This window comes from Triticum urartu, chromosome 6A, assembly GCF_056163025.1.
Source record: "Triticum urartu cultivar PI428250 chromosome 6A, HENAU_Tu73, whole genome shotgun sequence".
Lineage (NCBI taxonomy): Eukaryota > Viridiplantae > Streptophyta > Magnoliopsida > Poales > Poaceae > Triticum > Triticum urartu.
Window position 1 is genome coordinate 469716616 of NC_141878.1, and position 72089 is coordinate 469788704.

At 43.9% G+C, this 72089-nt stretch overlaps 2 protein-coding genes across 2 annotated transcripts; both read left to right on the plus strand.

Annotated features, from left to right (window-relative positions):
- Positions 1–33190: 33190 nt before the first annotated feature.
- Positions 33191–37730, plus strand: LOC125514130 (serine/threonine receptor-like kinase NFP). Its single transcript, XM_048679399.2, has 2 exons — positions 33191–34753; positions 36753–37730. Exons 1-2 carry the CDS (start codon positions 33350–33352, stop codon positions 37500–37502), a joined length of 2154 nt encoding a protein of 717 aa, XP_048535356.1. The 5' UTR covers positions 33191–33349; the 3' UTR covers positions 37503–37730.
- A 4393-nt stretch (positions 37731–42123) lies between these two features.
- LOC147965735 (uncharacterized) lies at positions 42124–42794 on the plus strand. The gene is made up of 2 exons (XM_087530580.1): positions 42124–42397; positions 42484–42794. Exons 1-2 carry the CDS (start codon positions 42124–42126, stop codon positions 42792–42794), a joined length of 585 nt encoding a protein of 194 aa, XP_087386706.1.
- The last annotated feature ends 29295 nt before the right edge of the window (positions 42795–72089 follow it).

A 72089-nucleotide genomic window follows, 5' to 3' on the forward strand; every position in this document is an offset into this window, starting at 1 on the left:
TGACAACGAATATAGCATCATTGCCACGTTTGGATTTTGGAAACCCAGTCACGAAGTCCATTTCAATGTGGTCAAACTTCCATTCTGGAATGGCAAGAGGTTGGAGGAGACCCGTTGGCCTTTGGTGTTCTGCCTTCACTCTTCTGCAGACATCACACTCATTCACGAATTGAGCAATCTCGCGCTTCATTCGAGTCCACCAATAAGCCTGCTTGAGGTCCTGATACATCTTCATGCTCCCAGGGTGGATGGAGAGGAGAGAATTGTGAGCCTCGTTCATGATCACTTTACGAAGGTCACCTTTGGGCACAACAATATGATCCTCGAAGAAAAGAGTATCCTTGTCATCAAGGCGGTAGCACTTGTACTTGGGTTGACCCTTGGCAATCCCAATCTTCACCTTTTTCACCATAGCATCAAGAAGCTGGGCTTGGTGAATCTGGTCTTCCAAGGTAGGAGAGACTTGAAGGTTGGCTAGGAAACCTTGAGGAACAACTTGCAGATTAAGTTTGCGGAAAGCTTCACAAAGCTCGGGTTGATAAGGCTTGAGAATCAGACTATTGCAGTAAGCCTTCCTGCTCAATGCGTCAGCAATCACATTGGCCTTGCCTGGAGTATACTCGATACTCGGATTATACTCTTGAATCATTTCGACCCATCGAGTTTGCCTGAGGTTGAGATTAGGCTGAGTGAAGATGTACTTGAGACTCTTGTGATCAGTGAAAATGTCCACTTTTCTTCCCAATAAGAGGTGTCTCCAAGTCAAGAGAGCATGCACAACTGCTGCCAACTCGAGATCATGAGTGGGGTAGTTCTTCTCATTGGGCTTCAACTGGCGAGAGGTATAAGCAACAACTTTCTTCTCTTGCATCAACACTGCGCCAAGACCTTGGAGAGAGGCATCGCAAAAGACCTCGTACGGCTTGGATTCATCAGGCGGAGTCAGAACTGGAGCAGTGATCAATTTCTCTTTCAAAGTGTTAAAAGCAATGTCACACTCCGGAGACCAAACGTACTTGACGTGCTTCTGGAGAAGATTTGAGAGAGGCTTCGCGATCTTAGAAAAGTTTTCAACGAATCTTCGGCAATAGCTTGCGAGACCGAGGAAGCTACGGAGTTGCTTCACGTTCTGAGGAGGTTCCCAATTCACAATTGCAGACACCTTCTCAGGATTCACCGCAATGCCCTTGGCAGAGATGATATGACCAAGATAAAGAACTTCATCGAGCCAAAATTCGCACTTGGAGAACTTGGCATAGAACTTGTGTTCCCTCAACTTGTCGAGTACCAAACGCAAGTGCTTGGCATGATCTTCCTTGTTCTTCGAGAAAACCAGAATGTCGTCGAGATAAACCAAAACGAAGTCATTGGTGTAGGCGTTGAAGATGAAGTTCATCATGCGAGAGAAAGTCGGAGGAGCGTTGACGAGGCCAAAAGACATGACAGTGTATTCATATGAACCATAGCTTGTCCTGAAAGCCATCTTGGGAATATCTTGCTCACGGATTCGAATCTGATGATAACCCATACGAAGATCAAGCTTGGAGAATACTTGGGCACCTTTGAGTTGTTCGAACAGCTCGTTGATGTTGGGAAGTGGGTATTTGTTCTTGATAGTCTTCTTATTCAATGGACGGTAATCAACACAAAGTCGGTCTGTTCCATCCTTCTTCTTCACAAAAAGAACACCACAACCCCATGGAGAAGAACTAGGCCGGATGAGACCCATTCTCTCTTGAATATCGAGTTGCTTCTTCAGCTCCTTCAGCTCTTCAGGTCCGAGCTTGTAAGGACACTTGCACACTGGTTCCGTGCCAGGCTCAAGATCGATGACGAATTCAACTGGCCGGTGCGGAGGCATTCCTGGAAGCTCTTCTGGAAAGACGTCTTGATACTCGCAAACGACTGGAATTTGCGAGATGGCATCCAGTTCACCCTTCTCATTGAGAGAAAATAGACGGATGGTATTATCCCGAGCGGCAAAGACAATTACATCCTCAGACGAATGAGTCAATTGAATCTGCCTGGCTGCACAATCAAGATGTGCCTTGTGCTTAGAAAGCCAATCCATCCCGAGAATAAGATCAATATTCGAGTTACCAAGAACCACCGGAGAAGAAAGAAACTTGTAGTCGCCCAACGTGATAGAGATATCGGGAGCAACCAAACTAGAAGTCAAAAGCTTGCCGGGAGAAACAACTTGCATGACTTTGGGCATGATCTCAGTATCAACATTGTGCTTCGATGCAAAAGGGCATGACAAGAAAGAATTCGATGCACCAGTATCAAAAAGTACTTTTGCAGGAACATCGTTAACAGGAAGGTTACCCATGATGACATCTGACGAGTCCTCTGCCTGAGCTGCATTCATCAAATTGACCTTGGCGTGCTTGGGGTTATGCTTGACCACAGCTGTACTTGCCGATCTCACAGGAGGAGGAGGAGGAAGACGCCTCTTATTGAGACACTTGTTGGCATAGTGACCCTTCTGTTGGCACTTGTTGCACGTGACCTCTGAAAGCGGACGGTGATACGGAGCACTTGATCTTGGAGCTTGAGACGAAGTCTTGTTCTGAAAGCTAGGGTTGGGTGGGTGGGAAGATCCACTGCCACCTTTGCTCTTCTGCTGATACGGCTGACGGAACGGAGGAGGAGGAAGCCAATACTTCTGCTGCTTGGCCACTTGAGTAGAGGAAGAAGGAGTAACATCTCTGACTCGCTTCTTGGAAGCATCACACCTCAACTGAGCAGCCTCTTGCTTTAGTGCCATGTTGTAGAACTCATCGTATCTCAAGGGCTCAAAGAGGACAAGAGCTAGCTGAATTTCTTCTCTGAGACCACCCCTGAACTGGTATATCATGCTCTTCTCATCAGGGACGTCCTGCTTGGCAAAGCGGGCGAGCTTTTGGAACAACTTGTTATAGTCATAGACAGACAAAGAGCCTTGCTTCAGGTTGCGGAATTCCTCACGCTTGCTTTCAACTACGCTTTAAGGAATATGATGAGCTTTGAAGTCTTGACGGAATTCATCCCAAGTGATCACACGTCCACCTCTGGAATCCTTGTACTGCTGGAACCATTCTGCAGCTTGATCTTTGAGTTGGAAGGAAGCGAACTTGACGAAGTCCTCAGGCCTGACGTTACTGCACTCGAAATGCTTGCACAGATCCACGAGCTAATCGTCAGCATCGGTTGCCTCAACACAATTGCTGAAAGTCTTTGTCCCGTTAGCAAGGAACTGGTTGAGTGTAGCAAAGTGATTCTGATTGTTGCCTTGGTTCCCTTGATTGCCTTGATTGCGCTCTTGAAGAATTTGCATGATCAACTGTGTGTTTGCATTGGTTGCGGCCATCACAGCTTGCCATGCCTCCGGAGGAGGTGGAGGTGGTGGTGGATCTTGATTCCGATTCTGACTGGTGCTCTTAGCGGGAGCCATCCTGAAGAGGTTGACCACCGTTAGCACATAGACAGATAAAATGAAGCTGAATCCAACGGAATGAAAATTGCAACATATAGTCTTCACATCCGAACAAAATGAACGAATGCATTCCTCTTGAAATGGTCACATATCCATAAAATGAGAAGCCACTTAGAATTTAGGTAGAGAAATAAATCAACAAGGTACGGATCAAGAACGAATACTCGGTAAGAAATCCCAATATCAAACCAAATATCCGTGGAAGAAGAACTAGAGCTACAAGAATTCCCGCCTATGAAACTCCCGAACCTTTCCGGTTATGCAATCAGGTGTTGGGGATACAGGGGAAGCATAATATCTCACCCAAATCTAGCAAATCCTACATCCAGCTGTATCCATCCTTCAACACATAACCGAGAAAAACTTCGGAAACCATCTACCTCGACCTTCGAAAAGCATCCGTTATACAAGTTATGGCGATACTCCCGAACTCCCGCCCCAGTACTGGGTGGCATCGAGGTTATCTCACCAACGAACTGCATAAAAGAGATTTTCGATGTCGGCGTACTAGACTCAGGTATTCCAGAACTGCAACGATAAAATTATGACGACAACACCTCAGAGCTCAACTCCCCGGGACACTTCCACAAAACCCCTGACAGGAGGCACCAAGACAATGTTCTTGTCATAAAACCATTGGAACGATTCCAAGATACCCGCATGATCCTAAAAAAAAATTAGTGAAATTTGAGAAGAGATGAGTCAAAACTCTACGTCAGGATGCCTTACCAGAGCGATGAGGAGACTGGGGAGTAAAAAGAATTCCTAAACTCTCCGATATATAATTCCTAAATGACTCAAAACATTTTTCTAGACACAACTCGGCCGCTAATAACGATCAAGCAATGGGGCTCCTAAGGTCGGGGAAGGCTCTGATTACCAACTTGTAACACCCTCGATGCGACTATAGCTCCCACGTGTCGAGGCACGACTTAGAGACATAATCGCATTGAAGGCATATGTCGCAAGTTAGGCAATCATCACAACATCCCATGTAATATATATAAGATAAAAGGGGAGATAACATAGTTGGCTTACACTCGCCACGTCAATCAAGTACATAAATAACATTACATCATCCAAACACTCATGGCCCGACTACGGCGCCAAAATAAAAGATAACCCAACATGCGACACGGTCCCGATCACCCCAACTGGGCACCACTACTGATCATCAGGGAAAGAAACATAGTATCGTTGAGAGTCCTCGTCGAACTCCCACTTGAGCTCAAGCGCGTCACCTGGAGCGGAATCATCAGGCCCTGCATCTGGTGTAATAGTAATTTGTGAGCCACAGGGACTCAGCAATCTCGCACCCTCGCGATCAAGACTATTTAAGCTTATAGGTAAGGCAAGGTAAATATGTGGAGCTGCAGCAAGCGACTAGCATATATGGTGGCTAAACTGTTCGCAAAAGAGAGCGAGAAGAGGAGGCAAAGCGCGAGCGAGAAACTAGAGAGCAACCTGCACAAACATTACTCCAACACCGTGTCCACTTCCCGGACTCCGCCGAGAAGAGGCCATCACGGTAACTCACACTGTTGATTCGTTTTAATTAAGTTAAGGTTCAAGTTATCTACAACCGGACATTAACAAATTCCCATCTGCCCATAACCGCGGGCACGGCTTTCGAAAGTTCAAATCCCTGCAGAGGAGTCCCAACTTAGCCCATGACAAGCTCTCACGGTCAACGAAGGAATAGACCTCCTCCCGAGACGTTCCGATCAGACTCGGTATCTCGGTTCTTCAAGACACTTCGACAGGTTAAAACAAGACCAGGAACACCGCCCGAATGTGCCGACAAATCCCGATAGGAGCTGCACATATCTCGTTCTCAGGGCACACTCAGATGAGACATCCTACGAGTAAAACCAACCATCAAGTTGCCCTGAGGTGGCCCCGCAGTCTACTCGGTCGGACCAACACTCAGAGGAGCACTGGCCCGGGGGGGTTTAAATAAGATGACCCTCGGGCTCCGGAAACCCAAGGGAAAAAGAGGCTAGGTGGCAAATGGTAAAAATCAAGGTTGGGCATTGCTGGAAAAGCTTTAATCAAGGCAAACTATCAAGGGGTTCCCATTATAACCCAACCGCGTAAGGAACGCAAAATCCGGGAACATAACACCGATATGACGGAAACTAGGGCGGCAAGAGTGGAACAAAACACTAGGCGAGAGGCCGAGCCTTCCACCCTTTACCAACTATATATATGCATTAAGATAACATGGCAATATAATGATATCCCAACAAGTAAATAATGTTCCAACAAGGAACGGTCTCCAATCTTCACCTGCAGCTAGCAACGCTATAAGAGGGGCTGAGCAAAGCGGTAATATAGCCAATCAACGGTTTTCTAGGACATGGTGGGTTAGAGGTTTGACATGGCAATTTGGGAGGCTTAAAAGCAAGTGGTAGGCATCGTAGCATTGGCATAGCAAAAGAGTGAGCATCTAGCAAAGCAAAGATAGTAGTGATTTCGAGGGTATGATCATCTTGCCTGCAAAGTTGTCAGAGTTGACTGGATCCTTGAAAGCAAACTCAACAGGCTCCTCGTTAGCGAACTCATCTCCCGGCTCTACCCAAACAAGACAAACAAGCAAACGGAACACAATCAACCACGTGCAAAGCTCAAACAATATGATGCAAAGATGGTATGCTATGCGGGATGCGATGCGGGATGCATATGCAAGATTTGACAAGGGATGCATGAACCTGGCCTCAACTTGGGAATCCAAGTGTGCCACTGGAAATATGAGATGAAAATGCTTGAAAACGATATAAAGAACGCCGGAATCGGAGTTACGGTTTGGAAATGGCAAGCGATTCAAATATGGCCACATTCTGCGATTTACAGCAAATAGCCATCTAAATGCAATGAGATGAACATGCTACAGCATTCAAAAATGGAATCAAAATACATGGCAGGGATGCATTCATGATGCTTAACAAAAGTCTAGCACTGAGCTACGGCCAATTCATCCATTAACAGGTTCAAACAAGCATGGGAAAAATGCATATGACAAACAGATCTCAGACTTAGTGAAATTAACACTTGTCTGGAATTTCAGATCAGATAGCACTCTTTGGAGCAACAAAACTATATGCTACAGGACCTGAACATGGAAAAGTAAAGCATGGCATGGAGCTACTCAAAGAGCTTAACAAAAGTCCCTTAGTGACCTTGAGCCAAAAGGGATCAGAAAATACAATTGCAAGCATGTGAACATGGCAAAAACATAATCAGTTCTCAGACTTAGTGAAAACTGGAGCATGCTAAAACAGATATCAAGTAGGCATGTTTACGAGCTCGATGCACTCACTACGGAGCAAGTCATGACAATCTAAACATACACCCATCAAGAATACACAAAATACAAGCTATACATGGCAAGAACAACACCATAGCATGCACGGATCAACTACAACATCATCGGCAAAATCGCTAACAAGTAGACAATCTGCCCAGATTCACGAAATGACAAAAGTAGAACTCGATTGACTCAAGCTAGGGTGCTCCATAATTGCAAACAAAGACATGGATAGATAGAGCACTATAAGATTAACAAAACATCCTTACTGTTCATCCTCAAAAGAGGCACGGATCACTAGGAAACAACATGAACATATGGCAATATGAGATAAACAGCTCAAGGACTTAGTGGAAATGCTAAGTCCCTGAAATCAGAATTACCAAGTGCCTCACTTTGCAAGCTTGTGCTAGTCACCACATACATCACAAAAATACATGGGTTGCACCTCTGGAAAGATGGCAAAACCCTTAACAAAACATATGTAGAACTCATGGGCATATCGTGCACGCAATAATCATGGCAAAAATGACAAATATCTAAATGGAGCAGTAGATCTGACAAATATCTCAAGTAGCACTCTTTTAACAGCATTTCGGGCATCAAGATGAACTCAAATGAAAATGATGCAATGGAATGAAATGATGTACTCTCTGAGACGAACATTTTGATATGCTATATGCCCAAAACGGAGTTACGGATGAGGAGTTATAGCACGATGAAGAGGGGCATATGAACTAGGGTTTTGGGCAAAAAGTCAACCCAGACGAGATCCAGATCTGGATCTGGCGCGTTTCCCGAGGTTGGCCGGAGTGAGCTCGCCGGAGTTTGAAGTCGGCCACCGGAGTTTGTTGGGGAGGCGGCGTGGGGCTTGCCGGAGTCGGTGGCCGGCCGGATCTCGCCGATCCGGGGCCGGGGCGGCGTTTGGACGAGGCGGCTGGGCGGTGGTCGCCGGCCAGGGCGGTGGAGAGCGGTGGTCGCCGGCGAGGGGCGGTCGCCGGCGCGGAGGCGGACCGGGGCGGCTCGGTGAGGACCCAGGCGAGGAGGCGCGGTGGACGCGCGGGCTCCAAAGGGCCAGCAACGGGCCTCGCGGGCCTGGCGGTGGAGGGAGCGGTCGGTGCCACGTGGCGGCGCCTCAGTGGCCGCGGGCGGCGGCGGACGCGGTGTCCGGCGCGTGACGGGGTAGGTGGACTAGGGTTAGGGTGGAAGAAGACCCGAGATTTCGGAGGAGGGGCTATAAATAGGCATAGAGGGAGCTAGGAGAGTCCAAATGGGGTGCGGTTTTCGGCCACGTGATCGTGATTGAACGACCGAGATGATGGAAGAGGTTTAGGTGGGTTTTGGGCCAAAATGGAGGGGTGTTGGGCTGCAACACACACGAGGCCTTTTCGGTCCCTCGGTTAACCGTTGGAGTATCAAACAAAGTCCAAATGATATGAGACTTGACAGGCGGTCTACCGGTAGTAAACCAAGGCCGCTTGGCAAGTCTCGGTCCAATCCGGAAATGTTTAATCCCCACACACGAAAGAAAGGTAGAAATGACCACCAGAGGAGAACGAAGCGCCGGAATGCAAAACAGACAACGGGGAAAATGCTCGAATGCATGAGATGAACACGTATGCGAATGCAATGCACATGATGACATGATATGAGATGCATGACAATGACAACAACACATGGAGACAAAGACCCGAACCCGAGAAAATAAAATAACTTAAGGCCGGAAACGGCAAGAGTTGGATACATATAGGGAAAGTCATATCCGGGGTGTTACATAAAAGTAGCGAGTTCTCTCATCATTAGTGAACAGGGTGGCTATATCATTTAATTTAGTAAGATGTGCCACAACAGTTTCAGATTCATAGCCATAAAAAGGATCAGATTCAACCAAAGTAATTATATCAGGATCAACAGAGAATTCATAATCCTTATTAGTAACACAGATAGGTGAAGTATCAAAAGCAAGGTCAGGTTTCATTCTAGCATTAAGGGATTGCTGCTTCCATTTAGCTAATAACCTCTTTAGATCATATCTATCATTGCAAGATAAAATAGCTCTAGTAGCTTCTTCATCCATAACATAACCCTCAGGAACAACAGGCAATTCATATTTATTAGGGGGGAGAGTCTTCATCATCACTTTCATTAATATTATCAGTTTCAATAATTTCATTCTCTCTAGCCCTAGCAAGTTGTTTATCAAGAAATTCACCAAGTGGCATAGTAGTATCAAGCATAGAATTAGTTTCATCATAAGTATCATGCATAGCAGAAGTGGCATCATCAATAACATGCGACATATCAGAATGAATAGCAGAAGCAGGTTTAGGTGCCGCAAGCTTACTCAAAAAAGAAGGTGAATCAAGTGCAGAGCTAGATGGCAGTTCCTTACCTCCCCTCGTAGTTGAGGGATAAATCTTGGTTCTTGGATCTTTCAAGTTCTTCATAATGATAAGCAGATATAAATCCCAAGTGACTCAAAGAATAGAGCTATGCTCCCTGGCAACGGCGCCAGAAAATAGTCTTGATAACCCACAAGTATAGGGGATCGCAACAGTTTTCGAGGGTAGAGTATTCAACCCAAATTTATTGATTCGACACAAGGGGAGCCAAAGAATATTCTCAAGTATTAGCAGCTGAGTTGTCAATTTAACCACACCTGGAAACTTAATATCTGCAGCAAAGTATTTAGTAGCAAAGTAATATGGTAGTAGTGGTAACGGTAGCCAAAGGTAATGATAACAAAAGTAATGTTTTTGGTATTTTGTAGTGATTGTAACAATAGCAATGGAAAAGTAAATAAGCGAAGAACAATATATGGAAAGCTCGTAGGCAATGGATCGGTGATAGAGAATTATGCCGGATGTGGTTCATCATGTAACAATCATAACATAGGGTGACACAGAACTAGCTCCAATTCATCAATGTAATGTAGGCATGTATTCTGAATATAGTCATACGTGCTTATGGAAAAGAACTTGGATGGCATCTTTTGTCCTACCCTCCCGTGGCAGCGGGGTCCTAGCAGAAACTAAGGGGTATTAAGGCCTCCTTTTAATAGAGTACCGGACCAAAGCATTAACACATAGTGAATACATTAACTCCTCAAACTACGGTCATCACCGGGAGTGGTCCCGAATATTGTCACTTCGGGGTTGCCGGATCATAACACATAGTAGGTGACTATGGACTTGCAAGATAGGATCAAGAACTCACATATATTCATGAAAACATAATAGGTTCAGATCTGAAATCATGGCACTCGGGCCCTAGTGACAAGCATTAAGCATAGCAAAGTCATAGCAACATCAATCTCAGAACACAGTGGATACTAGGGATAAAACCCTAACAAAACTAACGCGATTACATGATAAATCTCATCCAACCCATCACCGTCCAGCAAGCCTATGATGGAATTACTCACGCACGGCGATGAGCATCATGAATTGGTGATGGAGGATGGTTGATGATGACGACGGCGACGGATTTCCCTCTTCGGAGCCCCGAATGGACTCCATATCAACCCTCTCAAGAGGTTTTAGGGCTTGGCGGCGGCTCCATATCGTAAAACGCGATGCATCCTTATCTCCTATTTTTTCTCCCCGAAAGTGAATATATAGAGTTGGAGTTGAGGGCAGAGGAGCTCCAGGGGGCCCACGAGGTAGGGGGCACGCCTAGGGGGCAAGCGCGCCCCCACCCTCATGGCTAGGGTGTGGGCCCCCTGGTCTTGATCTTTTTCCAATATTTTTTATTATTTCAAAAATAATCTCCGTGAAGTTTTAGGTCATTCCGAGAACTTTTGTTTCTGCACATAAATAACACCATGGCAATTCTGCTGAAAACAGCGTCAGTCCGGGTTAGTTCCATTCAAATCATGCAAGTTAGAGTCCAAAACAAGGGAAAAATTGTTTGGAAAAGTAGATACGATGGAGATGTATCAGTTTCTAGAGTGAAAGAAGCTTAAACCCTAGTTTATGCGTTTCTTCGTAAGGGGCTGATTTGGATCCATATGTTTCATGCTATGGTTAGGTTTACCTTAATACTTCTGTTATAGTTGCGGATGCTTGCAATAGGACTTAATCATAAGTGGGATGCTTGTCCAAGTAAGGACAGCACCCAAGCACCGGTCCACCCACATAACAAATTATCAAAGTACCGAACGCGAATCATATGATCGTGATGAAAACTAGCTTGAAGATAATTCCCATGTGTCCTCAGGAGCGCTTTACTTCTTATAAGAGTTTATCCAGGATTGTCCTTTGCTACAAAAAGGATTGGGCCATCTTGCTGCACCTTATTTACTTTTATTTCTTGCTACTCGTTACAAATTACCTTATCACAAAACTATCTGTTACCGATTATTTTAGTGCTTGCAGAGAATACCTTACAGAAAACTGCTTATCATTTCCTTCTGCTCCCCGTTGGGTTCGACACTCTTACTTATCGAAAATGCTATGATAGATCCCCTATACTTGTGGGTCATCAAGACTCTTTTCTGGCGCCGTTGTCGGGGAGTGAAGCGCCTTTGGTAGGTGGAATTTGGTAAGGAACAATTTATATAGTATGCTGAAATTTACTGTCACTTGTTACTATGGAAAGTAATCCTTTGAGGGGCTTGTTCGGGGTATCTTCACCCTGACCGGTAGAGCAAATAGTTTCTCCTCAACCTACTGGACCTACTGAAAATGAAAATGTTTACTTCGAAATTCCTTCGGGTATGATAGAGAAACTGCTAGCTAATCCTTTTGCAGGAGATGGAACATTGCATCCCGACTTACACTTAATCTATGTGGATGAAGTTTGTGGATTATTTAAGCTTGCAGGTATGCCCGATGATGTTATCAAGAAGAAGGTCTTCCCTTTATCTTTGAAGGGAGATGCATTGACATGGTATAGGCTATGTGATGATATGGGATCACGGGACTATAAGCGATTGAAATTGGAATTTCACCAGAAGTTTTATCCTATGCATCTTGTTCATCGTGGTTGTAATTATATATATAATTTTTGGCCTCGCGAAGGAGAAAGCATCGCTCAAGCTTGGGGGAGGCTTAAGTCAATGTTATATTCATGCCCCAATCATGAGCTCTCAAGAGAAATGATTATTCAAAACTTTTATGCTCGGCTTTCTGACAACAATCGCTCCATGCTCGATACTTCTTGTATTGGTTCCTTCATGATGAAGACTATTGAATTCAAATGGAATTTATTGGAGAGAATTCAATGCAACTCTGAAGATTCGGATCTCGGCAAAGGTAAGGAGTCAGGTATAACACCTAATTTTGATTGTGTTAAATCTTTTATGGATACCGATGTTTTCCATAAATTTAGCGCTAAATATGGACTTGACTTTGAGATAGTAGCTTCTTTCTGTGAATCTTTTCCTACTCATGTTGATCTCCCTAAGGAGAAGTGGTTTAAATATAATCCTCCCATTGAAGTAAAAGTAGTTGCACCTATTAAAGTTGAAGAAAAGACTATCACTTATAATGATCATGTTGTTCCTACTGCTTATGCTAAGAAACCACCTTTCCCTATTAGAATAAAGGATCATGCTAAAGTTTCAACTGTAGTCAACAAAAGTAATATTAGGACACACAAACCCCCTGAGAAAATTAAAGTTGAACCTAGTATTGCTATGGTTAAAGATCTCTTGGCCGATAATATTGATGGGCATGTTATTTACTTCTATGATGAAGCTGCTAGAATTGCTAGGCCTGATACTAAAAATAAACATAGACCTGTTGTAGGCATGCCTGTTATTTCGGTTAAAATAGGAGATCATTTATATCATGGCTTATGTGATATGGGTGCTAGTGCCAGTGCAATACCTCATTCCTTATACAAATAAATTATGCATGATATTGCACCTGCTGAGATACAAGAGATTGATGTCACAATTAAGCTTGCCGATAGAGACACTATTTCACCAGTTGGGATTGTTAGAGATGTTGAAGTCTTGTGTGGGAAATTTAAATATCCTGCTGATTTTCTTGTTCTTGGTTCCCCTCAAGATAGCTTTTGTCTCATTATATTTGGTAGACCCTTCTTGAATACTGTTAATGCTAAGATAGATTGCAAGAAGGATGCTGTTACTATTGGTTTGGGTGATATGTCTCATGAGTTTAATTTTTCTAAATTTCATAGACAACCCCATGATGAAGAATTGCCTAGCAAAGAAGAAATTATTGGTCTTGCTTCTATTGCTGCGCCTCCTACTGATCCCTTAGAACAATATTTGCTAGACCATGAAAATGATATGTTCATGAATGAAATAAGGGAAATAGATGAAGTATTCTTTAAACAGGGACCTATTCTAAAACACAATTTGCCTGTTGAAATCCTAGGGGATCCTCCTCCACCCAAGGGTGATCCTGTGTTTGAGCTTAAACCATTACCGGATACTCTTAAATATGCTTATCTTGATGAAAATAAGATATCTCCTATTATTATTAGTGCTAACCATTCAGAGCATGAAGAAGAAAAATTATTGAAAACTCTGAAGAAGCACCATGCTGCTATTGGATATACTCTTGATGATCTTAAGGGCATTAGTCCCACTCTATGTCAACACAAAATAAATTTGGAAAAAGACGCCAAACCAGTTATTGATCACCAACGACGGCTGAATCCTAAGATGAAATAAGTGGTAAGAAAGGAAATATTAAAGCTCCTTGAGACAGGTATAATTTATCCCGTTGATGACAGTCAGTGGGTAAGTCCTGTCCATTGTGTCCCTAAGAAGGGAGGTATTACCGTTGTTCCTAATCATAAAGATGAATTGATTTCGCAAATAATTATTACAGGTTTTAGGATGGTAATTGATTTCTACAAATTAAATAAGGCTACTAAAAAGGATCATTACCCCTTACCTTTTATTAATCAAATGCTAGAAAGATTATCCAAACATACACATTTTTGCTTTCTAGATGGTTACTCTGACTTCTCTCAAATACCTGTGTTAGTTGATGATCAAGCAAAGACCACTTTTACTTACCCTTTCGGTACTTTTGCTTATAGACGTATGCCTTTTGGTTTATGTAATGCACCTGCTACATTTCAAAGATGCATGATAGCTATATTCTCTGACTTTTGTGAAAAGATATGTGAGGTTTTCATGGACGATTTCTCCATTTATGGATCCTCTTTTGATGATTGCTTGAGCAACCTTGATCGAGTTTTGCAGAGATGTGAAGAAACTAATCTTGTTCTGAATTGGGAGAAATGCCACTTTATGGTTAATGAAGGTATTGTCTTGGGGCATAAAATTTCTGAAAGAGGCATTGAAGTTGATAAAGCTAAAGTTGATGCTATTGAAAAGATGCCATGTCCCAAGGACATTAAAGGTATAAGAAGCTTCCTTGGTCACGCCGGTTTTTATAGGAGGTTCATTAAGGACTTTTCAAAAATTTCTCGGCCTCTGACTAACCTATTGCAAAAAGATATTCCTTTTGTCTTTGATGATGATTGTGTAGAAGAATTTGAAATACTTAAGAAAGCATTAATTTCTGCACCTATTGTTCAGCCACCTGATTGAAATTTACCATTTGAAATTATGTGCGATGCTAGTGATTATGCTGTAGGTGCTGTTCTAGGGAAAATAGTTGATAAGAAATTAAATGTTATCCAATATGCTAGTAAAAACTCTAGATAATGCCCAGAGAAATTATGCTACTACTGAAAAAGAATTTTTAGCAGTTGTTTTTGCTTGTGATAAGTTCAAACCTTATATTGTTGATTCTAAAGTAACTATTCACACTGATCATGCTGCTATTAAATACCTTATGGAAAAGAAAGATGCTAAACCTAGACTTATTAGATGGGTTCTCCTGCTACAAGAATTTGATTTGCATATTATTGAGCTGAGAACCCCGTTGCAGACAACTTGTCTAGGTTAGAGAATGTTCTTGATGACCCACTACCTATTGATGATAGCTTTCCTGATGAACAATTAAATGTCATAAATGCTTCTCGTACTGCTCCATGGTATGCTGATTATGCTAATTATATTGTTGCTAAATTTATACCACCTAGTTTCACATACCAGCAAAAGAAAAAGTTCTTCTATGATTTGAGACATTACTTTTGGGACGACCCACATCTTTATAAAGGAGTAGATGGTATTATTAGACGTTGTGTGCCTGAGCATGAACAGGAACAGATCCTATGCAAGTGTCACTCTGAGGCTTATGGAGGACACCATGCTGGAGATAGAACTTCACATAAGGTATTGCAATCCGGTTTTTATTGGCCTACTCTCTTCAAGGATGCCCGTAAGTTTGTCTTGTCTTGTGATGAATGTCAAAGAATTGGTAATATTAGTAGACGTTAAGAAATGCCTATGAATTATTCATTTGTTATTGAACCATTTGATGTTTGGGGCGTTGATTATATGGGACCTTTTCCTTCCTCTAATGGGTATACACATATATTAGTTGTTGTTGATTACGTTACTAAGTGGGTAGAAGCTATTCCAACTAGTAGTGCTGATCATAACACCTCTATTAAGATGCTTAAAGAAGTTATTTTCCCGAGGTTTGGAGTCCCTAGATATTTAATGACTAATTGTGGTTCAAATTTTATTCATGGTGACTTTCGTAAAATGCTTGCTAAGTATGATGTTAATCATAGAATTGCATCTCCTTATCACCCACAGTCTAGTGGTCAATTAGAATTGAGTAACAGAGAGCTCAAATTAATTTTGTAAAAGACTGTTAATAGATCTAGAAAGAATTGGTCCAAGAAACTTGATGATGCATTATGGGCCTATAGAACTGCATATAAAAATCCTATGGGTATGTCTCCGTATAAAATGGTTTATGGTAAAGCATGTCACTTACCTCTTGAATTAGAACATAAGGCATATTGGGCTATTAGAGAGCTCAACTATGACTTCAAACTTGCTGGTGAGAAGAGGCCTTTTGACATTAGTTCACTTGATGAGTGGAGAACCCAAGCCTATGAGAATGCCAAACTGTTTAAAGAAAAAATTAAAAGATGGCATGATAAAAGGATACAAATGCGTGAGTTCAATATAGGTGATTATGTATTGCTATACAAATCTCGTTTAAGATTTTTGCAGGCAAAATTCTCTCTAAATGGGAAGGTCCTTACGTTATCGAGGAGGTCTATCGTTCCGGTGCCATAAAAATCAACAACCTCGAGGGCACAAATCCGAAGGTGATGAACGGTCAAAGAATTAAACATTATATCTCAGGTAATCCCATAAATGTCGAAACTAATATTATTGAAACCATAACCCCAGAGGAATACATAAGGGATACTTTCTGGAACGTTTCAGACTCTGAAAAGGAATAGGTATGTGGTACGGTAAGTAAACCGACTCCAAAACAGTTCTAATGGCAATATTTCTCCAGTTTGGAATATTTAAGAAAATAAGAAGCAGACCGTAAAGGACATGAGGCTTCCATGAGGGTGGGAGGCGCGCCCTACCCCCCTGGGCGCGCCCCCTACCTCGTGGGCATGTCTTGTGCTCTCCAGACTCCGCTTTCTTGCACGATACTTCTTTTGGTCGGCAAAAATTCATTATATAATCTCCCGAAGGTTTTGACCACCATATCACGCAAACACCTCTTGTCTTTGTTTCGAGCTGTTTTCCTGACAGATCTAGGTCGCCATGGCGTCTTAAAGTGCCCCCAAGGACAAGTTCTTCGAGAAGGTCATCAACCCCTACCTCGCGGAGGTGTTGCAACACCCTCAAACCATTGAGATGCGTGAGGGGTTGTTGCACATCCGCGATGCTGAGGGACCAAGGAGGACCGGAAGCACGGAGGCAAGGCTCGAGGCATTGGAGCAACAAGTTTTCAAGTGTTAGGAGATGGTTGAGCATGGACTCGACTCCAATCACATTATGGTCACGGAGTTCACCAACAAGCTCAAGCTGGACGTCAAGGACATTGGGGAGGCCATCTTCAAACTTCATGAGAAAATCGGGCACCTCCAAGCCTAGATCTATGACCTGCAAAATCAAAACTGTGAGTATGAATATAGATTCAAGAGGATGAGTTTGGCTGCAGATTTGAGGATTCAGGAGACTCGATCATCCTTCTATGATGGTGAGCCTATGCCTTGTAACCGGGACGACAAGCCTACATCATCAACAACTCCACCTTCTTCACCAACAAAGAAGAACTGCGTATCTGGTATGGGCACTTCCCTTGGCAACTGCCAAGCTTAGGGGAGTGCCCCGGTATCGTATCACCATCACTTTTATCTTTACCGTTTTTCTTAGTTCGATCCTTTTGATAATATCTTGATCTAGTAGATTAAAGTTTTAGTATGATCTAGTTGTGAGTTTTGCTTTATGATCCCTCTATGTAATCGAGTCCGTGAGCTATATATGATAAAGATTAGTGTTGAGTCAAGGGCTTGATTATTTTGCTATGATCTTGAGGGAATTAAATAAAATAAAAAGAGAAGAAATAAAGAGATCATATGGATCTTGTGGAGAGTAATGAGCTCACATATAAAGAGTATGATGAATAAAAGTTGTTGAGAGTTGACAAACATAGTTTTGGTCATCGTTGCAATGAATAGGAAGTAATAAAGAAAGAGAGGTTCACATATAAATATACTATCTTGGACATCTTTTATAATTGTGAGCACTCATTAAAGTATGTCATGCTAAGAGTTGACATTGGACAAGGAAGACAACGTAATGGGTTATGTTTTCTTACATCTGAGATAAATTATATTGTCATGGATCATCCAACATGTTGAGCTTGCCTTTCCCTCTCATGCTAGACAATTCCTTCGCACCAAGTAGAGATACTACTTGTGCTTCCAAATATCCCGAAACCCAGTGTTGCCATGAGAGTCCACCATATCTACCTATGGATTGAGTAAGATCCTTCAAGTAAGTTGTCATCGGTGCAAGCAATAAAAATTGCTCTCTAAATATGTATGACTTATTAGCGTGGAGAAAATAAGCTTTATACGATCTTGTGATATGGAAGAGATAAAAGCGATGGACTGCATAATAAAGGTCCATATCACAAGTGGCAATATAAAGTGACATTCTTTTGCAGTAAGATTTTGTGCATCCAACCATAAAAGCGCATGACAACCTCTGCTTCCCTCTGCGAAGGGCCTATCTTTTACTTTTATCTTCTACCTTATATAAGAGTCATGGTGATATTCACCTTTCCTTTTCATATTTTATCCTTTAGCAAGCACAATGTGTTGGAAAGATCCTGATATATATAGCTAATTGGATGTGAGTCTTCATGAACTATTATTGTTGACATTACCCTTGAGGTAAAACGTTGGGAGGCAAAACCATAAGCCCCTATCTTTCTCTGTGTCCGATTAAAACTTCATACCCATAAATATTGCGTGAGTGTTAGCAATTGTGAAAGACTAAAAGATGGTTGAGTATGTGGACTTGCTGAAAAGCTCTTATATTGACTCTTTCCTATGTTATGATAAATTGCCATTGCCTCAATGACTGAGATTAGAGTTTGTTGGTTCTCAATGAAGTTTATGATTCATATTTGAAATTGTGATTGAATTGTTACTTTAGCATAAGAGATCATATGACAATATATATATATATTGTTGTTGTTCTAAGAATGATCATGATGCCCTCATGTCCGTATTTTATTTTTATCGACACCTCTATCTCTAGACATGTTGACATATTTTTCGATTTCGGCTTTCGCTTGAGGACAAGCGAAGTCTAAGCTTGGGGGAGTTGATACGTCCATTTTGCATCATGCTTTTATATCGATATTTATTGCATTATGGGCTATTATTACACATTATGTCACAATACTTATGCCTATTCTCTCTTATTTTACAAGGTTTACATGAAGAGGGAGAATGCTGGGAGCTGAGATTCTGGGCTGGAAAAGGAGCAAATATTAGAGACCTATTCTGCACAGCTCCACAAGTCCTGAAACTTCACGGGAGCTATTTCCAGAATTTATAAAAAATACAGAGCGCAAGAAGTTCCAGAGGGGGGCCACACCCAGGCCACGAGGGTGGGGGCGCGCCCTACCCCCTAGGCGCGCCCCCTGCCTCATGGGCCCCCTGGTGGCCCTCCGATGCCCATCTTCTGCTATATGGAGTCTTTCGTCAAGGAAAAAATCATAAGCAAGCTTTCGGAACGAGACTCCGCCGCCACAAGGCGGAACCTTGACGGAACCAATCTAGGGCTCCGGCCGAGCTGTTTTGTCAGGGAAAATTCCCTCCGGGAGGGGGAAATCATCACCAACGTCATCACCAACGATCCTCTCATTGGGAGGGGGTCAATCTCCATCAACATCTTCACCAGCACCATCTCATCTCAAACCCTAGTTCATATCGTGTATCCAATCTTTGTATCCAAACCTCAGATTGGTACCTGTAGGTTGCTAGTAGTGTTGATTACTCCTTGTAGTTGATGCTAGTTGGTTTACTTGGTGGAAGATCATATGTTCAGATCCATTATGCATATTAATACCCCTCTGGTTATGAACATGAATATGCTTTGTGAGTAGTTACATTTGTTCCTGAGGACATGGGATAAGTCTTGCTATTAGTAGTCATGTGAATTTGGTATTTGTTCGATATTTTGATGAGATGTATGTTGTCATCCCTCTAGTGGTGTCATGGGAACGTCGACTACACGACACTTCACCATTGTTTGGGCCTAGAGGGAGGCATTGGGAAGTAATAAGTAGATGATGGGTTGCTAGAGTGACAGAAGCTTAAACCCTAGTTTATGCGTTTCTTCATAAGGGGCTGATTTGGATCCATATGTTTCATGCTATGGTTAGGTTTATCTTAATACTTCTGTTGTAGTTGCGGATGCTTGCAATAGGAGTTAATAATAAGTGGGATGCTTTTCCAAGTAAGGACAGTACCCAAGCACCGGTCCATCCACATATCAAATTATCAGAGTATCGAACGTGAATCATATGATCATGATGAAAACTAGCTTGACGATAATTCCCATGTGTCCTCGGGAGCGCTTTACATCATATAAGAGTTTGTCCAGGCTTGTCCTTTGCTACAAAAAGGATTGGGCCATCTTGCTACACCTTATTTACTTTTATTACTTGCTACTCGTTACCAATTACCTTATCACAAAACTATCTGTTACCGATAATTTCAGTGCTTGCAGAGAATACCTTGCTGAAAATTGCTTATCATTTCCTTCTGCTCCTTGTTGAGTTCGACACTCTTACTTATTGAAAGGACTACGATAGATCCCCTATACTTGTGGGTTATCACACCCTCAAACCATTGAGATGTGTGAGGGGTTGTTGCACATCCGCGATGTTGAGGGACCAAGGAGGACCGGAAGCACGGAGGCAAGGCTCGAGGCATTGGAGCAACAAGTTTTCAAGTGTCAGGAGATGGTTGAGCATGGACTCGACTCCAATCACATTATGGTCACGGAGTTCACCAACAAGCTCAAGCTGGACGTCGAGGACATTGGGGAGGCCGTCTTCAAACTTCATGAGAAAATCGGGCACCTCCAAGCCTAGATCTATGACCTGCAAAATCAAAACTGTGAGTATGAATATAGATTCAAGAGGATGAGTTTGGCTGCAGATTTGAGGATTCAGGAGACTCGATCATCCTTCTATGATGGTGAGCCTATGCCTTGTAACCGGGACGACAAGCCTACATCATCAACAACTCCACCTTCTTCACCAACAAAGAAGAACTGCGTATCTGGTATGGGCACTTCCCTTGGCAACTGCCAAGCTTAGGGGAGTGCCCCGGTATCGTATCACCATCACTTTTATCTTTACCGTTTTTCTTAGTTCGATCCTTTTGATAATATCTTGATCTAGTAGATTAAAGTTTTAGTATGATCTAGTTGTGAGTTTTGCTTTATGATCCCTCTATGTAATCGAGTCCGTGAGCTATATATGATAAAGATTAGTGTTGAGTCAAGGGCTTGATTATTTTGCTATGATCTTGAGGGAATTAAATAAAATAAAAAGAGAAGAAATAAAAAGAAATAAAGAGATCATATGGATCTTGTGGAGAGTAATGAGCTCACATATAAAGAGTATGATGAATAAAAGTTGTTGAGAGTTGACAAACATAGTTTTGGTCATCGTTGCAATGAATAGGAAGTAATAAAGAAAGAGAGGTTCACATATAAATATACTATCTTGGACATCTTTTATAATTGTGAGCACTCATTAAAGTATGACATGCTAAGAGTTGACGTTGGACAAGGAAGACAACGTAATGGGTAATTATGTTTTCTTACATCTAAGATAAATTATATTGTCATGGATCATCCAACATGTTGAGCTTGCCTTTCCCTCTCATGCTAGCCAATTTCTTTGCACCAAGTAGAGATACTACTTGTGCTTCCGAATATCCCTAAACCCAGTTTTGCCATGAGAGTCCACCATATCTACCTATGGATTGAGTAAGACCCTTCGAGTAAGTTGTCATCGGTGCAAGCAATAAAAATTGCTCTCTAAATATGTATGACTTATTAGTGTGGAGAAAATAAGCTTTATACGATCTTGTGATGTGGAAGAAATAAAAGCGATGGACTGCATGATAAAGGTCCATATCACAAGTGGCAATATAAAGTGACATTCTTTTGCAGTAAGATTTTGAGCATCCAACCATAAAAGCGCATGACAACCTCTACTTCCCTCTGCGAAGGGCCTATCTTTTACTTTTATCTTCTACCTTACATAAGAGTCATGGTGATCTTCACCTTTCCTTTTTACATTTTATCCTTTGGCAAGCACAATATGTTGGAAAGATCCTGATATATATAGCTAATTGGATGTGAGTCTTCATGAACTATTATTGTTGACCTTACCCTTGAGGTAAAACGTTGGGATGCAAAACTATAAGCCCCTATCTTTCTCTATGTCCGATTAAAACTTCAAACCCATAAATATTGCATGAGTGTTAGCAATTGTGAAAGACTAAAAGATGGTTGAGTATGTGGACTTGTTGAAAAGCTCTTATATTGGCTCTTTCCTATGTTATGATAAATTGCAATTCCCTCAATGACTGAGATTAGAGTTTGTTGGTTCTCAATGAAGTTTATGATTCATACTTGAAATTGTGATTGAATTGTTACTTTAGCATAAGAGATCATATGACAATATATATATATATATGTTGTTGTTCTAAGAATGATCATGATGCCCTCATGTCCGTATTTTATTTTTATCGACACCTCTATCTCTAAACATGTGGACATATTTTTCGATTTCGGCTTTCGCTTGAGGACAAGCGAGGTCTAAGCTTGGGGGAGTCGATACGTCCATTTTGCATCATGCTTTTATACCGATATTTATTGCATTATGGGTTGTTATTACACATTATGTCATAATACTTGTGTCTATTCTCTCTTATTTTATAAGGTTTACATAAAAAGGGAGAATGCCGGCAGCTGGGATTCTGGGCTGGAAAAGGAGCAAATATTAGAGACCTATTCTGCACAGCTCCAAAAGTCCTGAAACTTCACGGAAGTTATTTCCAGAATATATAAAAAATACTGAGCACAAGAAGTACCAGAGGGGGGCCACCCACCAGCCACGAGGGTGGGGGGCGCGCCCTACCCCCCTGGGCGTGCCCCCCTACCTCGTGGGTCCCCTGGTGGCCCTCCGATGCCCATCTTCTGCTATATGGAGTCTTTCGTCGAGGAAAAAATCATAAGCAAGCTTTCGGGACGAGACTCCGCCGCTATGAGGCGGAACCTTGGCGGAACCAATCTAGGGCTCCGGCCGAGCTATTCTGCCGGGGAAACTTCCCTCCGGGAGGGGGCAATCATCACCATCGTCATCACCAACGATCCTCTCATCGGGAGGGGGTCAATCTCCATCAACATCTTCACCAGCACCATCTCATCTCAAACCCTAGTTCATATCGTGTATCCAATCTTTGTATCCAAGCCTCAGATTGGTACCTGTGGGTTGCTAGTAGTGTTGATTACTCCTTGTAGTTGATGCTAGTTGGTTTACTTGGTGGAAGATCATATGTTCGGATCCATTATGCATATTAATATCCCTCTGATTATGAACATGAATATGCTTTGTGAGTAGTTACGTTTGTTCCTGAGGACATGGGAGAAGTCTTGCTATTAGTAGCCATGTGAATTTGGTATTTGTTCGATATTTTGATGAGATGTATGTTGTCATCCCTCTAGTGGTGTCATGGGAACGTCGACTACACGACACTTCACCATTGTTTGGGCCTAGAGGGAGGCATTGGGAAGTAATAAGTAGATGATGGGTTGCTAGAGTGACAGAAGCTTAAACCCTAGTTTATGCATTTCTTCATAAGGGGCTGATTTGGATCCATATGTTTCATGCTATGGTTAGGTTTACCTTAATACTTCTGTTGTAGTTGCGGATGCTTGCAATAGGAGTTAATCATAAGTGGGATGCTTGTCCAAGTAAGGACGGCACCCAAGCACCGGTCCAACCACATACCAAATTATCAAAGTACCGAACGCGAATCATATGATCGTGATGAAAACTAGCTTGACGATAATTCCCATGTGTCCTCGGGAGCGCTTTACTTCATATAAGAGTTTGTCCAGGCTTGTCCTTTGCTACAAAAAGGATTGGGCCATCTTGCTGCACCTTATTTACTTTTATTACTTGCTACTCGTTACAAATTACCTTATCACAAAACTATCTGTTACCGATAATTTCAGTGCTTGCAGAGAATACCTTACTGAAAACTGCTTATCATTTCCTTCTGCTCCTCGTTGGGTTCGACACTCTTACTTATCGAAAAGGCTACGATAGATCCCCTATACTTGTGGGTCATCACATACCTAGATATTCTCATAATTATTCGCTTTTCTATCAATTGCTCGGCAGTAATTTGTTCACCCACCGTAATACTTATACTATCTTGAGAGAAGCCACTAGTAAAACCTATGGCCCCCGGGTCTATTCTCCATCATATAAGTTTCCAATCTATTTTATTTTGCAATCTTTACTTTCAATCTATATCATAAAAATACCAAAAATATTTATCTCTATCGTATCTCACTCTTGCAAGTGGCCGTGAAGGGATTGACAACCCCTTTATCGCGTTGGTTGCGAGGTTCTTATTTGTTTGTGTAGGTACGAGGTGACTCGCGCATGGTCCCCTACTGGATTGATACCTTGGTTCTCAAAAACTGAGGGAAATAGTTACACTGCTTTGCTGCATCACCCTTTCCTCTTCAAGGGAAAACCAACGCATGCTCAAGAGGTAGCAAGAAGGATTTCTTTTTTTTATTTGGGCCTTCTTTTTTTGGCCTCTTTTATCGTTTTATTTATTTATTTTTGGTCCGGAGTCTCATCCCGACTTGTGGGGGAATCATAGTCTCCATCATCCTTTCCTCACTGGGACAATGCTGTAATAATGATGATCATCACACTTCTTTTTACTTACAACTCAAGAATTACAACTCAATACTTAGAACAAAATATGACTCTATGTGAATGCCTCCGGCGGTGTACCGGGATATGCAATGAATCAAGAGTGACATGTATGAAAAATTATGAACGGTGGCTTTGCCAAAAATACAATGTCAACTACATGATCATGCATGTCAATATGAGAATGATGAAGTGTGTCATAACAAACGGAACGGTGGAAAGTTGCATGGCAATATATCTCGGAATGGCTATGGAAATGCCATAATAGGTAGGTATGGTGGCTGTTTTGAGGAAGGTAAATGGTGGGTGTATGATACCGGCGAAAAGTGCACGGTAATAGAGATGCTAGCAAATGTGGAAGGGTGATGGTGCGTATAATCCATGGACTCAACATTAGTCATAAAGAACTCACATACTTATTGCAAAAATCTATTAGTTATTGAAACAAAGTACTACGCGCATGCTCCTAGGGGAATAGATTGGTAGGAAAAGACCATCGCTCGTCCCCGACCGCCACTCATAAGGAAGGCAATCAATAAATAAATCATGCTCCGACTTCATCACATAACGGTTCACCATACGTGCATGCTACGGGAATCACAAACTTCAACAAAAGTATTTCTCAAATTCACAACTACTCAACTAGCATGACTCTAATATCACCATCTCCATATCTCAAAACAATTATCAAGTATCAAACTACTCATAGTATTCAATGCACTTATATGAAAGTTTTTATTATTCCTAAAATCAAATTACCATGTTGTTCTAAAGGACTCTCAAAATAATATAATTGAAGCATGAGAGATCAATTATTTCTACAAAATAAAACAACCACCATGCTCTAAAAGGTATAAGTGAAGCACTAGAGCAAAAACTACATAGCTCAAAAGATATAAGTGAAGCACATCGAGTATTCTAATAAATTCTGATTCATGTGTGTCTCTCTAAAAAGGTGTGTACAGCAAGGATGATTGTAGTAAACTAAAAAGAAAAGACTCAAATCATACAAGACGCTCCAAGCAAAACACATATCATGTGGTAAATAAAAATATAGCTCCAAGTAAAGTTACTGATGAACGAAGACAAAAGAGGGGATGCCTTCCGGTCCATCCCCAAGCTTAGGCTTTTTGGTGTCCTTGGATTTACCTTGGGGTGCCTTGGGCATCCCCAAGCTTAGGCTCTTGCCACTCCTTGTTCCATAATTCATTAAATCTTTACCCAAAACTTGAAAACTTCACAACACAAAACTTAACAGAAAATCTCGTGAGCTCCGTTAGCGAAAGAAAACAAAACACCACTTCAAGGTACTGTAATGAACTCATTATTTATTTATATTGGTGTTAAACCTACTGTATTCCAACTTTTCTATGGTTCATAAACTCTATTACTAGCCATAGATTCATCAAAATAAGCAAACAACACACGAAAAACAGAATCTGTCAAAAACAGAACAGTCTGTAGTAGTAATCTGTAGGTTTCGAATACTTCTGGAACCCCAAAAATTCTAAAATAAATTGCTGGACGTGAGGAATTCATATATTAATCGTCTTCAAAAAGAATTAACTAAATAGCACTCTCCAATAAAAATGGCAGCAATTCTCGTGAGCGCTAAAGTTTCTGTTTTTTACAGCAAGATCAAAAAGACTTTCCCCAAGTCTTCCCAATGGTTCTACTTGGCACAAACACTAATTAAACACAAAAACACAACCAAAACAAAGGCTAGATAAATTATTTATTACTAAACAGGAACAAAAAGCAAGGAATATAAAATTGTGTTGCCTCCCAACAAGCGCTATCGTTCAACGCCCCTAGCTAGACATAAAAGCGAGGATAGATCTAGGTACTGCCATCTTTGGTATTAGGAAAGAAAATAGAAAATTTCTTTTCTATAGCACATGGCCATTGATAGTGGAAGAAAGATTAAGCACGTTACGGAAATTGGCATCTAAGCTAGCCCTTATATCTTTGATAGTTTCATTTTGGTAAAAGCACAAAAGAGAGGTAGATTCAACCTTCTCACTCATGGGGTGACCAAATATAGTTTTCATCTTTTCATAAGTATCAATGGGATCCCCCTCAAGAAAACCTTCTTTAAAGATAAAATCTAGAACTTGCTTGAAAGAAGAGGGTAAACCAATATAAAAGCTTTTCAGGTAAACCTCAATTTGATATTGGAGCACATAGCTAGCTCGAATTCTTAATAGCCTATCCCAAGCATCTTTCAAAGATTCATCAAGTAAATAACGAAAAATTCTGGGATCATCTTCATCGAAATTATTCAAACTCTCATTGATAACCCCGGTAGGTCTTTCCATAGCATCATTATTTATGAGCTTAGAGAGGACACAGGGACTATCGAAGGTAAAACCCGGGAGAGAACCCTTAGCCCTTTTTGAATCGGCCATGGTACAAGAAAACAAATGGGAAAGAGGCGAATAAAACGGCAAGGATGAAGTGGGGGAGAGGAAAACGAGAGGCAAATGGCAAATAATGTAACGCAAAGGATAAGAGTTGTGATGGGTACTTGGTATGTCTTGACTTTGCGTAGATCTCCCCAGCAATGGCGCCAAGCTGCTGCAACGACTAGCGGACATTACAGAACCAAATGCGAAGCAATGGCTCTTTATCCTTATGGAGCTATTATCACATGATCAATTTATTAAACTACCAGTGACCTTATGGGCTGTATGGGCAGCGCGTCGGAAAGCCATCCATGAGGGCATTTTCCAAAGCCCCCAGAGCACGTACGGGTTTATCTACAGGTTTATAGACAAGCTTGAGATGATCAAAGAGCCAGCGCGACAAAACGCTAGACAAGAGGCAAATCCAGTGCATGCTAGCGTCCAGCGCGCCAAATGCCCTCCACGGGGTTTTGCAAAAATCCATGTTGACGCAACTTGTCAGACAGGAACATGGGGGACAGCAGCGGCGGTTTGTAGAGATGCAAATGGTAATTTTATGGGCAGAGATGCAAATGGATGATCTGGTCATTATGGAGACAGTTGCATGCAGGGAGGCTCTTGCCCTTGCACAGGATTTGAACCTCCATGATGTGGTAGTGGCGTCAGACGCAAAGAACGTCTCAACAATTCTGATAAGGGACCAAATGATGCTATCATTGCAAAGATCAATAGCTTATTACCTGTGTTTAGTAGTAGTTTTACTTTTGAGTGTGGTGCCATTAATGGTGAGGCACATAGATTAGGCAAGCATGCTTTTTCTTTGGGTCTGGATCGTCATGTGTGGTTTGACCAATCCCACGACCAACGTTGTATCCCACAGACTGTGAAATTTTCTGAATAAAGCTTGGTATCACCCCTAAAAAAATTTGTTTATGAAGCATCTTATGATGATCTGAAGCCATATAGCGACTTTGCGGAACAATTCTACTAATGGTTATTATGGCGATCCGGAACAATTCTACTCCCACTCTCTCAGTTTAGAGCATCTCCAATAGCCGTTCAACGCGCCGCGTGCTAAAAGCTGCTTTGCCGCGCGCCCTTTTCCTGGTTTGGCGCGGCCGGCAGCGCTGGCTCCAACAGCCGCGTTATAATGCAGCGCGCGCGCCGCTCCAGCAGCGCGCAAAAAATGCAAAGCGCGCGACTCGCCGGGGCATTGCCATATATTGCATTTTGGACATAAAATGGATTTTAAACATTCAAAATGCAATGAACATGGCATATAAATTTCACACAAACAAGTTGATGAATAAAAATTCATGCCCACAAGTTTACAATCATGCCCACAAGTTCATCCAACCAAGTTCAAAATGCAAACCAAGTTCATGACACAAACGAAAGACACATCATAATTTGGCCAAGTTCATGACACAAAGGATGGGGTGAGCGGGTGTCGGCGCGTGCGTCCATCGAGTCCAGTTCGCCGGTGCCAGCGCGCACAGGGCGAAGGTGGCGAGGAGGAGAGAGTGCGGCTCAAGCGCTCGTGTGTGCCGAACGCGGAAGCGGGCGTCCCAAATACATAGCGCGAGTTGGCGATTCGGACCGCGCGCCCAACTCCATATGCCGCGCGCGCGGTTATTGCGCGCCCGCTGGAGCCACTCTACCGGTTGCGCGCGCGCTAAAATGGCCAAATTTGCGGCACGGTGCTTGTTTAGCGCGATTGTTAGAGATGTTTTTATAGGGCGTGCGTATATCCCTAGGTCGTGAATTTGACCAACCTAATACAAGTCATATATCACAAAAAATATATCAATATAAACTTCAGATGTTCTATTTTCAAACCGTATGATTTTTGTGTCATATAGTTTATATTAGAATGATAAAATTAATAATTTAGGTATACGCGCAGGATTTGTAAACTGAAACGGAGGGAGTAGTGGAGTTGCTCAATGTTTGGACGTACTTTTTGTTGTTCAAAAAGGCCTTTTTACACATAGAGCGTAAGGACTATGTTAGCTCTTTGTGCTTTTCTTTTTTTTATGTTCTGCACGAGCGCGTCTTATTCTCTTCGGTAGAGTAGAGACCTGATTGCTCGAAATCACAAATTAAGAAGTACGCTTTACAAAGGTCACTCTTATTATATTCGTGCCTCTTACAGAAAAGAAATGTGTTTTTTTCGTTTCCAAGAAGTACGGCCGTGTCTCTTGCAGAAGTAAATCCATGCCTCTCAGGAAAGAAAAAAAATATGTTTTTCTTGCTTCCTAAAAGGCACTGTCATGCCTTTCATGAAAGCAAATTTGTGTCTCTCGCAATAGAAAAACCGTGCTTCTGGCGAAAGGAAAAAAAGAAAATATAGTTTTTTTGTTTCCGAGAGCTCACGGAAGCAAAATTGTCCCTCCTGCGGAAGGGAAAAAAAGAAAATGCGTTTTTTCACAAATTTATTTTTCAAAAACATTTTTTTACAAAAGTTACGACACACCGGTGGAAAACCGAAAAGCCAAAAAACAAAAAAAGCATCTAAAAAGCCAAAAATGCGTGCGAAAAAGTAAAATAAAAAATCCGATAAGAGCACACAGAGCGTGACACGTGATGACGGCTGAGAACGCACCACCACTTTGGCCCACTCCAAATGACCCTTGAGGAGGCTCCCGAACGAGCGCTCCTCAACTAGGGAGCTCCTACTCGGCGCTGTAGGCGCCCGAACGTGCAAATGGCGCCTACAGCACGCCCTTTGTGGGCCTATTTTACGCTCGGCCCAGGAACTGAGTCATTCGCGAAAAAAAAGCATGCAAAAAATTGACAGAACGGGGATTCGATCTCGCGCACGCAACAAATCAGCACGAAATTTTTACTATACCACTTAGATTTTTGAGTTATTTGATTTCTTTTGGGGAAAAGTATATTTTTTCTAATGAAAAACAGTTCGTTCAATTTCAGAAAAAGTTGATCAATTTTTGAAAAAAGTTCATCAATTTGGAAAAAGTTCATCAAAAATGAAAAAAATTCAACGAATTTGAAAAAAGTTCACTGGTTTTGAAGGAAAAGTTCACTGGTTTTGAAAAAATTTCACTCAATTTGACAAATTCCATCGATTTTGGAAAAAAATCATCAAGTTTGAAAAAATTTCATCATATTTTCTATCAAAAAGGAAAAAAAACATGCTCCTGGTTCTGTTTTTTAGTCCGGTTTTTTTTGTAAAAGAAATGTTTGTCAGGACCTATCAACAGAGATCTAGTTCTGAAGATCTCTACACAAGGAATCCAATGATCAAAATAGTTCGAGATTTGAAGCACAGTTTAAGAGTTAAAACATTTTCACTAAACGAATGTATGAAAAAAGAAAAAATAAACTCCCTGTTTAGGACAAGTGGTGCGCATGCAGTGCGTCACTTATCATGATCTGAAGAAGTGGGAGTGATCTTTCAAAGAAGTACTTCTTAATTAGTGATTTCATGGATCTCATATTTACGCACGGTGCAGCACGAAACGCGCAAACACGCTCCCCTTGGCCCCACGCGTACACTTTTGGGATGGCCCATTCGCGGCGGGGGGTGCCCTATATTTTCTCCTTTTGCTTTTTTTCCCTTTTCTTTTCTGTTTTATTCTTAGTTTTTGTTTTTATTGCATTTTGAAGATAAATAGGGATTCCAAAAAATGCTCACGACTTTTTTCTTCCAAATTTGAAAATATTTCACCAAATTAACAAATGTTCCTGCGATTTCTAAAAATCTTCATGATTTTGAAAAATGATCCCAAATTTATTTTCTTTTGAAAATACGTAAAAATGTTCACAATTTCACAAAAATGTTCTAATTTAAAAAAACTTGAGAAATTTGGAAAATTTTCTTGAATTTTGGAAAACATTTGCCGATTCGGAAAATTTCCTCAAATTAAAAAAATCATAAATTTTAGAAATTATTCCGGAAATTCAAGTAAAGGTCGCCTATTTAAAAACTGTTAGCTGATTAAAAAAATTGCGAATTTCCAGAATTCTTCTCAGCATTCAAATAATTTTATGGCCAAAAAAATGTTCGTCAATTTCCAAAATTGTTCCCTAAGTTTCAAAGATGTTCATAGATTCAAAAAATGCTGATGAGTAGAAACAAGTTGATTCCAAAGTTTTAAACATATTTACAAATTGAAATAATATTTGGAATTTCAAATATTTGCTCCAAAATTTGTAAATTATTACAGAGTTTCAGACAAATTTCTGAATTTAAAATTAGTGAGAACAAAAAGAAAAAAGGAAAGGTAAATATAAAGGAAAAGAATGAGAGAAGAAGAAATGACAAAACCGAAAGAAAAAACACATAATAAAGAATATCGATTCAGGAAAGGTGAACCTTCTCAAAACTGGTGGGAGAAAGGGCAGGTAAAAATTGCTAATATGGGCTAGCCCATATACGAGGGGGCGATTGGTTGTGTGTTGTTTGGTGGGGTGCCCATTTTAGGTAGCAAGCGTACCACATGTTCCGGTTTTGGGAAGGATCCTGCTGGTTTTTAGAACCTTCTAGAAGGTACCTGAATTGTTTTTCTTATTCTATAAATTTCTGTACTAGTTTTGCCGCTTCTTTTACCTTTTCCAAAATTCAGAAATTTTCATAAAAATTTCATATTTTATAAAATGTCTTGTTTTTCAAAAAATGTTCGCAAATTTGTAAACAATTTCGTGTTTTAATAATGGAATTTGAACAGAAAATCCACATTTTCAAAGAATGTTTCCAAGTTTGAAAAATATTTGGATTTCTAATAAATGGTCACATGTTCAGAAAAATGTTCACAATATCAAGAAATGTTCTCGTTGTTCAGAAAATGTTCATAGATGTGAAAAAACTGTTATGGTTTCAAAAACATTAAAATTTAAGAAAATATTTGCATTCTCAAAATATGTTCACAAATTTGAAAAGATGTTCACGTTTAAAAAAAGTCCACATCTTCAACAAAGTTGTTATAGAAAGAAAAACTTGCCCGGTTAATTAAGGAAGAGGGTGTCAGGGCGCCATCTTGTTCTACCGTCGAGGAATGCCAAGGAGAAGGTCGTCGACCACCATAGAGGTGGGGGCTGGGGCGGGGCCATCGTCCTCACCATGGGGGGTCTCGACTCATACACACCACACTTGTGCATGATTCCTTCTTACATTCCAGAAGCCAATTCCATGATCGGCGGATGCATAAGAGAGGGTCGTGATTTTCTTAACCCAATCATACGACAAAAACCTTCTCTGAGCATTTTCAAGGCGGACTCGTAAATCGACCGCATCCATCCGGACTGCACTACCCAGATCGTAAAGTCATCCAACGCGGGCCTGTGTCGGTTTCAGGGGAGGTCCGGACGTGTTTTCTCCCACAAATTGAAGACAAGTGAGGGAGGTTGGCGGGAGTCCGGACACCCGAAATGCAGGACACCGACACCCTGTCCACCCAATCTCCCCTCCCGATCCCATTTTCTTTCACTCCGCCCTTTCCCCCTTACTTTGCATCCGCACCCTCCACCTCCGCAGCCGTTCTACGTCTCTGGCCGCCACAGAGGCATTGCCAGACGTCCGCAACCAGCACCGACACGTCTGCTCGCCGTACAACAGACTTTCCATCCTAGAGCCGTTTGTACCCAGGTACACTCCGCCCCCTATTGATGACCTCCATGGCGGAAACCACGTCCGACATGTGTTCGGTCAAATGCCATTGAGCTTATTTTCAAATGGTATGTCATTTTTTAGAGTAAGAAGGATGGTGAGCTACCCGAACATGAAGGATGAGTTGTTGTGCGATGCGTGGCTGGTTGTATCCGCGGATTTCCTAGGCAGGAGCAGAGAGGAGCCCCTTTGGGAGCAAGTGCATGAAATGTTTCACGCACGAAAGCACATAGTGTCCTACGACATGTACACAATTCAATCACGCAATGCGAGGTCGTTGTCGTATCGCTGGCAAGTTATCCAAATCAGCGTCACCAAGTTTTGCGACGTGGTTTATCAACTCGAGGCAAGGTGGCCATTGCACGCAGCAGAGGACGAGATCATAAATTTTACTTCCTATTGCTCAACTTGTTGATTGATTCATTCACTCAATGTTGGTCTATACATTATATGTAGCCCGCACGCGCTGCCGTGGTGTACCACAGGACAGAGGGACGGTCATTTACGTGCACACACTGTTGGATGAAGCTAAAAAGGAAGTATGTGTGAGACGACATAATTCGTTCATGAAAATTTGTTGGACATTCGGGATCTGGTCGAATTTAAGACCTTGTTGTACTAGACTTAATTTGTATTACATGTATGAATAATTTATGCTATTTTCTATCCGAACTTTAATGAATATCGGTCGGTTTATATGAATTTCGTCTGATTAGTTAAAATATGGGTTGAAATTTATGCGACTATGTTTGAATGACGGTCTTCTGCATCCGTATTCATGAACTGGTCTCTGGGATGCGAAAGAAAAATTGTGGATTGGGATCGAAGATGCCCTCCTAGAGTGGTTCATACCGTCAGAATTTTGATCGTCGGGCAGCGGCCCGCCCCTTCTTTCACGAACAACAGACGGAGCGCGACACGTAGTGCCGCATCTCCAAAGTCCAAGCACGTTTCCTCCTCACCCCGTACAGCCATCGACCGGGTCCGGCGGACAAATCTTGTTGCTAGTCGAAGCGCAATTTGGAAAAGCAAACCTCATCTGACCGTGACGGCGACCGGAGTGGAGGAACCCCGTCGGATCCACACGAGAACGCGAAGGCGTCATATCGGACACGCCCCGCACGGGTCAAGAGTCAAAACACCGGCCGGAGAAAGATGCCCCGGAACCCGACGAGCGCAGGCAGGCGGCCGCAACCGCACCCACGCCCACACCCGACGCATCCGCCGCTCACGACAACGGCCGCCGGAGCAGCTCGACACCATCGTCCTCCGGCATATGTCACCCCCGAGCTGCCACCCGCGAGCCACCACCACCACCACCCCAAACCCCGTCCATTCACCCTCCGGTCCGCGGCGCAAGCCATGATGATGCCCCTGACGCGGCGGCGGCTGCTGGCCACGCTGCTCTGCCTGTGCGCGCTCCCCTCCCCGGCGCGGTCCCAGAACGCGAGCGCCACGCCGGCGCCGGCCAGCGTGGAGGGGTTCAACTGCTCCGCCAACGGCACCTACCCGTGCCAGGCCTACGCGCTGTACCGGGCAGGCTTCGCCGGGGTGCCGCTCGACCTCGCGGCGGTGGGCGACCTCTTCGGCGTCAGCCGCTTCATGCTCGCGCACGCCAACAACCTGTCCACCTCGGCCGCGCCGGCCGCGGGGCAGCCGCTGCTCGTGCCGCTCCAGTGCGGCTGCCCCTCCGGCTCGCCCAACGCCTACGCGCCCACGCAGTACCAGATCAGCTCCGGCGACACCTTCTGGATCGTCTCCGTCACCAAGCTGCAGAACCTCACGCAGTACCAGGCCGTGGAGCGCGTCAACCCCACGGTGGTGCCCACCAAGCTCGAGGTCGGCGACATGGTCACGTTCCCCATCTTCTGCCAGTGCCCCACCGCCGCCCAGAACGCCACCGCGCTCGTCACCTACGTGATGCAGCAGGGCGACACCTACGCCTCCATCGCCGCCGCCTTCGCCGTCGACGCGCAGTCCCTCGTCTCCCTCAACGGCCCCGAGCGGGGCACGCAGCTATTCTCCGAGATACTAGTGCCGCTCCGTCGGAAGGTGCCGCAGTGGCTGCCGCCAATCGTGACCCGCAACGACGTGCCGGCCACGCCGCCGTCCCCGCCGCCTACCGCGACGCCCGGCCCAAGCGACGTGGCCGACAACCGAGGCGGGGTGGTCACCGGGCTGGCCGTCGGGTTGGGCGTGGTCGGCGGGCTTTGGCTGCTGCAGCTGCTGCTGCTGGGCTGCCTGTGGAGGCGGCTCAAGGCGACGGGGCGGCGAGGGGACGCGGTGGCGAGCGGCGAGGGCGGCGAGGGCGGCAGGTCTGGCAAGAGCGCGTCCGGCTCCGGCGGCGTGGGAGGGGAGAGATTCCTAGTGAGTGACATATCCGAGTGGCTGGACAAGTACAGGGTGTTCAAGGTGGAGGAGCTGGAGCGCGGCACCGACGGGTTCGACGACGCGCACCTCATCCAGGGCAGCGTGTACAAGGCCAACATCGGCGGCGAGGTCTTCGCCGTGAAGAAGATGAAGTGGGATGCCTGCGAGGAGCTCAAGATCCTGCAGAAGGTACGCCCATTTCCTTCCAAAACTTAATTAACATTTCGTGGGAGCTCACACTGAACTCTTTTCAAGTTCTAGTGTTAGTTAATTATGCTTTGGTAGTAATTTCCCGCTAAACAAAGAAATGATGATCGCCACTCAGATGGTCAGTGTTCATCCACCACAAATATACAAATCACTGATGGGGACATAACAATTTTATAGTACACGCTATTGCTTGTAGATTAACTAAACAAAGGAGAGCACTTATGTTCAATACTTAGTGAAAAAACACAGAAGTCTCTGTTAATTGGACAAGCACACGATGAAGAAGTAGTGCAGGTATTTTATACTCCCTCTGTAAACTAATATAAAAGCTTTTAGATCACTATTCTAGTATTCTAAATACTCTTATATTAGTTTACGAAGGGAGTACTTGTTACATTTCGGAGTACAATGACGTTATCTCACAAACTGTCTTCTTTTCGTTTGTGTACAAATACAAGCGCATCTTAAAATTTTAAGCGGGTCAATTGAACCGTGCCTGCAATAACGATAGTAGTGGAGACAAGAAATAATTTTTTTGGACCTGTCACTATGCAAGTGCCGTCAGATTCATCGAGCTGGTTCTGCACGGCCCACCGTTCGGTTGGCACTTGGCAGTGGTGCCAATGTACTTGGACTTGAAATAATTCCAAGGAGATGCGTCCATAAATCCTCGTTATTTCTTTATTAGAGCGGTCAATTTATCAGTTGTCGTCTGCCTACTTGCAAACGGTCAGATTTCCGGACCATAGGATGAAGATCCAAAGGCTCGTATTAGCCGTGAGTCATCTATATGCTTGCTACGATTTCACCCATCTTTTCACTCATGGACGAAGTAGAAGAAGGAGCCAAGCAGTCACCCGATGCCGCTAGCAAGAATTGGGATGAAGCTCTATGGCGGCATATCGCCGTACCGGGACAAACCTAAACCTAGATCTACTTTGTACTCCCTTCGTTTCAAAATAAATGTCTACAAAGTTGTACTAGAGTTGAGACACTTATGTTGGGACGGAGGGAGAATAAACCTAGCGTCCCCTCTATCCCTGCTTCGTCCGGTGACATGCCCGGAGGGGAAGGGGGGAGGGGTTGGTGTTTCAAGAAAACAAAAGGGGGAAATAGGCTCTAGTTTCATGGAAACCCTTTCTCGGTAAAATATTAGGTGATATCAAACTTCACATGATACCTTTGATATCGCATCTCAAACTTCAATTTTGTAAGTTTTCAGAAAATTTTAAGTTTTTTGTGAATGTTCACAAGATATGTGCCTATAATCCATAAAAAATTGAAGGACAAATTCGAAAAGGATATATGAAAAGCCAATTTCACACATGCTTTTGGAAAATTTGAAAACTTCTAAATTTGAGTTTCGAGACATGCCATCACTGGATATCTCCCACTCTTTCTACCCTCACCGCCTCAGTCTGCGCATTCATTGATTCAAGTGCGTCTAGATAGATCCGGGTGACTATGTACAATGTACTCGAATATGAACCCGAGCTCACACGTTCCGCCCTGGACCCACAAATTGCTACCATCAGCTTACTCACTCACATGAGTCTTGGCACGCCGATCACAAACGTGACTGAAACATTTTGTCAACAAAGGCTGCTTTCGCACAAGATGACACGTACGATGGGTGCATTGACTACGTGTCTAGCTCAATGACTTTGATCACATTCCAAGACTGCATCACCAAGCTCAAGCTTCAACCACCCAAGAAAAGGATATGACAAGCAAGTCAAGCATTCTACTCGCGAGATAGGGACCGTAGCGCGGAAGAAAACAACGAGCAATCACACCACGCGCAAGCTTGCACCAATGCCGAATCTGCTCATTGCCATGTACTAGTAGTACCAGTAAGAGTGCAACAAATATACAGAAAGTACTACGTACTGCATGGTTAAAACAGATCGTAAATACCACTTCCTTCGTCTCATAATATAAGAGCGTTTTTAACATTACATTTTCGTCGCTCTTTCAGGTGAACCACAGCAACCTGGTGAAGCTGGAGGGGTTCTGCATCAACACGGCGACGGGCGACTGCTTCCTGGTGTACGAGTACGTGGAGAACGGGTCCCTGGACCTGTGCCTGCTGGACCGCCCGCGGGCGCGGCGGCTGGACTGGCGCACGCGGCTCCACATCGCGCTGGATCTCGCCCACGGCCTCCAGTACATCCACGAGCACACCTGGCCGCGCGTGGTGCACAAGGACGTCAAGAGCAGCAACGTGCTCCTGGACGCCCGCATGCGCGCCAAGATCGCCAACTTCGGCCTCGCCAAGACCGGCCACAACGCGGTCACCACCCACATCGTGGGCACGCAGGGCTACATCGCGCCCGAGTACCTCGTCGACGGCCTCGTCACCACCAAGATGGACGTCTTCGCCTACGGCGTCGTCCTACTCGAGCTCGTCTCCGGCCGCGAGGCCGCCGGCGACGGCGGCGAGCTGCTGCTGGCCGACGCGGAGGAGAGGGTGTTCCGCGGCCGGGAGGACCGGCTGGAGGCGCGCGCGGCCGCGTGGATGGACCCCGTGCTCGCCGACCAGAACTGCCCGCCGGGGAGCGTGGCCACCGTCATGGGCGTGGCCAGGGCGTGCCTGCAGCGGGACCCGGCCAAGCGGCCGAGCATGGTGGACGTGGCCTACACCCTGTCCAGGGCGGACGAGTACTTCGCGGACTACTCCGGCGAGAGCGTGTCCGTGGATGGCAGCGGCGAGATCGCCGCGCGGTGAGTCGCTTGTTTGTAGTTGTACTGCTCTGCTTTGTAGTTAATCGGTCAGCACGGACGATGTAGCTAGCTTGTGGTAAGCATTAGTGTATAGGAGTAGCTATAATAACGCGGCATTATGTTAAGTTGGAGCTCCGTGAGATTATCCTGTGGGTAAAGAAGTGTACCAAAGATTATAAGTGAGTGGAAAATGCACGGGATAGGGTATATATCAGTATATTTTTACGTTTTTTTTCTCTTTTTTCCGAGGGGGGGGGGGGGGGGGGGGGGGAAGGGGGGGGGAAGCTCCCCGGCCTCTGCATCAGAACGATGTATATGGCAAACTTTATAAAAAAACAAATATGTTCAATAAGGTTTTATAGTCTGAAAAAAAGTAAAAAAAAACTCACAAAGAGCCTATAAAAAAGTAGCCACAAAGTCACAACCGGCTGTCATTAGAAAGATAGGAAAACTAATTGTCTATCCTATTACATGACCGTCATTCAAACCGGTTGAAGATATCCCGTGCTACCATCTCTCACCGGATAGATCCAGTAACCAAACGCTACCTGGCCTCCATCAGAGTGAGTAGCGACCACATACGGATCAACGCAGTGGCACGGAAGATAACCTACAAAAAACGAATATTTGTTGTTCTGTTAAAAACCAAATCATTTCTGCAGTTCCAGACTGCCCACAATAAAGCACATACTCCTACGCGAATGTGTCTCGCTGTTTCGGACTCTATCCCGTTAAGCCACGTTCCAAATAACGTGCTGACAGAATTCGAAGAAGTAATGTTAAAAGCTATGTGCACCGTCCGCCATAGAACCTTGGCCAACGGGCAATTAAGAAAAAGGTGATTGATGGTTTCCTCCCGATCACAAAAACTACATCTAGTAGGTCCTGTCCAGTTACGCTTTGTCAGATTATCCTTAGTTAAGATGACTTGTTTATGTACAAACCACATAAACACTTTAATTTTCAAAGGAACTTTGACTTTTCAAACATATTTGGAACTGGGAATGGAGCTAGAATTGATAACACCGAGATACATTGATTTAACTGTAAACTCCCCAGTCCTAGTAAGCTTCCAGCGCAACTGATCCGGCTGTTGAAACAACTGAATCTCCACCAGTCTACCCACTAAATGGAGCCACGCTTCCCAACGATTACCCGCTAGCATCCTCCTGAATTGAATGTTAAGGGGGATGGACTGAAGTACCGTTGCAACGTAAGCATCTCGACGTTGAACAATACTTTAAATATACGGGTATTGAAGCGCGAGGGGTGTCTCTCCTAGCCAAGTATCCTCCCAGAAACGCGTGTTGGCGCCATTTCCAATTATAAACTTTGTCCTGTTGAAAAAGGCTGATTTGACTCTCATGAGTCCTTTCCAAAAAGGCAAGTCCATCGGCCTCGCTGTCACTTGGGATAAAGTTTTGGAATGAAGATACTTACTACGGAGAATCTGCGCCCATGTGGCCTCAGTCTCTACAGATAGTTTATACAGCCACTTGCTGAGAAGACATCTGTTCTTGACTTCAAGATTTTCAATGCCAAGACCCCCTTGGTCTTTTGGTCGACAAATAATATCCCATTTGACGAGTCTGTATTTACGTTCAGTCACTTTTTATAACAGGACAAGAAGCTTCTCTCCCCGCTCTCCGAACCACTCATGCATGAGATCGTGTGGACCGGGAGAATATCACTGCACCTATGCTTGTGATCTACTCTCTCCGTTCCCAAATATAAGTCTTTCTAGAGATTTCAACAAGTAACTATATACAAAGCAAAACAAGTGAATCAACATTCTAAAATATATCTACATATATTCGTATGTTGTTGTTCATTTGAAATGTCTAAAAAGATTTATATTCAGAAACGAAGGGAGTACTATTTTTTTTTCACACCAATTGAGCTCAAAATTTGAAACATCGCTTAAAAAAGACAAATTCAATATTGGATCGTACATAACATAAGTTGCGTTTTACACTGGCCCATTATCACACCGATGTCAAAGTTGTCCATTTTGTATCTCAATAAATGTTTCAAATTTTGATATGCAATTTTGTGAAGACGTACATTGATGTTGTGTCCATGTGCTAGATCTTTTTTTAGATATTCAAAAGGTTCTACAGCATCGGATGCACCGATAGCATCACAAGTGTGGATGCACCAGATACATTCCAAAGTGTGGACCCCATGTAGCCTGTGGTGCTGCTCTACTCTGCCCTTTTTTGGCGGGAGTGCTCTGTTCTGTTCATTGATCACTTCCTTGAGCAAGTGACTATGTCTTATACTGCCAATAAACGAATTGATCAGAAAGAAGAAACCAAGCATGCAATCCCGGTCGAAATGTGCTTTGTTACATGATGATGATGATGCAAATAACATGTGGAGGAGAACAGAAAGAAAGGGACACACTGTACTTCAGATTCAATCCAGAACAGCACGCAATGTATTGTTTGCAACAACACACTGTACTTCAGATTCAATCCAAAACAGCACGCTATGTATTGTTTGCAAGAACGAATCTAAACTAGTGCATCTTTTATAAAAAAATATGATCTTTTTTTGCGGGTAAAAATCATGATCCAAGTAAACCGGTTAAAAATAAACTTGATTGTAGCTTGGAAACAGGAAATGAAGTAGCATCACACGATTGCAGCACCAAACCGTTACCACATGCATAAAATATGGGAGATAATTCAATGGCGAAAAAACATCTAAGCAACAATGATAAAATGGAGCAATAAAGATTAGCACACACAAGAAAAAAAACATATTTTCGTGTTTCATTTTTCTCAGTAAATAAAGACATACTAAAATAAAGGGATCAGCTTGGGACAAGTCGCTTAAAAAACAATTTGGCCAAGTTGATCTTTTTCCCAGTGCAATAGAATCAAAATCAACTTGTACCAATATGGTCAGTCGATTTTCTAGAGGAACTCTCGACACGTTGCAACCACAAAACTTTGCCTGAAACATAAAATAAACTAATCCAATACTAGTAAGATTCAAGACAAAGATGAAAGTAAATGAACAAAAGAAATACTGAAAAAAATAAGTTTTCTTCGGAAGAATAAATTAGTGGCATTAATATTATCCTTTAAGAAGAGAGGAAATGGGGAAAAAAATAAACAAATAATGGCAAAATTTACATACAATTTACGATATTTTTGGATTTTGTAATATGCAAGAATAAAGCATGTAATAGTGAAATTTTCACAAAAAATAAGTATTGTAAGAATGAATGAATTACTAGAATTGGTATTATCCTTAAAATGAGAAAGAAAGTGAAATAAAAATAAATAAGCATATAATAGCATATTTTTTGCAGAAAATACGAAGGTGAACATGGTTCCACACGCATCTACATGAATAGTAAATTCAAAAAAATATTAAAGGGATTCAAAAATTCTGAATTTTTGGGGTATCAAACTTGGTTGACCATTCTACTCATAAGTGAAGTTTTGTGAAGAAATGGCACCCGCGGTATTCTTAGTAAAGAAAATGCCATTATTTTCCAAAATACCGCATATGTAATTTCTTAACTTCAATATACCAGTCGACTATGCATGTTACACAAATTTATATGTTTAGTTTTATTTTTTTTTGAATTTTCTAGTCATACAGGGTGCGCGTGAGATTTATATTTATATTTATATTTTTGTTTTTGTTTGTAAGTATACACAAACATAAATGCATGAGACAGAAAAAAGCAGCCAACCAGTACCGGGCTTCAAGCCCAATAAGAAAAATCGGCGAACAAGGTCAAGTCAAAATTTGAGCTCAAGAAGCCATGAAAGGACACTAGGGGGAAAAAGACAGCACGAATCTAGACGAAAGAATCAACAGTCCGAAGATCGACTTACCCCAAATTAAAACATGCAACTTAGATATACCCAATTGTAAGAATGTTATGCTAATATAAATGAATTAAAGGCATTGTTATTATCTTATAAGAGGAAGAAAGTGAAGAAAGAAAATTTAAAATAAAGGATGATAAAACTTACACATGCATTTTACAAAACTTGTGCTGTTCTAGAGTATATGTTAGACTGTATAGTTCCCGTATATGTGTACGTATAATGTAACGTTGTACCCCTTCATTATATATATGTGATAGGCCACTCCTAGAGGGTTGAGCCGGTTCCCCCAAACCTATTGTCTTACATGGTATCACACTAGGTCAAATCGCTTCCGCCTAAACCCTACACGCCGCCGCCACCGCCCTTGCTGATCGCGCCGCGGCCGCCTTGTCGGGCGTCACCGCCTCCGGCTCCTCCACGGCCAGCTACCTGCTGGCCTCCCTCGCGGCCCTCCTCTCCCGTCCACTTGACTCCGCCACGGCTGCGTCGCTCCCAATCGGGACGAGGAGTGTCGGCTCCTTTTTCTCCTCGTCGTCGGGCCATGCGCCGGTGGTTCACACCTCCGGCGCCACGACGGGTGCCTCGTCGCCCGCCTCCACTGGCGCTACAGCGGTCGCCCCATTGGGTGCGGTTGCTCCGTTCGATGATGTCCTGCCCTTCACGCTGTTGGCATCCACGTCGGCCCTGATGGCTGGCCTCGCCGCATCGGGCCCGACTACCGCAGCGCCCATTCCCGTGGCTACTGCGGCTGCACCCGTGGTCTCTGCCCCTATGGCGTATTCGCCCCCGGCAGCCTACTCCATGGGCTCCCTGCCGCCGCCGTTTCACTTCGGCAACCTCATCACCATCAAGTTGTCATCGGACAACTACATCTTCTGGCGTGCGCAGGTCCTCCCGCTCCTTGGGAGCCACTACCTGCTTGGCTACGTCGACGGCTCCCTTCCCTGTCCCCTGCGCTGGTACATAGCGTGCACGGCCCGGTCTACAACCCGGCGCATCGTGTTTGGACATGGCAGGATCAGGCGCACCTCTCCTCCATCCAGGGGTCGCTCACTCCGGCTGTTGCCGGCCTCATTGTCTTCGCCAAGACGTCTCATGAGGCATGGACTATCCTTGAGTGCTCATTTGCAGCGCAGTCGCAGGCCGGTGTCTCTATGCTCTGTCGTCAACTAGGGGAGTGTGAAAAGCTTGACTCCATGGCCACTGAGTTCTACAACAAGGTCAAGGGCCTTGCCGACACGTTGGCCTCCATCGGACAGCCGCTCACCGACTCTGAGTTCAACTCCTTCATTTTCAATGGTCTTGACGAGGAGTATGATGCCTTGGTCGAGATCATCAACGAGCGGGGCAACTCGGCCCCCATGATGGCGCATGAGGTCTTCTCCCGCCTCCTTCTCACTGAGAAGCGGGTCGAGTCGCGCCGCTCCAAGAGTAGCGGGTGAGGGAGTCCTGGACTAAGGGGTCCTCGGGCGTCCGGCCTGTTGGACATGGGCCGGACTGATGGGCTATGAAGATACAAGACCAAAGATTCTCTCACCCGTGTCCGGATGGGACTCTCCTTGGCGTGGATGGCAAGCTTGGTGTTCGGATATGAAGATTCCTTTCTCTATAACCGACTTTGTACAACCCTAGTCCCCTCCGGTGTCTATATAAACCGGAGGGTTTAGTCCGTAGAGGCAATCATAATCATATAGGCTAGACTTCTAGGGTTTTAGCCATTACGATCTCATGGTAGATCAACTCTTGTAACCCCTATACTCATCAATATTAATTAAGCAGGACGCAGGGTATTACTGTTGGGGAACATTGCAGAAATCAAAAATTTTCCTACTCGTTTCACCAAGATCCATCTAGGAGTTCATCTAGCAACGAGTGATCGGATGCATCTACATACCTTTGTAGATCGCGAGCGGAAGCGTTCGAAGAACGGGGTTGATGTAGTCGAACACGACGTGAATCAAATCACCGGAGATCCTAGCACCGAACGGACGGTGCCTCCGCGTTCAACACACGTACGGGACGGGAGACGTCTCCTCCTTTCTTGATCCAGCAAGGGGGAAGGAGAGGTTGATGAAGATCCAGCAGCACGACGGCGTGGTGGTGGATGCAGGGCGTCACAGTAGCAGGGCTTCGCCTATACTACGAGAGAGAGACGTAACGGGGAGAGAGGGAGGCGCCAGGGGCTGGTCTATCAAGTCCCTCCTCTCCCCCACTATATATAGGAGGGCCAAGGGGGGGTGGTGCGCCAGCCTAGGAGATCCAATCTCCTAGGTGCGGCGGCCAAGGGGGTTTCCCTCCCCCCCAAGGCACCTAGAGGTGCCTTCCACCATTGGGACTCTTCCCTTAAGTGGAACCCTAGGCGCATGGGCTTTTGGGGCTGGTGCCCTTGGCCCATCTAGGCCAAGGCGCACCCCCTACAGCCCATGTGGCCCCCCGGGACAGGTGGCCCCACCCGGTGGACCCCCGGGACCCTTCCGGTGGTCCCGGTACAATACCGATAACCCCGAAACTTGTCCCGATGGCCGAAACAGCACTTCCTATATATAATTCTTTACCTCCGGACCATTCCGGAACTCCTCGTGACGTCCGGGATCTCATCCGGGACTCCAAACAACATTCGGGTTACTGCATATACATATCTTCACAACCCTAGCGTCACCGAACCTTAAGTGTGTAGACCCTACGGGTTCGGGAGACAAGCAGACATGACCGGGACGACTCTCCGGTCAATAACCAACAGCGGGATATGGATACCCATGTTGGCTCCCACATGCTCCACGATGATCTCATCGGATGAACCACGATGTCGAGGATTAAACAACCCCGTATACAATTCCCTTTGTCAATCGGTATGTTACTTGCCCGAGACTCGATCGTCGGTATCCCAATACCTTGTTCAGTCTCGTTACCGGCAAGTCACTTTACTCGTACCGTAATGCATGATTCCTTGATCAACCACTTGGTCACCTTGAGCTCATAATGATGATGCATTACCGAGTGGGCCCAGTGATACCTCTCCGTTATATGGAGTGACAAATCCCAGTCTCGATCCGTGTCAACCCAACAGACACTTTCGGAAATACCTGTAGTGCACCTTTATAGTCACCTAGTTACGTTGTGACGTTTGGTACACCCAAAGCACTCCTACGGTATCCGGGAGTTACACGATCTCATGGTCAAAGGAAAAGATACTTGACATTGGAAAAGCTCTAGCAAACGAACTACACGATCTTGTGCTATGCTTAGGATTAGGTCTTGTCCATCACATCATTCTCCTAATGATGTGATCCCGTTATCAATGACATCCAATGTCCATAGCCAGGAAACCATGACTATCTGTTGATCAACGAGCTAGTCAACTAGAGGCTTACTAGGGACATATTATGGTCTATGTATTCACATGTGTATTACGATTTCCGGATAATACAGTTATAGCATGAATAAAGACAATTATCATGATCAAAGAAATATAATAATAATACTTTTATTATTGCCTCTAGGGCATATTTCCAACAGTCTCCCACTTGCACTAGAGTCAATAATCTAGTTACATTGTGATGAATTGAACACCCATGGAATTCTGGTGTTGATCATGTTTTGCCGTAGGGAGAGGTTTAGTCAACGGATCTGCTATATTCAGGTCCGTATGTACTTTACAAATCTCTATGTCTCCATCTTGAACATTTTCACGAATGGATTTGAAGCGACGCTTGATGTGCCTTGTCTTCTTGTGAAACCTGGGCTCCTTGGCAAGTGCAATAGCCCTAGTGTTGTCACAAAAGAGTTTGATTGGCCCCGACGCATTGGGTATGACTCCTAGGTCGGTGATGAACTCCTTCACCCATATTGCTTCATGTGCTGCCTTCGAGGCTGCCATGTACTCCGCTTCACATGTAGATCCCGCCACGACGCTCTGCTTGCAGCTGCACCAGCTCACTGCTCCACCATTCAACATATACACGTATCCGGTTTGTGACTTAGAGTCATCCAGATCTGTGTCGAAGCTAGTGTCGACGTAACCCTTTACGACGAGCTCTTCATCACCTCCATAAACGAGAAACATTTCCTTAGTCCTTTTCAGGTACTTCAGGATATTCTTGACTGCTGTCCAGTGTTCCTTGCCGGGATTACTTTGGTACCTTCCTACCAAACTTACGGCAAGGTTTACATCAGGTCTGGTACACAGCATGGCATACATAATAGAACCTATGGCTGAGGCATAGGGGATGACACTCATTTCTTCTATATCTTCTGCCGTGGTCGGGCATTGAGCCGAGCTCAATTTCATACCTTGCAAAACAGGCAAGAACCCTTTCTTGGACTGATCCATTTTGAACTTCTTCAAAATCTTATCAAGGTACGTGCTTTGTGAAAGACCTATGAGGCGTCTCAATCTATCCCTATAGATCTTGATGCCTAATATATAAGCAGCTTCTCCAAGGTCCTTCATTGAAAAACTCTTATTCAAGTAGGCCTTGATGCTGTCCAAGAGTTCTATATCATTTCCCATCAAAAGTATGTCATCTACATATAGTATGAGTAATGCTACAGAGCTCCCACTCACTTTCTTGTAAACGCAGGCTTCTCCATAAGTCTGCGTAAACCCAAACGCTTTGATCATCTCTTCAAAGCGAATGTTCCAACTCCGAGATGCTTGCACCAGCCCATAAATCGAGCGTTGGAGCTTGCACACCTTGTTAGCATTCTTAGGATCGACAAAACCTTCCGGCTGCATCATATACAATTCTTCCTTAAGGAAACCATTAAGGAATGCCGTTTTGACGTCCATTTGCCATATTTCATAATCGTAGAATGCGGCAATTGCTAACATGATTCGGACGGACTTCAGCTTCGCTACCGGTGAGAAAGTCTCATCGTAGTCAACCCCTTGAACTTGTCGATAACCCTTAGCGACAAGCCTAGCTTTATAGATGGTCGCATTACCATCCGCGTCTGTCTTCTTCTTAAAGATCCATTTATTTTCTATGGCTCGCCGTTCAACGGGCAAGTCAGTCAAAGTCCATACTTCGTTTTCATACATGGATCCTATCTCGGATTTCATGGCTTCTAGCCATTTGTTGGAATCCGGTCCCGCCATCGCTTCTTCATAGTTCGAAGGTTCACCGTTGTCTAACAACATGATTTCCAAGACAGGGTTTCCGTACCACTCTGGTGCGGAACGTGTCCTTGTGGACCTTCGAATTTCAGTAGGAGCTTGATCAGAAGTATCTTGATCATCATGAATAACTTCCTCTCTAGTCGGTGCAGGCACCTCAGGAACATTTTCTTGAGTTGCGCCATTTACCGGTTCAAGAGGCAATACTTCATCAAGTTCTACTTTCCTCCCACTTACTTCTTTCGAGAGAAACTCTTTCTCCAGAAAGATTCCGTTCTTGGCAACAAAGATCTTGCCTTCGGATCTTAGGTAGAAGGTATACCCAATAGTTTCTTTAGGGTATCCTATGAAGACGCATTTTTCCGACTTGGGTTCGAGCTTTTCAGGTTGAAGTTTCTTGACATAAGCATCGCATCCCCAAACTTTTAGAAACGACAGCTTAGGTTTCTTCCCAAACCATAATTCATACGGTGTCGTCTCAACGGATTTCGACGGAGCCCTATTTAAAGTGAATGCGGCAGTCTCTAAAGCATAGCCCCAAAAAGATAGCGGTAAATCGGTAAGAGACATCATAGATCGCACCATATCTAATAGAGTGCGATTACGACGTTCGGACACACCGTTACGCTGAGGTGTTCCAGGCGGCGTGAGTTGTGAAACTATTCCACATTTTCTTAAGTGTGTGCCAAATTCGTGACTCAAGTATTCTCCTCCACGATCTGATCGTAGAAACTTGATTTTCCTGTCACGTTGATTTTCAACCTCACTCTGAAATTCCTTGAACTTTTCAAAGGTTTCAAACTTGTGTTTCATTAAGTAGACATACCCATATCTACTCAAGTCATCAGTGAGGGTGAGAACATAACGATAGCCACCGCGAGCCTCAACACTCATTGGACCGCACACATCAGTATGTATGATTTCCAATAAGTTGGTTGCTCGCTCCATTGTTCCTGAGAACGGAGTCTTGGTCATTTTTCCCATGAGGCATGGTTCGCACGTGTCAAATGATTCATAATCAAGAGACTCTAAAAGTCCATCTGCATGGAGCTTCTTCATGCGTTTGACACCTATGTGACCAAGGCGGCAGTGCCACAAGTATGTGGGACTATCATTATCAACCTTACATTTTTGGTACTCACACTATGAATATGTGTAGTAATACGCTCGAGATTCATTAAGAATAAACCATTGACTATCGGAGCATGACCATAATACATATCTCTCATATAAATAGAACAACCATTATTCTCGGATTTAAATGAGTAGCCATCTCGTATTAAACGAGATCCTGATACAATGTTCATGCTCAAACATGGCACTAAATAACAATTATTGAGGTTTATAACTAATCCCGTAGGTAAATGTAGAGGTAGCGTGCCGACGGCGATCACATCGACCTTGGAACCATTCCCGACGCGCATCGTCACCTCGTCCTTCGCCAGTCTCCGTTTATTCCGCAGCTCCTGCTGTGAGTTACAAATATGAGCAACGGCACCGGTATCAAATACCCAGGAGTTACTACGAGCACTGGTAAGGTACACATCAATTACATGTATATCAAATATACCTTTGGTGTTGCCGGCCTTCTTGTCCGCTAAGTATTTGGGGCAGTTCCGCTTCTAGTGACCCTTCCCTTTGCAATAAAAGCACTCTGTCTCAGGCTTGGGTCCATTCTTTGACTTCTTCCCGACAGCTTGCTTGCCGGGCGCAGCAACTTCCTTGCCGTCCTTCTTGAAGTTCTTTTTACCCTTGCCCTTCTTGAACTTAGTGGTTTTATTCATCATCAACACTTGATGTTCCTTCTTGACTTCTACCTCTGCTGATTTCAGCATAGCAAATACTTCAGGAATGGTCTTCACCATCCCCTGCATATTGAAGTTCATCACAAAGCTCTTGTAGCTTGGTGGAAGCGACTGGAGGATTCTGTCAATGACCGCGTCATCCGGGAGGTTAACTCCCAGCTGAGTCAAGCGGTTATGTAACCCAGACATAGTGAGTATGTGCTCACTGACAGAACTATTTTCCTCCATCTTACAGCTGAAGAACTTATCGGAGACTTCATATCTCTCGATCCGGGCATGAGCTTGAAAAACCATTTTTAGCTCTTCGAACATCTCATATGCTCCATGTCTCTCAAAACGCTTTTGGAGCCCCGGCTCTAAGCTGTAAAGCATGCCGCACTGAACGAGGGAGTAGTCATCAGTACGTGTCTGCCAAGCGTTCATAGCGTCTTGGTTCTGTGGGACGGGTGGATCACCTAGCGGTGCTTGTAGGACATAATCTTTCTTGGCAGCTATGAGGATGATCCTCAGGTTCCGGACCCAGTCCGTATAGTTGCTGCCATCGTCTTTCAGCTTGGTTTTCTCTAGGAACGCGTTGAAATTGAATACTACGTTGGCCATTTGATCTACAAGACATATTGTAAAGATTTTAGACTAAGTTCATGATAATTAAGTTCATCTAATCAAATTATTAATGAACTCCCACTCAGATTAGACATCCCTCTAGTCATCTAAGTATTACATGATCCGAGTTAACTAGACCGTGTCCGATCATCACGTGAGACGGACTAGTCAACGTCAGTGAACATCTTCATGTTGATCGTATCTTCTATACGACTCATGCTCGACCTTTCGGTCTTCTGTGTTCCGAGGCCATGTCTGTACATGCTAGGCTCGTCAAGTTAACCCTAAGTGTTTTGCATGTGTAAAACTGTCTTACACCCGTTGTATGTGAATGTAAGGATCTATCGCACCCGATCATCACGGCGTGCTTCGAAACGACGAACTGTAGCAACGGTGCACAGTTAGGGGAGAACACTTCTTGAAATTGTTGTAAGGGATCATCTTATTTACTACCGTCGTTCTAAGTAAACAAGATGCAAAACATGATAAACATCACATGCAATCAAATAATAATAGTGACATGATATGGCCAATATCACATAGCTCCTTTGATCTCCATCTTGGGGCTCCATGATCATCCTGTCACCGTCATACTCATCGACATGTAAGTTGTGATTCCTTTTACAATAGCATGAACATCTCATACATCACATACAGACCATTCATCATTCATCACAACTTTGGCCATATCATATCACAAAGCACTTGCTGCAAAAACAAGTTAGACGTCCTCTAATTGTTGTTGCAGGTTTTACGTGGCTGAAGTAGGGTTCTAGCAAGAACGTTTTCTGACCTACGTAAAAGCCACAACGTGATTTGTCAACTTCTATTTACCCTTCATAAGGACCCTTTTCATCGAATCCGCTCCAACTAAAGTAGGAGAGACAGACACCCGCCAGCCACCTTATGCATCTAGTGCATGTTAGTCGGTGGAACCGGTCTCACGTAAGCATACGTGTAAGGTTGGTCCGGGCCGCTTCATCCCACAATTCCGTTGAAGCAAGATAAGACTAGTAGTGGCAAGAAAGTTGACAACATCAACGCCCACAATAAATTGTGTTCTACTCGTGCAAGAGAACTACGCATAGACCTAGCTCATGATGCCACTGTTGGGGAACGTTGCAGAAATCAAAAAATTTCCTACTCGTTTCACCAAGATCCATCTAGGAGTTCATCTAGCAACAAGTGATCGGATGCATCTACATACCTTTGTAGATCGCGAGCGGAAGCGTTCGAAGAACGGGGTTGATGTAGTCGAACACGACGTGAATCAAATCACCGGAGATCCTAGCACCGAACGGACGGTGCCTCCGCGTTCAACACACGTACGGGACGGGAGACGTCTCCTCCTTTCTTGATCTAGCAAGGGGGAAGGAGAGGTTGATGAAGATCCAGCAGCACGACGGCGTGGTGGTGGATGCAGGGCGTCACAGTAGCAGGGCTTCGCCTATACTACGAGAGAGAGACGTAACGGGGAGAGAGGGAGGCGCCAGGGGCTGGTCTATCAAGTCCCTCCTCTCCCCCACTATATATAGGAGGGCCAAGGGAGGGTGGTGCGCCAGCCTAGGAGATCCAATCTCCTAGGTGCGGCGGCCAAGGGGAGGTTTCCCTCCCCCCAAGGCACCTAGAGGTGCCTTCCACCATTGGGACTCTTCCCTTAAGTGGAACCCTAGGCGCATGGGCTTTTGGGGCTGGTGCCCTTGGCCCATCTAGGCCAAGGCGCACCCCCTACAGCCCATGTGGCCCCCCGGGACAGGTGGCCCCACCCGGTGGACCCCCGGGACCCTTCCGGTGGTCCCGGTACAATACCGATAACCCCGAAACTTGTCCCGATGGCCGAAACAGCACTTCCTATATATAATTCTTTACCTCCGGACCATTCCGGAACTCCTCGTGACGTCCGGGATCTCATCCGGGACTCCGAACAACATTCGGGTTACTGCATATACATATCTTCACAACCCTAGCGTCACCGAACCTTAAGTGTGTAGACCCTATGGGTTCGGGAGACAAGCAGACATGACCGGGACGACTCTCCGGTCAATAACCAACAGCGGGATCTGGATACCCATGTTGGCTCCCACATGCTCCACGATGAACTCATCGGATGAACCACGATGTCGAGGATTAAACAACCCCGTATACAATTCCCTTTGTCAATCGGTATGTTACTTGCCCGAGACTCGATCATCGGTATCCCAATACCTTGTTCAGTCTCGTTACCGGCAAGTCACTTTACTCGTACCGTAATGCATGATCCCGTGATCAACCACTTGGTCACCTTGAGCTCATAATGATGATGCATTACCGAGTGGGCCCAGTGATACCTCTCCGTTATATGGAGTGACAAATCCCAGTCTCGATCCGTGTCAACCCAACAGACACTTTCGGAAATACCTGTAGTGCACCTTTATAGTCACCCAGTTACGTTGTGACGTTTGGTACACCCAAAGCACTCCTACGGTATCCGGGAGTTACACGATCTCATGGTCAAAGGAAAAGATACTTGACATTGGAAAAGCTCTAGCAAACGAACTACACGATCTTGTGCTATGCTTAGGATTAGGTCTTGTCCATCACATCATTCTCCTAATGATGTGATCCCGTTATCAATGACATCCAATGTCCATAGCCAGGAAACCATGACTATCTGTTGATCAACGAGCTAGTCAACTAGAGGCTTACTAGGGACATATTATGGTCTATGTATTCACACGTGTATTACGATTTCCGGATAATACAGTTATAGCATGAATAAAGACAATTATCATGATCAAAGAAATATAATAATAATACTTTTATTATTGCCTCTAGGGCATATTTCCAACAATTACCTCCATCAAGAGGGCCCGAATCTGGTTAAACTTCGTGTCCCTTGTCTCCTGTTACCATCAACCTCAGACGCACAGTTCGGCACCCCCTACTCGAGATCCGCCGGTTTTGACACCGACATTGGTGCTTTCATTGAGAGTTCCACTTTGTCGCCGCCAGAAGGTTCGATGGCTCCACCCATCATCTGTAACGATGCTGCCCTAGGGGAGGTTTTTTCCCCCGGCCAGATCTTCGTATTCGGTGGCTTCACACTGCGGGCCAACTCGCTTGGCCATCTGGAGCAGATCGACAGCTACGCCTCAGGTCACCAATTAGTTTTGGAAACCTGGATTATGTCGCTGATATCTGAGGAGACTTGATCTTTCAGGGATTCACGACCCCGACCTCCGCTCTGGCCTTAGAGCTGGAGCGCCTTGCCAGTACCGAAGACGGGATTTCTAAACCCGCCGGACTATCTATGGCCACTAGGCCCAGTACAGGAGAGCCAGAGGAAGCAGCATCGCCGGCATCCATCACCAAGCCGGACTCTCCCCCGGACGCCGGCTTCGAACTCTCGGAGTCAGCATCGTGTGAGCTCGGCCAAGGAATTCCCTTCCCGCCATACTCCACGAATTCTTTTGTCCCTCAACAAACCTCGCCTTTAAGCGAGGCTCTGGACTTGATGCGATCCCTCGTGATTACGGAGGAGCAACGTCCGAACTACACCTTGACCGGACTAGGGGCTGAGAGCGGGGAATTTTATGTCCCACCCACCACCCACTTCATCGCCACGGTAGAGGACTTAACTGACATGCTCGATTATGGCTCCGAAGACATCGACGGTATGGACGACGATGCCGGAGAGGAGCAAGCCAAAAACCCGCCGTTTACCGGACGCCGGACAGCTACCTCTTCGTATGACGTGTACATGGTGGATGCACCTAAGGAGGGTGACGGCGATAAAGAGAAAAATCCAGTAGAGGATAAACCTCCCGAGATACAACAAAAGCTCCTCCGACGCCGCTCTAAATCACGCCGCAGTAGAGACAACAACACCACGGATGATGCCGAAGACCAAGAAAACCCCGTCAAACAAAACTCTGAACAAGACAATCGGGAGGATGGGCGAGTTAGCCCTGATGAATAGGATGCAAACAAAGACTCGGAGGACAGTAATTATCTTCCACCCTCCAAGGATGAGGTGAGCCTCGGCGACGAAGTCTTTATCGTGCCTGAAGAACCTCTCGAGCAGGATCGCTTTAAGCAACGGCTAATAGCCACTGCAAGAAGCCTGAAAAAGAAGCAGCAACAGCTTCAAGCTGATCAAGATCTACTCAATAATAGATGGACTGATGTACTGGCAGCAGAAGAATACGACCTCGAGCGCCCAACCAAAAGTTAGCCGAATCGTAAACTGCTACCTCAATTCGCTGACGAGGCACTTGAGCCCGTACCATCAGCGCGTAATGCGGCTGATCGACCACCACGTGGACGGGACAAAACGACAACTCAAGCTGAACACTGGCCCGTCCTACCGCGCCGTAAAGGCAGATACAAAACAGCTTAGGGATACACGTATGACCTGCGGCAGGACCTGAAGAATAAAGCAGGTCCGGCCAGATCGATCTACGGATCGCGGGGGCATGCCCCGACGCGCGACGACGGCTATCAAGCCGAACATGGCAGGCACAATCACGTCCGAGCCGAAAGCCGCAGATGGACTCCATCCAAACCACGTCACGATCTGGCCCGATATAGAGGCGCCGCACACCCCCTCTACTTCACTAATGAAGTAATGGAACATGAATTCCTAGAAGGGTTCAAACCCGTGAATATCAAATCATATGATGGAACCACATATCCCGTGATATGGATTGAAGAATTTATTCTCCATATTCATATGGCCCGCGGCGATGATCTTCATGCCATCAAATACCTCCCCCTAAAACTCAAGGGGCCAGCCCGGCACTGGCTGAACAGCCTGCCGGAAAACTCTATTGGCAGCTGGGAAGACCTAGAAGTCGCCTTCCGCGACAACTTCCAAGGCACATACGTCAGACCTCCGGATGCCGATGACTTAAGTCACATAGTCCAACAGCCCAGAGAGTCAGCAAGGAAATTCTAGACTAGGTTCTTAACTAAAAAGAACCAGACCGTCGACTGTCCGGATGCCGAAGACCTAGCGGCCTTTAAACATAGCATCCCGGACGAATGGCTCGCCCGACTGAAGGAAATATGCCCTAGAGACAATAATAAAGTTATTATTTATTTCCTTATTTCATGATAAATTTTTATATTCATGCTAGAATTGTATTAACTGGAAACATAATACATGTGTGAATACATAGACAAACAAAGTGTCACTAGTATGCCTCTACTTGACTAGCTCGTTGATCAAAGATGGTTATGTTTCCTAACCATGGCATGAATTGTCATTTGATAAACGGGATCACATCATTAGAAGAATGATGTGATTGACTTGACCCATTCCGTTAGCTTAGCACTTGATCATTTTAGTTTACTGCTATTGCTTTCTTCATGACTTATACATGTTCCTATGACTATGAGATCATGCAACTCCCGATTACCGGAGGAACACTTTGTGTGCTACCAAACGTCACAACGTAACTGGGTGATTATAAAGGTCCTCTACAGGTGTCTCCAATGGTACTTGTTGAGTTGGCATAGATTGAGATTAGGATTTGTCACTCTGATTGTCGGAGAGGTATCTCTGGGCCCTCTCGGTAATGCACATCACTATAAGCCTTGCAAGCAATGCAACTAATGAGTTACTTGCAGGATGATGCATTACGGAACGAGTAAAGAGACTTGCCGGTAACGAGATTGAGCTACGTATTGAGATACCGACGATCGAATCTCGGGCAAGTAACATACCGATGACAAAGGGAACAACGTATGTTGTTATGCGGTTTGACCGATAAAGATCTTCGTAGAATATATAGGAACCAATATGAGCATCCACGTTCCACTATTGGTTACTGACCGGAGACGTGTCTCGGTCATGTCTACATAGTTCTCGAACCCGTAGGGCCCGCATGCTTAAAGTTGTATGACGATCGGTATTATGAGTTTTTGTGTTTTGATGTACCAAATGTAGTTAGGACTCCCGGATATGATCACGGACATGACGAGGAGTCTCAAAATGGCCGAGACATAAAGATCGATATATTGGAAGCCTATATTTGGACATCGGAATGGTTCCGGGTGAAATCGGGATTTTACCGGAGTACCGGGAGGTTACCGGAACCCCACGGTAATTGTATGGGCCTTAATGGGCCATAGTGGAGAGAGAGGAGGAGGCCAGGGCAGGCCGCGCGCCCCCTCCCCCTGGTCCGAATTGGACTAGGAGGGGGGGCTCCCCCTTTCCTTCCTCCTCTCCCCCTTCCTTCTCTCCTAGTCCAACTAGGGGGGGAATCCTACTCCCGGTGGGAGTAGGACTCCTCCAGGGCGCGCCATGGCTAGGCCGGCCCTCCCCCCACCTCCACTCCTTTATATACGTGGCCAGGGGGCACCCCATAGACACACAAGTTGGTCATTGATCTTTCTTAGCCGTGTGCGGTGCCCCCCTCCATCATACTCCACCTCAGTCATATCATAGCGGTGCTTAGGCGAAGCCCTGCATCGGTAGCTTCATCAACACCGTCACCACCCCGTCGTGCTGACGAAGCTCTTCCAGAAGCTCTACTGGATCGTGAGTTCACGGGATGTCACCGAGCTGAACCTGTGCTGAACGTGGAGGTGCCATACGTTCGGTACTGAGGATCGGTCGATCGTGAAGATGTACGACTACATCAACCGCGTTGTCATAATGCTTCCGCTTACAGTCTACGAGGGTACGTAGACAACACTCTCCCCTCTCGTTGCTATGCATCACCATGATCTTGCGTGTGCGTAGGATTGTTTTTGAAATTACTACGTTCCCCAACAATGGCATCCGAGCCAGGTTTATGCGTAGATGTTATATGCACGAGTAGAACACAAGTGAGTTGTGGGCAATACAAGACATACTGCTTACCAGCATGTCATACTTTGGTTTGGCGGTATTGTTGGATGAAGCGGCCCGGACCGACATTACGCGTACGCTTACGCGAGACTGGTTCTACCGACGTGCTTCGCACACAGGTGGCTGGCGGGTGTCAGTCTCTCCAACTTTAGTTGCACCGAGTGTGACTACGCCTGGTCCTTGTTGAAGGTTAAAACATCACTAACTTGACGAAATATCATTGTGGTTTTAATGCGCTGGTAAGAACGGTTCTTGCTCAGCCCGTAGCAGCCACGTAAAACTTGCAACAACAAAGTAGAGGACGTCTAACTTGTTTTTGCAGGGTATGTTGTGATGTGATATGGTCAAGCCATGATGCTATTTTTATTGTATGAGATGATCATGTTTTGTAACGAAGTTATCGGCAACTGGCAGGAGCCACATGGTTGTCGCTTTATTTCATGAAATGCAATCGCCATGTAATTGCTTTACTTTATCACTAAGCGGTAGCAATAGTCATGGAAGCAATAGTTGACGAGACGACAACGATGCTATGATAGAGATCAAGGTGTTGCGCTGGTGACGATGGTGATCATGACGGTGCTTTGGAGATGGAGATCAAAGGCACAAGATGATGATGGCCATATCATATCACTTATATTGATTGCATGTGATGTTTATCCCTTATGCATCTTATTCTTCTTGTTTGACGGTAGCATTATAAGATGATCTCTCACCAAATTTCAAGGTACAAGTGTTCTCCCTGAGTATGCACCATTGCCAAAGTTCGTCGTGCCAAGACACCACATGATGATCGGGTGTGATAAGCTCTACGTTCATATACAACGGGTGCAAGCCAGTTTTGCACACGCAGAAATACTCAGGTTAAACTTGACGAGCCTAGCATATGCAGATATGGCCTCGAAACACTGAGACCAAAAGGTCAAGCGTGAATCATATAGTAGATATGATCAACATAGTGATGTTCACCATTGAAAACTACTCCATCTCACATGATGATCGGACATGGTTTAGTTGATATGGATCACATGATCACTTAGATGATTAGAGGGATGTCTATCTAAGTGGGAGTTCTTAAATATGATTAATTGAACTTTAATTTATCATGAAGTTAGTACCTGATAGTATTTTGCTTGTCTATGTTGTTGTAGATAGATGGCCCGTGCTGTTGTTTCGTTAAATTTTAATGTGTTCCTTGAGAAAGAAAAGTTGAAAGATGATGGTAGCAATTACACGGACTGGGTCCATAACTTGAGGATTATCCTCATTGCTGCACAGAAGAATTGCGTCCTGGAAGCACCGCTGGGTGCCAAACCCGCTGTAGGAGCAACGCCAGATGTTATGAACGTCTGGCAGAGCAAAGCTGATGACTACTCGATAGTTCAGTGCACCATGCTTTACGACTTAGAACTGGGACTTCAACGACGTTTTGAACATCATGGAGCATATGAGATGTTCTAGGAGTTGAAGTTAATATTTCAAGCAAATGCCCGGATTGAGAGATATGAAGTCTCCAATAAGTTCTACAGCTGCAAGATGGAGGAGAATAGTTCTGTCAGTGAGCATATATTCAAAATGTCTGGGTATAACAATCACTTGATTCAACTGGGAGTTAATGTTCCGGATGATAGTGTCATTGAAAGAATTCTTCAATCACTGCCACCAAGCTACAAAAGCTTCGTGATGAACTATAACATGCAAGGGATGGATAATACAATTCCCGAGCTCTTCGCAATGCTAAAAGCTGCGGAGGTAGAAATTAAGAAGGAGCATCAAGTGTTGATGGTCAACATGACCACCAGTTTCGAGAAAAAGGGTAATGGGAAGAAGAAGGGGAACTTCAAGAAGAACAGCAAACAAGTTGCTGCTCAGGAGAAGAAACCCAAGTCTGGACCTAAGCCTGAGACTGAGTGCTTCTACTACAAAGGGACTGGCCACTGGAAGCGGAATTGCCCCAAGTATTTGGTGGATAAGAAGGATGGCAAGGTGAACAAAGGTATATGTGATATACATGTTATTGATGTGTACGTTACTAAAGCTCGCCGTAGCACCTGGGTATTTGATACTGGTTCTGTTGCTAATATTTGCAACTCGAAACAGGGACTATGAATTAAGCGAAGATTGGCTAAGGACGAGGTGACGATGCACGTGGGAAATGGTTCCGAAGTCGATGTGATCGCCGTCAGCACGCTACCTCTACATCTACCTTCGGGATTAGTTTTAGACGTGAATAATTGTTATTTGGTGCCAGCGTTGAGCATGAACATTATATTTGGATCTTGTTTAATGCGAGACGGTTATTCATTTAAATCTAAGAATAATGGTTGTTCTATTTATATGAGTAATATCTTTTATGGTCATGCACCCTTGAAGAGTGGTCTATTTTTAATGAATCTCGATAGTAGTGATACACATATTCATAATATTGAAGCCAAAAGATGCAGAGTTGATAATGATAGTGCAACTTATTTGTGGCACTACCGTTTAGATCATATTGGTGTAAAGCGCATGCAGAAACTCCATTCTGATGGACTTTTGGAATCACTTGGTACTTGCGAACCATGCCTCATGGGCAAGATGACTAAAACGCCGTTCTCCGGAACAATGGAGCGAGCAACAGATTTATAGGAAATCATACATACTGATGTATGTGGTCCGATGAATATTGAGGCTCGCGGCGGATATCATTATTTTCTCACCTTCACAGATGATTTGAGCAGATATGGGTATATCTACTTAATGAAACATAAGTCTGAAACATTTGAAAAGTTCAAAGAATTTCAGAGTGAAGTGGAAAATCATCGTAACAAGAAAATAAAGTTTCTACGATCTGATAGTGGAGGAGAATATTTGAGTTACGAGTTTGTTCTTCATTTGAAATAATGCGGAATAGTTTCGCAACTCACGCCACCCGAAACACCACAGCGTAATGGTGTGTCTGAACATCGTAATCATACTTTACTAGATATGGTGCGACCTATGATGTCTCTTACTAATTTACCACTATCGTTTTGGGGTTATGCTTTAGAGACGGCTGGATTCACATTAAATAGGGCACCATCTAAATCCGTTGAGACGACGCCTTATGAACTATGGTTTGGCAAGAAACCAAAGTTGTCGTTTCCTAAAGTTTGGGGATGCAATGCTTATGTGAAAAAGCTTCAACCTGATAAGCTCAAACCAAAATCGGAGAAATGTGTCTTCATAGGATACCCAAAGGAGACTGTTGGGTACACCTTGTATCACAGATCCGAAGGCAAGACTTTTGTTGCTAAGAATGGATCCTTTCTAGAGAGGGAGTTTCTCTCGAAAGAAGTGAGTGGCAGGAAAGTAGAACTTGATGAGGTAACTATACCTGCTCCCTTATTGGAGAGTAGTTCATCACAGAAACCGGTTCCTGTGACACCTACACCAATTAGTGAGGAAGCTAATGATGATGATCATGAAACTGCAGATCAAGTTACTACCGAACCTCATAGGTCAGCCAGAGTAAGATCCGCACCAGAGTGGTACGGTAATCCTGTTCTGGAGGTCATGTTACTTGAACATGACGAACCTACGAACTATGAGGAAGCGATGATGAGCCCAGATTCCGCAAAATGGCTTGAGGCCATGAAATCTAAGATGGGATCCATGTATGAGAACAAAGAGTGGGCTTTGGTTGACTTGCCTAATGATCGGCAAGCCATCGAGAATAAATGGATCTTCATGAAGAAGACCGATGCTGACGGTAATGTTACTGTTTACAAAGCTCGACTTGTTGCAAAAGGTTTTTGACAACTTCAAGGGGTTGACTACGATGAGACTTTCTCACCCGTAGCGATGCTTAAGTCCGTCCGAATCATGTTTGCAATTGCCGCATTTTATGATTATGAAATTTGGCAAATGGATGTAAAGACTGCATTCCTGAATGGATTTCTGGAAGAAGAGTTGTATATGATGCAACCTGATGGTTTTATCGATCCAAAGGGTACTAACAAAGTATGCAAGCTCCAGCGATCCATCTATTGGACTGGTGCAAGCATCTCGGAGTTGGAATAAACGTTTTGATAGTGTGATCAAAGCATATGGTTTTATAAAGACTTTTGGAGAATCCTGTATTTACAAGAAAGTGAGTGGGAGCTCTATAGCATTTCTAATATTATATGTGGATGACATATTGTTGATTGGAAATGATATAGAATTTCTGGATAGCATAAAAGGATACTTGAATAAGAGTTTTTCAATGAAAGACCTCGGTGAACTGCTTATATATTAGGCATCAAGATCTATAGAGATAGATCAAGACGCTTAATTGGACTTTCACAAAGCACATTCCTTGATAAAGTTTTGAAGAAGTTCAAAATGGATCAAGCAAAGAAAGGGTTCTTGCCTGTGTTACAAGGTGTGAAGTTGAGTAAGACTCAATGCCCGACCAATGCAGAAGATAGAGAGAAAATGAAAAGTGTTCCCTATGCTTCAGCCATAGGCTCTATCATGTATGCAATGCTGTGTACCAGACCTGATGTGTGCCTTGCTATTAGTTTAGCAGGGAGGTACCAAAGTAATGCAGGAGTGGATCACTGGACAACGGTCAAGAACATCCTGAAATACCTGAAAAGGATTAAGGATATGTTTCTCATTTATGGAGGTGACAAAGAGCTCGTCGTAAATGGTTATGTCGATGCAAGCTTTGACACTGATCCGGACGATTCTAAATCGCAAACCGGATACATGTTTATATGGAACGGTGGAGCTGTCAGTTGGAGCAGTTCTAAACAAAGCGTCGTGGCGGTATCTACATGTGAAGTGGAGTACATAGCTACTTTGGAAGCAGCAAATGAAGGAGTCTAGATGAAGGAGTTCATATCCGACAATACTGGTGCAATTGCCTTGGGAAAGGAATCCAGATTTCACAAGAGAACCAAACACATCAAGAGACGCTTCTGCGATCAAGTCCAGGTGGGAGACATAGAGATTTGCAAGATACATACGGATCTGAATGTTGCAGATCCGTTGACTAAGCCTCTCTCACGAGAAAAACATGATAAACACCAAGGCTCCACGGGTGTTAGAATAATTACTCTGTAATCTAGATTATTGACTCTAGTGCAAGTGGGAGACTGAAGGAAATATGCACTAGAGGCAATAATAAAGTTATTATTTATTTCCTTATTTCATGATAAATGTTTATTATTCATGCTAGAATTGTATTAACCGGAAACATAATACATGTGTGAATACATAGACAAACAAAGTGTCACTAGTATGCCTCTACTTGACTAGCTCATTGATCAAAGATGGTTATCTTTCCTAACCATGGGCATGAGTTGTCATTTGATAAATGGGATCACATCATTAGAAGAATGATGTGATTGACTTGACCCATTTTGTTAGCTTAGCACTTGATCGTTTTAGTTTAGTGTTATTGCTTTCTTCATGACTTATACATGTTCCTATGACTATGAGATCATGCAACTCCCAATTACCGGAGGAACACTTTGTGTGCTACCAAATGTCACAACGTAACTGGGTGATTATAAAGGTGCTCTACAGGTGTCTTCGATGGTACTTGTTGAGTTGGCATATATCGAGATTAGGATTTGTCACTCTAATTGTCGTAGAGGTATTTCAGGGCCCTCTTGGTAATGCACATCACTATAAGCCTTGCAAGTAATGCAACTAATGAGTTAGTTGTAGGATGATGCATTACGGAACAAGTAAAGAGACTTGCCGGTAACGAGATTGAGCTAGGTATTGAGATACCGACGATCGAATCTCGGGCAAGTAACATACCGATGACAAAGGGAACAACGTATGTTGTTATGCGGTTTGACCGATAAAGATCTTCGTAGAATATGTAGGAACCAATATGAGCATCCAGGTTCCGCTATTTGTTATTGACCGGAGACATGTCTCGGTCATGTCTACATAGTTCTCGAACCCGTAGGGTCCGCACGCTTAAAGTTCCGTGATGATCGGTATTATGAGTTTTTGTGTTTTGATGTACCAAATGTAGTTCGTAGTCCCGGATATGATCACGGCAATGACGAGGAGTCTCGAAATGGTTGAGACGTAACGATCGATATATTGGAAGCCTATATTTGGACATCGGAATGGTTTCGGGTGAAATCAGGATTTTACCGGAGTATCGGGAGGTTACCGGAACCCCCCGGTAATTGTATGGGCCTTAATGGGCCATAGTGGAGAGAGAGAGGAGGCCAGGGCAGGCTGCGCCCCCTCCCCCTCTGGTCCGAATTGGACTAGGAGGGGGGGTGGTGGCGCCCCCCTTTCCTTCCTCCTTCTCTCCCCCTTCCTTCTCTCCTAGTCCAACTAGGGAAGGGGGGAACCTACTCCCGGTGGGAGTAGGACTCCTCCAGGGCGCGCCATGGCTAGGAGGCCCTCCCCCTCCTCCACTCCTTTATATACGTTGCCAGGGGGCACCCCATAGACACACAAATTGATCATTGATCTTTCTTAGCCGTGTGCGGTGCCCCCCTCCACCATAATCCACCTCGGTCATATCGTAGCGGTGCTTAGGCGAAGCCCTGCGTCAGTAGCTTCATCAACATCATCACCACGCCGTCGTGCTGACGAAGCTCTTCCCGAAGCTCTACTGGATCGTGAGTTCACGGGATGTCACCGAGCTGAACGTGTGCTGAACACGGAGGTGCCGTACGTTCGGTACTGAGGACCGGTCGATCGTGAAGACGTACGACTACATCAACCGCGTTGTCATAACGCTTCCGCTTACGGTCTATGAGGGTACGTATACAACACTCTCCCCTCTCGTTGCTATGCATCACCATGATCTTGCATGTGCGTAGGATTTTTTTAGAAATTACTACGTTCCCCAACACCGACACCTCGGCCAAGAAAAGTTGAAGTCCATGGCGGCCCTCACGACACTCATGACCCGCTTTTGCGCGGGCGAAGATAGCTGGCTAGCCCGCAACACTAACAATGCAAGCGAACCTGGCACCTCGGAAGCCAGAAATAGCAGCGGCAAGCCCCGGCGCAACAGGCACAAGCATCGAAACAATGGTGACAATACCGATGACACGACGGTCAACGCCAGATTCAGTGGCTCCAAGTCCGGTCAGCGGAAGAAGCCATATAAAAGAAATAATCAGGGCCCTTCCAGCCTGGACCGCATACTCGATCGTCCATGTTAGATCTATGGCACCCCTGATAAACCAGCCAATCATACTCACCGGAGTTGTTGGGTCTTCAAACAGGCCGGCAAGTTAAATGCCGAAGACAAGGAGAAGGGGTCGCAAAGTGAGAATGACGACGAGGAGCCCCGTCCAGCGAACACAGGGGGACAGAAGAAGTTTCCCCCTCATGTCAAAATGGTGAACATGATATACCCTACCCATATCCCCAAGAGGGAGTGCAAGTGCGCGCTCAGGGACGTCTATGCGATAGATCCAGTTGCCCCAAAATTCAACCCATGGTCATCATTCCCGATCACCTTTGATCACATGGACCATCCAACCAGTATTCGTCATGGCGGTTCAGCCACACTGGTTCTCGACCCAATAATTGATGGATTCCACGTCACACGAGTCCTCATGGATGGTGGCAGTAGCCTCAACCCGCTCTATCAGGATACAATGCGCAAAATGGGCATCGATCCATCAAGGATCAAGCCCACCAAAACTACCTTTAAAGGAGTTATACCAGGTGTAAAGGCCCGCTTCTCGGGCTCAATCACATTCGAGGTCGTCTTTGGATCTCCGGAAAACTTTTGAAGCAAAGAGTTAATCTTCGACATCGTCCCCTTTCGCAGCGGCTATCACGCACTGCTCGGACGAACCGCGTTTGCCCGATTCAGTGCGATGCCGCACTATGCTTATCTCAAGCTCAAGATGCCCGGACCACGCGGTGTCATAACAGTCAATGGAAACACGGAGCGATCCCTCCGTACCGAGGAGCACACCACTGCCCTGGCAACAGAGGTACATAGCGGCCTTTACAAGCAAAACCTTAATTCGGCGGCCATGCTCCTGGACACTGTCAAACGAGTCCGGACTACTCTGCGGCAAGACAGTCTAGCTCGCCAGGAGCTCGACTAGCAATTCGACCTCCGTCTCAGTCCCGACCAAGTGGTGGCAAACGTACCGCGCATACATAACTATGCACTAAAAATACCATGGGCAGAGACGGAGGCATAACCAGACTGTGGTCCAGAATATGGCTCGACCTTCCTTAGACACACATACTTTTACTTTTCTTTTTATCCTTTTCAGGTTTCTTTTCCACAGGCCCCTCTCAACGGCCTTGCAGTCGTTCCTTTCGAGGGACGGGTACACCAAGGTGGCAAGTAGCACAGACGTGTGGGGGGATCTCTAGACGTTCTTCTTAACGATCATTCTACCTGCTTTCAGGACCCATACACAACTCCCCCTTGGCATGTTAAATAACCACTGTTGCTTATCGCACAATTTGTACAAAATACGATTTGACGTATTAATCAAACTATAATGGAAACAGTTTGTGGCCCAACTTTTGCGGCACTAGCTTATTACTTCATTTTTTCTTGATAATCTTATCAATTGCACTCGTACACTTTGGCACACCTTAAATCGCCAGGGGCATCATTGCGCCACATATTACGGCAATGAAGTCCGAACACTTTTTACAGTATAGTTCGGCACCCTGAATTTAGCATTATATGCATTGGCTCCAAATCATGTCTTTGGTCAATAGTTGGGTTGCCCGGCTCCTGTGCTTACTACCTTACGTTCCGCTCTATCGGCTAGGGTAGTAAAGGGAGAACTACTGTGATTGTGTCCTGGTTTATCCAGATGAGGACCTTAGTAGAGAAAGCTGAAAACTGACTGTCATGATGCGGCGTGAGCCGGTCAGCTGTTTGGAGGTTACAATCTTTTGCGTTTTCCCGCATTATGCGACGGATCGGCCTCAGTCTGATCAGGTGTTTACATCACCCAGATACGTCTCCAACGTATCTATAATTTTTTATTGTTCCATGCTATTATATATTCTGTTTTGGATGTTTAATGGGCTTATTTATACACTTTTATATTATTCTTGGGACTAACCTATTAACCGGAGGCCCATCCCAAATTGCTGTTTTTTTTGCCTATTTTAGTGTTTCGCAGAAAAAGAATATCAAACGGAGTCCAAACGAATTGAAACCTTCGGGAGGGTGATTTTTGGAACAAACGTGATCTACAGGACTTGGAGTGGACGTCAAGCAACCAATGAGGAGGCCACGAGGCAGGGGGCGCCTACTCCCTGGGCGCGCCATCCCCCCTCGTGGCTCCACCGATCTACTTCTTCCTCCTATATATACCTACGTACCCTGAAAACATCCAGGAGCACCACGAAACCCTATTTCCAGCTCCACAACCTTCTGTACCCAAGAGATCCCATCTTGGGGCCTTTTCCGGAGCTCCTCCAGAGGGGGCATTGATCACGAGGGCCTCTACATCAACTCCATGGCCCCTCCGATGATGTGTGAGTAGTTTACTTCAGACCTTCGGTTCCATAGTTATTAGCTAGATGGCTTCTTCTCTCTCTTTGGATCTCAAGACAAAGTTCTCCTCGATTCTCTTGGAGATCTATTTGATGTAATCTTCTTTTGCGGTGTGTTTGTCGAGATCCGATGAATTGTGGGTTTAGGATCAAGATTATCTATGAACAATATTTGAATCTTCTCTGAATTCTTTTATGTATGATTGGTTATCTTTGCAAGTCTCTTTGAATTATCAATTTGGTTTGGCCTACTAGATTGATCTTTCTTGCAACGGGAGAAGTGCTTAGCTTTGGGTTCAATCTTGCGGTGCTCGATCCCAGTGACAGTAGGGGAAACGACACGTATTGTATTGTTGCCATCGAGGACAAAAAGATGGGGTTTATATCATATTGCATGAGTTTATCCCTCTACATCATGTCATCTTGCTTAAAGCGTTACTCCGTTCTTGTGAACTTAATACTCTAGATGCATGCTGGATAGCGGTTGATGTGTGGAGTAATAGTAGTAGATGCAGGCAGGAGTCGGTCTACTTGTCACGGATGTGATGCCTATATACATGATCATACCTAGATATTCTCATAATTATTCGCTTTTCTATCAATTGCTTGGCAGTAATTTGTTCACCCACCGTAATACTTATGCTATCTTGAGAGAAGCCACTAGTGAAACCTATGGTCCCCGGGTCTATTTCCCATCATACAAGTTCCAATCTATTTTATTTTGCAATCTTTACTTTCAATTTATATCATAAAAATACCAAAAATATTTATCTTATTATTATTATCTCTATCAGATCTCACTCTTGCAAGTGGCCGTGAAGGGATTGACAACCCCTTTATCGTGTTGGTTGTGAGGTTCTTATTTGTTTGTGTAGGTACGAGGTGACTCGCGCGTGGTCTCCTACTGGATTGACACCTTGGTTCTCAAAAACCGAGGGAAATACTTAAGCTGCTTTGCTGCATCACCCTTTCCTCTTCAAGGGAAAACTAACGCATGCTCAGCAGGTAGCAAGAAGGATTTCTGGCGCTGTTGCTGGGGAGATCTACGCCAAGTCAAGACATACCAAGTACCCATCACAACTCTTATCCTTCGCATTACATTATTTGCCATTTGCCTCTCGTTTTCCTCTCCCCCACTTCACCCTTGTCGTTTTATTCGCCCTCTCTTTCCGTTCGCTTTTTCTTTGCTTGTTTGCTCGTGTGTTGGATCGCTTGCTTCGTCGTTATGGCTAGTCCTTTATCTAATCCTTTATCTCCCGAGAATGAGGTCCTTAATTTTAAAAAAAGGGAGGGAGAAAATCTAAAAGATGCTTGGTTCAGAATTTGCAATGCGCAAAATAAATCTACCAGGAAGAAATCTACTTCCGTTCTTCTTTGCAATTTTTATGTAGGCATCACTCCTTGGAATAGATATATTCTTGATACCATTACCGGAGGAAATTTCTTGGGTAGCCATACTTTTGATTCTTATAATGCTATGATAGATTTGTTTGGCCCACCACCTCTTTTGGTTAATGGAACTATTTTAACTTTGGAACATGTGATGTAATGGCTTGAAATTATTGAAAATAAAGTTGCCACCGTAGAGTTAATTGAAAATTTGGATAGAAAGATCCATAACCAAATTACCCAATATGGATCTAAGGTAGGAGTTGCTCTTAATTTTTTTTAAAGAAAAGGGACCTATGGTTAATGAAAAGATAGATCAATATTCCACTAGAATTGATAAAATTGAGGATATTGTTACCAACCTAGGGTCTGCTTTTTCTTCCGTGAAAAATACTCCTTATAATGCTAAGACTACCAAATTGATGTATGTTCCTAAAAATAGGGGTGAAACTTCTAGTAAGGAAATGCGAGACTCAAATCCATAAGTGTTCACCCCAACTTTCTCACTATCCTTAAGGAACCTTTTGCTACAAATGATTTTCTCGATTTCGTGCCTAGGAGTTTGATAATTAATAAAAAGAAAGAAACTCCTAGGAGTTATAGGTGTCTTATTGAAGAATTTCCTACCAAAAATGGTAATACCTAGATCTATCCTCGCTTTTATGCCTAGCTAGGGGCGTTAAACGATAGCGCTTGTTGGGAGGCAACACAATTTTATTTTTGTTCCTTGCTTTTTGTTCCTGTTTAGTAATAAATAATTTATCTAGCCTCTGTTTTGATTGTGTTTTTTGTGTTTAATTAGTTTTTGTGCCAAGTAGAACCATTGGGAAGACTCGGGGAAAGTTTTTTTGATCTTGCTGTAAAAAACAGAAACTTTAGCGCTCACGAGAATTGCTGCCATTTTTTTACTGGAGAGTGCTATTTAGTTAATTCTTTTTGAAGATTATTAATAAATAAATTCCTCACGTCTATCAATTTATTTTAGAATTTTTGGGGTTCCATAAGTATTCGAAACCTACAGATTACTACAGGCTGTTCTGTTTTTGTGTGTTGTTTGCTTATTTTGATGAATCTATGGCTAGTAATAGAGTTTATGAACCATAGAAAAGTTGGAATACAGTAGGTTTAACACCAATTTAAATAAATAATGATTTCATTAAAGTACCTTGAAGTGGTGGTTTGTTTTCTTTTACTAATGGAGCTCACGAAGATTTTATTTTAAGTTTTGTGTTGTGAAGTTTTCAAGTTTTGGGTAAAGATTTGATGGATTATGGAACAAGGAGTGGCAAGAGCCTAAGCTTGGGCATGCCCAAGGCACCCCAAGGTAAAATCCAGGGACAACCAAAATCCTAAGCTTGGGGATGCCCTGGAAGGCATCCCCTCTTTCGTCTTCGTCCATCGGTAACTTTACTTGGAGCTATATTTTTATTCGCCACATGATATGTGTTTTGCTTGGAGCGTCTTGTATGATTTGAGTTTTTGCTTTTTAGTTTACAACAATCATCCTTTCTGTACGCACCTTTTGGGAGAGACACACATGAATTGGAATTTATTAGAATACTCTATGTGCTTCACTTATATCTTTTGAGTTGGATAATTTTTGCTCTAGTGCTTCGCTTATATTTTTTAGAGCACGACAGTGGTTCTATTTTATAGAAATAATTGATCTCTCATGCTTCACTTATATCATTTTGAGAGTCCTTCAGAACAGCATGGTAATTCACTTTGGTTATAAATTTTAAATGCTAATAGAAGTTGGATGCTTGATAGATTGTTTTGAGATATAAAGGTGGTAATATTAGAGGTGTGCTAGTTGAGTAATTGTGAAATTGATGAATACTTGTGTTGAAGTTGGCAAGTCCCGTAGCATGCACGTATGGTAAACATTATTTGACAAATTTGAAGCATGGGGTGTTCTTTGATTGCTTTCCTTATGAGTGGCGGTTGGGGACGAGCGATGGTCTTTTCCTACCAATCTATCCCCCTAGGAGCATGCGCGTAGTGCTTGGTTTTGATGACTTGTAGATTTTAGCAATAAGTATGTGAGTTCTTTATGACTAATGTTGAGTCCATGGATTATACGCACTCTCACCCTTCCATCATTGCTAGCCTCTTCGGTACCGTGCATTGCCCTTTCTCACCTTGAGAGTTGGTGCAAACTTCGCCGGTGCATCCAAACTCCGTGATATGATACGCTCTATCACACATAAGCCTCCTTATATCTTCCTCAAAACAGCCACCATACCTACCTATTATGGCATTTCCATAGCCATTCCGATATATATTGCCATGCAACTTTCCACCGTTCCGTTTGTTATGACACGCTTCATCATTGTCATATTGCCATGCATGATCATGTAGTTGAAATCGTATTTGTGGCAAAGCCACCGTTCAGAACTTTTTCATACATGTCACTCTTAATTCATTGCATATCCTAGTACACCGCCGGAGGCATCCAGATAGAGTCATATTTTGTTCTAAGTATTGAGTTGTAAGTAAAAAAGAAGTGTGATGATCATCATTATTAGAGTATTGTCCGAGTGAGGAAAGGATGATGGAGACTATGATTCCCCCACAAGTCGGGATGAGACTGCAGACGAAAAAAATTAAAAAGAGAGAAAAGGGGCCAAAAGAAAGAAAAAAAGAAGGCCCCAAAAAAGAGAGAAGGGACAGTGTTACTATCCTTTTTCCACACTTGTGCTTCAAAGTAGCACCATGATCTTCATGATAGAGAGTCTCTTATTTTTTTCACTTTCATATACTAGTGAGAATTTTTCATTATAGAACTTGGCTTGTATATTCCAATTATGGGCTTCCTCAAATGCCCTAGGTCTTCGTGAGCAAGCGAGTTGGATGCACACCCACTTAGTTTCTTTGATGAGCTTTCATATATTTATAGCTCTAGTGCATCCGTTGCATGGCAATCCCTAGTCCTTGCATTGAAATCAATCGGTGGGCATCTCCATAGCCCATTGATTAGCCACATCAATGTGAGACTTTCTCCCTTTTTGTCTTCTCACACAACCTCAATCATCATATTCTATTCCACTGATAGTGCTATGTCCATGGCTCGCGCTCATATATTGCGTAAAAGTTGAAAGAGTTTGAAAAGGCTAAGTATGAAACAATTGCTTGGCTTGTCATCGGGGTTGTGCATGATGAGAGCATTATGTGTGACGAAAATGAAGCATGGCCAAACTATATGACTTTGTAGGGATAAGTTTTATTTGGCTATGGTATTTTGATAAGACATAATTGCTTGATTAGCATACTTGGACTATTACTATTTTTATGTCAACAATAAACTTTTATCTTGAATCTTTCGGATCTGAACATTCATGCCACAATAGAGAAAAATACATTGAAGAATATTCTAGAAAGCATTCCGCATCAAAAATTCTGTTTTTATCATTTACCAACTGGAGGACGAGCAGGAATTAAGCTTGGGGATGCTTGATATGTCTCCAACGTATCTATATTTTTTGATTGTTCCATGCTATTATATATTCTGTTTTGGATGTTTAATGGGCTTATTTATACACTTTTATATTATTTTTGGGACTAACCTATTAACCGGAGGCCCATCCCAAATTGCTGTTTTTTGCCTATTTCAGTGTTTCGCAGAAAAAGAATATCAAACGGAGTCCAAACGGAATGAAACCTTCGGGAGCGTGATTTTTGGAACAAACGTGATCCAGAGGACTTGGAGTGGACGTCAAGCAACCAACGAGGAGACCACGAGGCAGGGGAGCGCGCCTACCCACTGGGCGCGCCCTCCCCCCTCATGGGCCCCTCGTGGCTCCATCGACCTACTTCTTCCTCCTTTATATACCTACGTACCCTGAAAACATCCAGGAGCACCACAAAACCCTATTTCCACCACCGCAACCTTCTATACCCAAGAGATCCCATCTTGGGGCCTTTTCTGGAGCTCCGCCGGAGGGTTTATTGATCACGGAGGGCCTCTACATCAACTCCATGGCCCCTCCGATGATGTGCGAGTAGTTTACTTCAGACCTTCGGTTCCATAGTTATTAGCTAGATGGCTCCTTCTCTCTCTTTGGATCTCAATACAAAGTTCTCCTCGATTCTCTTGGAGATCTATTTGATGTAATCTTCTTTTGCTGTGTGTTTGTCGAGATCCGATGAATTGTGGGTTTATGATCAAGATTATCTATGAACAATATTTGAATCTTCTCTGAATTCTTTTATGTATGATTGGTTATCTTTGCATGTCCCTTTGAATTATCAGTTTGGTTTGGCCTACTAGATTGATTTTTGTTGCAATGGGAGAAGTGCTTAGCTTTGGGTTCAATCTTGCGGTGCTCGATCCCAGTGACAGTAGGGGAAACGACACGTATTGTATTGTTGACATCGAGGATAAAAATATGGGGTTTATATCATATTGCATGAGTTTATCCCTCTACATCATGTCATCTTGCTTAAAGCGTTACTCCGTTCTTATGAACTTAATACTCTATATGCATGCTAGATAGCGGTCGATGTGTGGAGTAATAGTAGTAGATGAAGGCAGGAGTCGGTCTACTTGTCACGGATGTGATGCCTATATACATGATCATACCTAGATATTCTCATAATTATTCGCTTTTCTATCAATTGCTCAACAATAATTTGTTCACCCACTGTAATAGTTATGCTTTCTTGAGAGAAGCCACTAGTGAAACCTACGGCCCCTGTGTCTATTTTCCATCATACAAGTTTCCAATCTATTTTATTTTGCAATCTTTACTTTCAATTTATATCATAAAAATACCAAAAATATTTATCTTATTATTATTATCTCTATCAGATCTCACTCTTGCGAGTGGCCGTGAAGGGATTGGCAACCCCTTTATCGCGTTGGTTGCGAGGTTCTTATTTGTTTGTGTAGGTACGAGGTGACTCGCGCATGGTCTCCTACTGGATTGATACCTTGGTTCTAAAAAACTGAGGGAAATACTTACGCTGGTTTGCTGCATCACCCTTTCCTCTTCAAGGAAAAGCAACGCATGCTCAAGAGGTAGCACACCCTAGTCCAGATTAAATTCTAAGTAGGGGATGCGCCTACATTTTTATTGTCGAACTCCTATGGCTAAGTGAGGGTGATAAAGCCACATAGTCTGATTGCTTGGTTCGTTGCACTAAACACCTGCTTCAAGGACCAAAATTTTGGATCAAGAGTGTTTAGATTCCATCCCGAACACCCCCGTCCTACCTACGTGGGGGCTGAAGCCGACGACTGGCCAACTCTCAGATTTAATAAAAATGGCCGCACAGGAGGTAAAATTTTAAATAAATAATAACAAGCATTATATTACATAACGATCTCGTTTCATCATACAAGGCAGCGACAACACAAATGTATTCATTCGAAGATAATGTCTTTTGCACATTGCGCCGCCACAATGCGGGACCCCTCCAAGACATCTTCAAAATACCGCTCGGGCGTGCGGTGCTCCTTGCCAGCAGGCGGTCCCTCGGTCGCGAGCTTGACAACGTTCATCTTCGT

Coding starts and splice junctions, on each gene's coding strand:
- LOC125514130 (XM_048679399.2), top strand. CDS start 33,350: ATGCCCCGGAACCCGACGAGCGCAGGCAGGCGGCCGCAACCGCACCCA. Junction 34,754..36,752: donor AGCTCAAGATCCTGCAGAAG/GTACGCCCATTT, acceptor TCGCTCTTTCAG/GTGAACCACAGCAACCTGGT.
- LOC147965735 (XM_087530580.1), top strand. CDS start 42,124: ATGGCGTATTCGCCCCCGGCAGCCTACTCCATGGGCTCCCTGCCGCCG. Junction 42,398..42,483: donor CACCTCTCCTCCATCCAGGG/GTCGCTCACTCC, acceptor GCTCATTTGCAG/CGCAGTCGCAGGCCGGTGTC.